At 39.8% G+C, this 72,089-nt stretch overlaps 1 protein-coding gene and 1 pseudogene across 1 annotated transcript; one reads left to right on the top strand and one right to left on the bottom strand.

The window, feature by feature from the left end:
- Positions 1-12,896: 12,896 nt before the first annotated feature.
- Positions 12,897-65,328, bottom strand: NDFIP1 (Nedd4 family interacting protein 1). The gene is made up of 8 exons (XM_028092925.2): positions 65,069-65,328; positions 36,376-36,463; positions 31,809-31,939; positions 28,467-28,554; positions 27,217-27,341; positions 24,806-24,872; positions 21,710-21,815; positions 12,897-13,974 (listed from the first exon to the last, which is right to left on the bottom strand). Exons 1-7 carry the CDS (start codon positions 65,129-65,131, stop codon positions 21,712-21,714), a joined length of 666 nt encoding a protein of 221 aa, XP_027948726.1. The 5' UTR covers positions 65,132-65,328; the 3' UTR covers positions 12,897-13,974; positions 21,710-21,711.
- Positions 43,231-44,363, top strand: LOC114200665 (tubulin beta-4B chain pseudogene; annotated as a pseudogene).
- Positions 65,329-72,089: the final 6,761 nt, after the last annotated feature.

The raw sequence follows: 72,089 nt of genomic DNA, 5'->3' as shown, positions 1-72,089 counted from the left end.
CGGCAAACAAGAAACCTTTTGTGCTCTGAGCATCCACAACTGCCATCCAGAGTCCATTCTGGACATGACCAAGGCTCAGAGTAGGCAGAGTGGGGGTGGGGAAGGGGCAAACTTTTCCTGCACTTTATCAGATAAATGCACACAGGTAGGACCACTCTGATCTTCATTCCTGGGGTTCCAAATCTTTCTCCCTAACCCTTGCCACACCTCGCAGAGACCTCTCAAAAAGTGAGCTGGAGAGCATGTTTTTCTAGAAAATTTACTGCTTATCCTTCAAGGAAGACATATGGGCTGGTTCAAGTCATGACCCACACACATCACACAAGTGAGTAAGAGATGAATAACTCAGCTTACAAAGAAGCAATGAGAGGAAAGCCAGAGAGTTTACTGCATGCACTAATATAAACCAAAAAGGGAGTCAGGGTCGGGCCCAAAAAAACTCCATGAAAATCAGAATGCCATGGAGCCTGCGGACAGGTGTTGTTTCTAACAACCATTGGAGTTTTGGGTTATTTAGTAGACAGTTCGTAAATAGTTGAATTTGAATTTCTTTCTTGAATATAACATGGGATTAGAGCACTACTTCTCGAAGCCTCGTTCTCCTGGATCAGCAGTTTGGGCGTCACCTGGAAGCTTGTTAAAAATGCAGAATCTTGAGCCCCAGACTAGACTTCCTAAACCAGAATCTACATTTTAACAAGATCCTTAGGAATTCATGTACATGTTACAATTTGAGAAGCACTGGCTAGAGTATTTATAAAGCCTCTATAAAGGTGTATGAAAGGGTAGTCAAAGATCATAGATTGTTTCCTCTCACATTTGCGGCAGATCTTAACCTTAACATCAAGTCTTAAAAATTCATGTTCCGGGGGCCTGGGTGGCTCAGTCGGTTAAGCGACTGACTTCGGCTCGGGTCATGATCCTGGGGTCCAGGGATCGAGTCCCACATCGGGCTCCCTGCTCAGCGGGGAGTCTGCTTCTTCCTCTGACCCTCTTCCCTCTCGTGCTCTCTGTCTCTCATTCTCTCTTTCTCAAATAAATAAATAAAATCTTTAAAACATAAATAAGTAAATAAATAAAAATTCACGTTCAATTTTAAGGGATCAGATTAATAACAATAAACCTGTTAATATAATAAATTTTGCTTTCAGCAATCAGTTCTCAAATCTAAGTGAAGAAATATTTCTCACGAATCCTTCAATATATATGACACTGCTTGGGCAACTTCAAACACCCTTCTCTGACATGAAGACAGAATTATTCTTAGCAGTCCAAGACTACATACTCCTCCCATGAAGGTTCACAGCTGTACACATGAGAATTAGTGCAATTTTAAGAGGTTAAAAAAGTACTCCAGATTTAGCACTATTGATAGAAGGCAGAGTTTTAAAAATCAGCTTTGAAATAGTTCTGTAATGAACATAGATTACCTTTGGGGGGGGAAAGAGAAGGGGGAAGAAGTATCAATTAGTGGCCAAGAGTGTCTTGCACTCTCTGCTGTGTGACAATACCCAATTTAGTGGACCTCTCTGAGTCAGCTCCCTCAGTATAAAATCAGGATAATAAAATAAAATGGGAATAACTTCTGTTGAATTTTTGTAGGATTAAAGGATATAATGCATGACAAGCAGTTAATAGCATTTGGACACAAAAGTACTGAATAAATGTAAGCTATTAATGGGAAGTTAGTAATGAAATACTGTCTCAAGATGTCCCTTTGCTTAATTGGAGAGAGCAGAGACCCCTGGATCTTGTCCTGTCTCTGTGCAGTACTCGTTCTAGGAGCCTGCAAAATCACTGCATTTGAGCCATGGCTAGAAAGATTCAGATCATCAGCTAGGCCTGCTTCACTGACTTAGAGGGAGAGTAAAAAACTCTCTGGTACCAGCTAGGGAGGCCGAGGCCAACGTCAACATGTGAGAACCAGCGGACATTTCGGGCAGCTGTGGAAGGGTGGATGTTCTGTGCCTCCGGGCCAGAATCCCTCCACTGCCACCTCCAATGAAGCAGAGTTGGCAAGCTAGGAGCCCTGGGGGAAGAGAAAGGAAGAGTGGGATCAAGAAGGAGCAGAAGAATAAAAAGAGGGGACAGAAGAAGGTGCACTCACAGAAGGGGCAGGTGTTACATCACTATTTGGAGTTCATGCTCTGACAGCACAAAAGTAAATCAGTCTCGGCCTCCCCATGTAAGAGCTCTAAGGGGCACATCAGTTAACCTTCCTGAGCCTCCCTTTTTCTTAAAGTATAAAATAAGGATAATAGTACTACCTACCTCAAAGGTTTAGGAGGGCAATTAAATGAGGTAATGTGCCTAAAGAATGAAGCAGCTTACTTGGCACATGGTAAATGCTCGATACATGGGACCTGTTACAGTCTATCTATGATAGGCACCTATAGCACAACAATAATATACATATTTACTCTAAATTTAATCCCTGGAGACTAAGAATTTGATTTAATGTGATTTTCAGATGTATAGAGAACTGGATCTCTTTTAGACATCCCATCAATGAAAGACCATAAGCTTTTATTGTGTTACAAAAGCCTAGTTATTCTCCTTAGCAAAAGAACAGTGGAAAGAGCTATTAGAAGTTGGCTTAAAAAACACCGCCATGTCAGATTCATTAGAACTAGGTGAAAAGCAGGAAAAGGCGAGGGCATCTCCAGGACAGCAGAAATTTAATGTCTGACATACGCAGAATGGCTTAATAAGCGACCTCATTCCACTGGACTGTACCAGGCTAGGACTACCGAAAAGGTTAAAGTGATAAATATATAAAAGCAAGACTGAGAAAGAAAAAACAGTTGATTGGGGAGGGGGGTAGTGGAGTAGAGGTGACTTTTAGATTTGTTGACTATTTTTTGCAAAATCAGGGTATTTTTTGAAACCCCTGTAAGATCAAGGGAGAAAGAACAGTATGATGGTCCAACAGCTTCAGGCAAAGTGAGGGATGAGTTGGGGCACTCACCCAGGGCAGTGGTTTTCCAACCTTTTCTTTCAGCTAGACATTTTGTAAACAAAATCTTATTGATACTCCAATCTATGAAGCAGATAAAATAGTGCTGTTATTCAGTTTATTTATATGTTCAATTTTAATCCTTGCTCCACTTAGGTCTGTAAATGAGAGTACAAATATCTACACAGGTTGAATATACATTGAATGAGGATATTTAATTTTTTTTAATGGTTAAAGATGTTTTTGTTTTTTTTTTATTTATTTTTTTTAAAGATTTTGTTTATTTGATAGAGTAAGAGAACACAAGCAGGGGGGATAGTAGAGGGAGAGGGAGAAGCAGGCTCCCCGCCAAGCAGGGAGCCCGATGCGGGGCTCGATCCCAGGACCCTGGGATCATGACCTGAGCCGAAGGCAGACGCTGAACCATCTGAGCCACCCAGGTGCCCCTAAAGATGTTTTTAGAAGATAAAATTCCAGGGGCGCCTGGGTGGCTCAGTCGTTAAGCGACTGCCTTCGGCTCAGGTCATGATCCCAGGGTCCTGGGATCAAGCCCCTCATTGGGCTCCCTGCTCCGTGGGAAACTGCTTCTCCCTCTCCCACTCCCCCTGCTTGTGTTCCTGCTCTCTCTGTGTCTCTGTCAAATAAATAAATAAAATCTTAAAAAAAAAAAAAAAAGATAAAATTCCAGTTGGAAGCTTGCGGGATCCCAGTGTTTCCTAGAAGGTAGTTCAGAAACAACGACAGGGTTCTAAAACCTGGGGCTAGCCAACTGTCAGGTGCTTTTCCATACAGACCTGAAGCTCACCACAGCTTCCTGCAGCAGTCATTTCAGTTCCTGTCAAGTGAGGAAGAACAGTGAGCAGAGGACACCTCATTGTCTCCTATTTAATGACAAACCAAACTCACACAGAAGGGACATGAGAGTTGAGCCCATGGTTATTTTTTTTTTTTTAAGATTTTATTTATTTATTTGACAGAGAGAGAGATAGTGAGAGCACGAACACAAGCAGGGGGAGTGAGAGAGGGAGAAGCAGGCTCCCTGCCAAGCAGGGAGCCCGATGTGGGACTCGATCCCAGGACCCTGGGATCATGACCTGAGCCGAAGGCAGACGCTTAATGACTGAGCCACCCAGGCACCAGAGCCCATGGTTATTGTGACCCGGGCCACATCTGTGAGAAACTCCCCAAATCCCAAATAAGAGGAAAAGACAGATGGGTCGTACCTCTACCACCCACGGGCACTGAGGAAGTAAATCAAAACCCATGACTTTCTGGTTAGGTGGGGTAGAGGTCAATGGCCAAGGAAGGCAGAAAGTAACTAGGGTTGGCGTAGCCCAGGGGAGGCAGAGAAAAAGAGGCAGAAGGTGGCTAGAGAAAATGGCCCTATCTATGGTCGTAGAAAAGAGATATGTAGGAATTTAGGACCTGAAAAGGCCAAGAGAAGTAGAGTCATCGAGGAAGGACTGGAAAGCTTGTAGGGGGAGGTGCAGGGAGGCTGGCAGAGAGGATATGTGAAGAGTGGGGAAAGTAGCAAAGAATTTAAGGCAAGTGCAAAAAGAAACAAGGAGAAGTTCAAAGGACGCTTTGAAGACCTAAATCCACACAAAGATAGTGTATGGGAAATCTTGACATAAAATACAAACGGCCCAAGAAAAAAGGAGGCCAGAATCTCAGCCTGTAGAACTCAGGAAAGGAAACGAGAATCAGAGTTTACTGGATTTATAGAGTGTTTTGATGTGACTGAGTGTTGAAAGATTATTTGCCAGGGGGAGGGAGGTTTCGGTTGCTTGGTGGCAAAGAACGCTCAATAATCCCTTTTATGGTAATCTGTGAGGATCAAATGAACATGTATACAAATAGAACGCACTACATAAACACATGATGATATTACCAGAAAAGCAAGGGTAAGTCACATTCTCATCTGGGCAGCAGGAATTTAGGAAGGAAAAGAGTGGTCTGATTTATCAGGGATGGTCTAATGACAGCCTTGAGGAAAGAAAGAGGAAAGGCAGAACTTAGGGTAGCCACGTGGTCCTGAGAAGGGAATGAATGCCCTTGGTTTGAATTATAGGTTTGGGTTTTTTGTGTCCTGCCCTTGGATCCAGTGCTGTAGCTGGTTGCAGAGCTGCCGGGCACTTTACCTACATTATCCCATTTAAAACTAAAAACAGCTCCGTGAGAAAATATTCTGGAACGCAGGTTAGGAAAACAGTTTGGCTAGGGCAACTGAATGACCTAGATTGCACAGTTACGAAGTGAGGAGTGAGGGTTCAAGCCCTGGCCCAGTGGATTTGGGCCTGTACCTCCCTTTGCAGCTGGTTTTCCAGGTCCCTGAAATGTACCCCCCACCCCACCTTTGTTGGCTCTTTGGGCAGCGGGGACTTCCCCAGGTGGCAGCAATCTCTCTTTCCTTGGAGGGTATTTGGTTTTACGAAGATCTTTAGTGCCCTTCCGGTAAAAATAAAATTAGAGGCAGGTAAATGTAACTTGAAAAGTGTAAAAAACTTCTTCTACCACTATGCAAGTAAGCCAGAGAAAATGATGAGGTATTGAGATTCCTGGACAGGAAAGCACTGTCTTATATCCCACCCAGCCCTCACCCTCTACCAGAAGCTCCCCGCAGCCAGGGGCTCTCTTCTACAAAGCCTGCATGCGTGACAGCCGGTACAAGGTCATACACATCATAATCAGCTAGTAACTTTTTAGCCAATGAAGGCCTAAAACATCTGTATCCGAGAAACCGGAACAGTTCAGCTATGCAAGATGACTAAGTCCTAGCAGTCTACTATACAGCATAGGGCCAGGAGTCAACAACACTGTATTGTGCACTTAAAATTTTGCTAAGAAGGTAGATCTTATGTTGTGTTATCACCAAAAAAAGGAAAAAAAACCCCAAAAAACAAAGAAAACCCCAAAACCCAAAAACAAAAAGATGACGATGATAAAGAGGGCAAAAAGAAAGTTTGGGAGGTGCTGGATATATTTAAATATAGATTATAGATTATAATAATTAGCAGGGCAGGAAGAAACTTTTGGAAGTAATGGATGTTTATGGCGTCTGAATGACTTCTCTCCAAACTCAAGTTGTTTACGTTAAATATGTACAGCTTTTTGTATGTCAATCATATCTCAATAAAGTGGTTTACAACAAAAAAGCCAAGGCGCAAGTATTTACACTTCATAAAAGTAGAACTTTTCTTTCAAAAGTACAGCTTTATCCCATCGGACACAGGGGACTGAATTTCATGCATCATTCTCTCGGAGGGGCGAGAACACCGTAGACGGAGGTGAAGCCAAGGCCGCTTGAAAAGTGAAGATGCAGGGAGGGTCTCTGGGCTTCTCTTCAGCTGTCTCTTGTCACCCAAAGCAGTGCTCTGGAGGGCCAGCTTAGAGAAACTTATGACCTCTATTTGGCCTTGTGTTCCTAAAAATTTTATGGGAATGTCACTAATAAACTAAGTGTTTAAATGCTTCACCATCTAGTTAAAAAATAATAACTGCTACTGGGACTGACTTACACTACATATTTTCTGCAGAACATATTTATTTACCTTTCCTTCTAATAAAATACACCTGGCAATAAATAAAAGGCAGTAAAAGTATCCATGGCTTGCTATTAAAACTTGGTATGTTTTAATGACAACTTTTAGTATACTGGTTTTGGATGGATCAGGTATTATTTGAAAAAAAAGCACCTAATTAGGAAATGATTGAGATTGGCACTGAGATACAAACACAATAATCTGTCCTAAGTACAGTGTCTATATTGTTAATATCTCTGACATTTAAATTATGTCTCTCCCTGTAATATCAGATGGCACTTTAAAACGGTCAATATATTTCTACCAATGAGTCACTTGTATAAAATTGCCACTACAAAACACATTAGTCTTTTTGGCTTTTTGTTTTTCTTTTTAATGTAAACTAGTCTAGTGAATTTAGTTCATCACACTCTTTTAAAAAAAGGCTACAGTGAGGGGGGAAAGAGTTTTTGGAATTTCAGGGACTTTTTTCTTTCTTTTTTGTAAAGAAAACCTCTCAAGAGGGTATCCAACCGCTTCTTGGAGACATAATCATATGTAAAGAAAAGTGACCTGAATAAAGGAGGAATTAAAAAAAAATCCTTAGTCACTCTTTAAATTTATTCTTCAATTTAGGCCAATCCTCTTTTATGGGGAGCTCCTGGCAATTAGCTAGCAATTTTATCCTGTGAGTCTAAAGGATTAAAGCAGGACCGAAGAACAAAAGGAACCGATTTGCTACCCTCTTCCATCAAGTCCTTTCTTAACAAATCAGACTTCATTTCCTCTAGGGCCCTCCTTACCCACCTAATCTGCTTTCTTTCTTCCTCCCCGTGGTCCCTTAGGGGAAGGATTCGGAAAGGTAACATTAGCTAATGCCACCTAAACAAAATTCCTTCAGAATATACAAAGGTTTGAAAATGGCTTCAGAAACTAGAGGGTGCTTTTTTGTTTTCTCATTTTGGAACTCTGAGCAAAGTGTAACTTTTTTGATCATTGGAGCTTAAAACAAATGTAGTTGTAGGTAATAAGCCTTCCTAGTTAGGTTTCCCAGTAGTCTGGACACACTCCTTCCCCTCTTGCAGACTATTTAGGACAGTGCTCTCATAAGGTCACCACACTGAAACGAGCACCTCCTGGGAACGGCAGACATGACATCTGTCGAACTTACTGTTCCATCTGTCACTGACATGGGCCACATACAAACCTCTAGAGTTTCTGGGGATTTTAAGGAGCCTGCTAATCCATTCCTTTTCCTTTATCCTTAAACCATTTCAAACAGATGAGGATCCACTCTATTTTTAAAGACCTCCAAGGAAGAGTCCACAATCATTCTTAGCCAAATATTTGGAAATTAATTTCCCTATGGCCTTTCCCTGTTGCTCTGCAAATACACTCCTTTCCATAGTCCTGCTATAAAGAGGAAGAAGAAGACCTACAGACCTATTTTGAAGACAAAATAATTAATTTTACCCAGCAAACAATGCCCTGAAAATATTCTAATGAAAAAAATTACCTCTTAATTTTAAGTGTAGGTATACAACTCTACAAATTTCTTCTATCCAACCTTCTGTGGAAAGTCAAGATTGAGATGAGTTCTTACGTATTATCCTTATTTAGAAGCTCTGTGAAACTGCTACAGAAACCAAGCCTGACTATTTATAATTCTACAGGACGGACGTTAGAAAAACGTTTTTTTTTTCTTTGAGCAGAGTGGGGGTGGGCAGGGAAAAGCAGGCTCGCCGCTGAGCAGGGAGCCCGAAGTGGGGCTCCATCCCAGGACCCGGGGATCCTGGGTTCCTGACCTGAGCCAAAGGCAGACACTTAACCAACTGAGCCACCCAGGCACCCGTAGAAAAACAGGTTTTGTTTCAATACTAAATCTAGTGAACTGCTAAATCACAGATTTAACCCAATTTCATACATATAGTCTCAGGGAAAACACATATAACAACCCCCCAAAGGTTTTTCTTATATACATGATGATGGACACACAGATCCAGAATTCGAGAGTCACTGAGTCAAACCTAGAAAAACATGGACTAATTTTGCTTCTTTAGGCCACCAGTCACCACTTTTTAAAAACTACATAGTATCTGGGCGCCTGGGTGGCTCAGTTGGTTGAGCGACTCCCTTCGGCTCAGGTCATGATCCTGGAGTCCCGGGATCGAGTCCCGCACTGGGCTCCCCGCTCAGCAGGGAGTCTGCTTCTCCCCCTGAACCTCCCCCCTCTCATGCTATCTCATTCTCTCAAATAAATAAATAAAATCTTAAAAAAAAAACTACATAGTACCAAATGATGCTAGCAATGAAAGGGTTTGTGAAAATATTGATCTAATAAACCAAGTGGCTCCCTAATTTATTATCTGCAAATCCAGTTAAAATATGAACTAGAAATAAATCGATATAAAGATCCTTAAGGTTGATACTCAGAGAAGAAATGAACATGCCCAAATGACCAGAATGACGTCTAAAGCCAGCGACTGCCAAACACAGCCTATGAAATGTCCCATCAAAATAAAGATGTGAAATCAGGAAGCAGATGGCAAATTCTTTCTAAAACCTCACATAAGGGGACATTTTAGGCATTTCTGACTGTTGTGCTAAAGAAAAGAAGGATGTTTCACCAAGCATTAACTCTAGCCAAGTTATGATAATAGGTTGTTCCAATCCTCCACTTGGCTCAGGAAGTAACTGGCTTAAATGGGGGAAGCAGCTCTCAGTAGGGGACATGAACACAAACCCTGACTGTGCAAGGTGGAAAATCACTGCAGCTCTGGATGAATTTCAGAAGTCAGGCTGTTTCATGGTCAGAAGGCAGCACTTCCCTAGCTGTATCGTTTAGCTGATACAAAGTGTCAGGAAATGACCTTTTCTATTTGAGATTCCTTTTAGGTTTTTGACCCATTTTCTTGCTTCCCAGGCTGCATATACCAATACCACTCTTGAACCTCCCAATGAGTAACAATAAATACCGTCTTCTCAGAGCCTAGCACTCATCTTTGTTAAGATTTAAAGGACGACTTTTCTTACTTTTGTTGTCTGTAAACCCACAATCACATATGGATGGGGAAAAGTTTGTGAAACATTTCATTTCCAATATAAATAGTAAAAACGCATCACTTTTAGAGTACGATGGACAACATACAAAGCAGGATTGGGAGAGGTCTATTTTATACAACTGCATCTCAGTTTCTGATCTGGATGAAATCCTGCAAAATCCAAGAGAATTCTCTATGTTTCATATATTCTATAGTGATTTAATAGATTTGCATTTAAGTTTATATCTAATTCACCAATGGAGCTTAAGAGTTAAAATTCTCAAAAATCAGCAAACAATGCTTTTTGGTAGAAACAGTATTAAACAAAAACTTGTAATACATTCTAGAAGTTTCAAATTCTGAGAATAACTGGAGGGTCTGAGGGGATTAAAATGCCATGCGTTAGATGGTATTTCAAATTTATAGCTAGGGAAACTATCCTCAGGAGGACAGCTCTCAATTCACAGATTTCCCGTAAGAGCAGGTCTTTGTATAGGGCACCAAGTTGTAGGTGAGACAATGAACTGGGTTATCAGATAGCCTCTTTTTAGAATAAAGAGGATACAAAATCAGTTTCCTCCTGAAAACCTTTTACTCTCAAACTAAACCTGCTCTCCCCTTCGGGAGTTCCTGGTATATTTCTGGGAGTTGTTCTCCACTTTAGTAGCACAGCCCACCAAAACCCGTTTTTTATTAAGAGGCTATCTGCCAAAAGCACTTTTTCACTCTGTGGGTGCTCTAAATGACTACAACCATACACATATGCAAAGGTACATAGCTATATGCAAAAGGAAGAGTTAAACCAAGAGCACTTCAGTATTGGTTTAACAAACACTCTCACTCAATCCACTTTAAATACCGTACAGACTACAAATAGTATTGGCATTAAAAATGCACAAACTATTTACAGAAGCTTCTTTGCATTTTGTTACACCTCTCATCATCTCTTAAAACCTAAAAAGGTGAAAATCTAAACAGCTGAAAAACAGCAGATGCTGAAAATTATTAAACTACATGTTACACACAACTTACCTGTGTTCATCGAGATTTCACCGAGAACCAGATTCAACATAGGGCACAAGGGCCCCAGCTCCTTGTTCACAAAATACTCCCACATACTTTACGTAAATGTATAGGTCTGTGTCTAGCCTTGGCATGTTTGAAGTTAAAATTCGATTATTGGTATTTAATGGAATCAGGGCCAAGTGCTTCTCTGGTATCTACCATGTTAACCTTCAAGGTTGGACACAGAGAAGAACACTCTGTTTTTGTTGATTCTGACCTCAGAATCTTCTTGCCACCTCAGCAGCTACTTAAACTGAATTATCACTTTTATTGGCCCTGGAACTCCCTTTCAGTAATTATATCTTCCTTTAAACCATTTATAGCTGTGGGATATATTCTAGTTTAAGAAAATAGTGAAGGTCAAAAGACATTTCCTATGTGCTGCCAATGACTCATGGCGGGCCACAGCCCAAGTCAGATAACTTACATTTACTTCATTAAAAATCTTGTTGCTTTAAAAGCCTAAACAAAATTGATCCCATTAGTAAAGGTATTCACTCTTACAATTTTTTAACAAGTAAATTTTAATAACCTTTTATTCCCACACAATCTAATTTTCTGAAAAAAGAAACTGCTACACAGAACCCTTTAAACATAGTTTGTATAATTCCAAATGAACAGGTAAGAGGAGTGAGGGACCTCTGTGGTCATGGATAAGCCCTAGTTGTCCCTTCGCTCAGGATCAAGGCCAGTTTATTCCTTAACTTCAGGGAAGTAACAGTGGTTCCTCAACATACCCTTTCAAATAAACTATCATTCTTTTTTTTTTAAAGATTTATTATTTATTTTGAGAGAGTGAGAATGAGAGAAAGAGAGAGCACATGAGAGGGGGGAGGGTCAGAGGGAGAAGCAGACTCCCTGCCGAGCAGGGAGCCCGATGCAGGACTTGATCCTGGGACTCCAGGATCATGACCTGAGCCGAAGGCAGTCGCTTAACCAACTGAGCCACCCAGGCGCCCTAAATAAACTATCATTCTTACTTATGAATCTACCAAAGGGAAACAGAAAATGACAGACAAAAATGAAAAGTAACAGTACAGTACAAATATTTCCATCCTAATAGTTAACAAATGGTATCAACTTTACATGTCTGAAAAGACTTTAGTATGTAGAACATTTAAAAGAAAAAAGAAATCACCCTTCTAAGTACTTTGAAAGCATGTCACACTGTAGGTTTACATGTAAGAAAGTCTTAAGGACCACCAAATATGTAGAAATAGGAATTCCAAATATTTCAGTTCTCTGAATATACAAAACCAATTAAGGCACAAGGACCTAAATAATAAACCCAAAGTGAGTTTAAAATGTTTCAGTTTATGTGATTTAGGGCCCTTCTATTTTGTCCTGTAAGATAGTTTAAATAGTTCTCTCTGTTGCACTGCCCAAATTTATTCAGACTGTTAGAGATATATTCATTCTGAAACTTTAGAACACAATAGGCTATAAAATTTTCCAAACTCTATTGTTGGCATAATCTAATTCAAAATTTAAAAGTCTTCAGACTTTCATTAAAACCCCCTGCTTACCTAACTGCAAAATATAACTTGAAATATGAACAAGAACATATACTATTAGTTATAATAAGTTAGAATGATCATTGAAACGTCCATCCAGGAGGCCCTCAATTTTCCTACTTGGCTTTCAAACAACCTATATACTTCTGTGCATTACATACTGACACCCCTAAAGAGACTTCCTAAGCTGATTCCAGATACTTACATGCAGCAGATAAGCAACATTTGCAGCAATCATACCTCACTGGTGCTGGTTTGTGTAGTTATTTGACAATCTTACTGCTTTAAGTGGAGAAGGTAAGAAAGAAAAATCAAACGGCTGACATTATAGGAACCACTGGTCTTTAACACAACTGGGACAAGAACAGAAATCAGGAGGAATGAGTAATCTTTCACCTCAAAGGGTGCTAAAAGGACTTAAACCGGGGGACTGTGTTTGAATGAGAAAAAGAGCAAAGGCAAGGAACATGCAGAAAATACTGGAAATAAATTATCTAAGATTATGTCTGAAAAATGAAGCATGCTTAGGAATTCTGGAATAATTTAAGATCTCTACAACTCCTCCCCATTTAGTACATTATGTTTTGCAGAACTAATTTTCACATACATCTTCAGGAACATATTGAATATAAGAGAAGGGAACTTCTTGTGCTGAAGAAAAAAAAAATTGGCCCCAAACCAATTTTTTTGTATTTAGTGAATAATTCTGCACGAATCTGTATGAATAAAGATTAGAAAAAATTGCCTTGGCAATGAACAAATGCAAACCAAGAAATTAAACACTAATCTACAGCAAAAGTTGCTACACAAGAGACGTTTATTAATGTTCTGTTGTATTTACAGTTTTAACATAGCAAACCAAGGTGAATTACCACTTGGCAGAAAGCACATCATTCTACGTTTATAACTCATCGGTTTCTGCTAACACACAGTAAAAGCAAGTAGTACTACAGTATGTTAGGGATCATCTCAAAAGTTCCAAACTAATTCTTTCTTTGCTCCTAAGTACCTATTCCCCTCCCTACGCCAGCCCTTGGCCTAATCATCAGGAGACCAGCCCCCCACCCAAAAAAAGGGGGAAAAAAAGGGGAAAAAAGGGGGGATAGGGACTCCTAATCACACAGAAAATGTCAAGAATTGCATTTTAGTAATTAAGCTGCATTTGCCCTTGAACTTTTTATTTTATACAGTGACAACGCCTTTACAATTTTTTAGATTCATAACACAGAACAATAAGGTACTGCAAAATTTAGAATACAGACGATAAAAAATTAATGCTTATTATTTACCAATTAAGAACAAATTCTTGACCACACCTTAAATGTATTTTGCACTATGATTTTGCTTCCAGGTGTTCACAGTACAACTGAAGAAATTTCCACGTTAATTTTAACAGCAAGTATGGATTATGTGCAGAAATGCAGTCAAAACAAAACTTTTAACTTTTGAGAAAACCCCTTTAAAATGGCCAGCATTATACATATCTTACACTAAAATACTTAATTCCAAGTTCATTTTGAGATGGAGGATGAATAAAGCAAGACTGCCCCCTACTGACTACAGGGACAAGGCTCATGCTATTTAAAATGACTACAAACAATAGATAAGGCATTATTAATACATCACATACTTGATTGCAAGAGCTTTTTCAAACATTAACCACTAATGATTCAATGACTACAGAATTTTGCATTAACTATTAAAATTTTACACCTAGGAACAAATAAAGAGAAATGATCTTTTTCAACAGTACTTTTATTTTTTTAAAGCAGGTGATTATTCCTCTGTGTTCTGCATCTTGATTCACTTCCTGCAGGTGTTCTCTTGCTTCTTCAGAGAGAATTCATAAACGCAGGAAGGCCTTTGCCAGAAAACATCTGCCAGAGAAGGATATTGAATATTGAAACTCTAGTTAGCTTGTTATTTTGGCCAAGAGAAGGATGTAGTCACAAAAGAAGGCAGGATGTTTGGAGACACAAGAAGTACATTTTAACATAGCTTTAAAATTACTATACACTGACATCATACTATTCAATAAACATTAAAATTTCGGTTCTTAAAGTTACCAAGGACTCTAGAACTAGGAAGAACTTGAATGCTTTCTCTAAAACCCATGAGGCCAGGAGTCTCTCTCTCCAAACTTCCTCACAAAAGAATGAAATGCAAATACCACTTCCTTTACCCTACACTTAACCTTCACAGCAATGACTGTAACTTGGGGGCTATGACACAGTAGAATCCAAGCGCACAAATAATTTTCCTGATACACCTGAAGCTACTGTTTACCCTGCCAATTCTGTCAGATTTCACACAAAGATGATTTCCAATAAGGATGCCAATGATGTCATGCTGTACTCAGAACATGGCAAAGTTAAAAGACAACTGGTAAACTCACAGGTATCACACTTTTTTTTTTTTAAAGATTTTACTTATTTGAGACGGGGGAGGGGAGATGAGTGGTATGGGGGGACAGGGCAGAGGGAGAGGGAGAAGCAGGTTCCCCACCAAGCAGGAAGCCAGATGCGGGACTCAATCCCAGGACCCCAGGATCACAACCCAAGCAGATGGCAGACGCCTAACCAACTGAGCCACCGAGGTGCCCACACATAAAACTTCTTCTTCTTCTTTTTTTTTAAAGATTTTATTTATTTATTTGAGTAAGAGAGAGAGAGTGAGAGAATGAGCAGGGAGAGCTCAGAGGGAAAGGGAGCAGACTCCCAGATGAGCAGGGAGCATGATGTGGGGAATGCTGGGATCATGATCTGAGCCGAAGGCAGACACTTAACCGATGAGCCACCCGGGTGTCCCAATACTTCTTTTTAATCAACTAGGGGAAGTCTGTATTTTGGGTCATGTATCTCAGAAAAAAAAGTTATAATGTCCATATATTGTAAAGTCTAGTTTTCACTCCAATACTTTGAGGTATTTCTGTATTGGTAGAATTGTTTTGGTTTTCATGGAAATAATGGGGAAAAGTATAAGGAACTCCTGATATTCATGCTAAAGAAAACCACTAAGGAGATACATACTACTTAATAAATATTTGAGAAACTACCTTGTTGTACCCTGCACCTACTACTACATAGGTGGGTGGGCTACTACGCAGGCCCTTAGCTTACTTTTCCACCTTTCCAAATTCCTGTAAAAGCTCCAAGCAGGGCGCCTGGGTGGCTCAGTTGGTTAAGCGACTGCCTTCGGCTCAGGTCATGATCCTGGAGTCCCGGGATCGAGTTCCGCATCGGACTCCCCGCTCAGCGGGGAGTCTGCTTCTCCCTCTGACCCTCCCCTGTCTCATGCTCTCTCTGTCTCATTCTTTCTCTCTCAAATAAAAACGTTAAAAAAAAAAAAGCTCCAAGCAAACTTTTTCTAACTTTTCTGATTAGAGAACTGCATCAATCTTTAAAAGGCTGACAAAACGCAGAGGAGCTACAACAAAAGAGGAAATCAACATATGCTTTCTTAAACTGTTAATATTCTACCAGATTCCAAATTCAGTAGGTATTCAAGGAAACCAGTACCACGAACACATGAGCAACTTTTGTTTAGATTGAGACCTCAGGATGTGTAGGGACAAAGACATGCAAACACAAGGAACTTGAAAAACCAAGAAGCAAAAAGAGTTATTGGCAGACCGACTTCAGATGGAGGTTTCTGCCAGAAGGCTAGACTTAATTACAAACTTAAGTAACTTCAATTTTAGCCGTTTCCATGAACAGAAGAAAACGGATGTAATTGTTCCTATTCAGCAGAACACTAAAATTTGCACGAACATATGATGCAGTCCAAATAACTACCTGGCCACTTTCCTTAGACCATGCCGCTTCCCCAGAGGTGAATTAGCTTTAATAGATCCCTCAAAGTCAGAGCCACCCAGCAAACATTAAAATTCCATTAAAAGTGCCTAGACAGGTTAGTAATGGGTGATCTCAATCACTGTACAAATGAGGGGAAAACGACTGCTAGAGAGGCGCTCACTTCTAAGACCTGGAGGCCTGTTCAGATGGACTTGACTCTCAAATTGTTACAAAAACAATGGTGGCACACAACGGAGGACAGAAGGGTTTTAGGGACTGTGGGCTTCATCAGTAAACTGTAGATCAGATCACTTCAGAAACAAAAGGAACCAGGAGTCCAGAGATCATTTAATTTCAAGAGGAAGACAACCATGTCTTCCTGAACATTATATGAATTTTTTAAGCAAAAATTCCACTGAAAACATTTCTACTACCTTGCTACTTTATAACACAGTCCAATAAATCAAACTGACTTGAGGTGAACTTCCTTTAATAAACTGAGAGGTATTAGGAGGGGAAGATTATAGAACAGGAAAAATCAAAGCATTTATCATCATATGGGGGAAAATGTAAGTATCTGCTGTCTATTAGGTACAGCTCACCAGGTCAGAGGAATCATTTAATTAGGAAGGGCCCTATCTCATTAACGTCACCGCTTAAAAAACTTCTTTCCTCAGGGCGCATGGGTGGCTCAGGTCATGATCCCAGGTTTCTGGGATCAAGCCCTGCATCAGGCTCCCTGCTCAGCGCATCAGGCTCCCTGCTCAGCGGGGAGCTTCCTTCTCCCTCTCCCTTTGCCCCTCAGCCCCAGCGTGCAACTGCTTGCTCTTTCTCTATCAAAAACAAAACAAAAAAACACCCCAAAACTTTCTTTCCTCCTATTTCACAGGTGGTTAAAATAACAGAATTTAAAATCTATTGTGCTTCCTATGTGCAACTACTTTCGGAGTAGTGCTGGACACCACTTAACTGTGTTACCACGTTCCAGCTGCTGTAACTAATGGCAGCATCAGAGGAAGTGGTATTCCACATACATCTACTTTCCAGTTAGCTGCTAAATAAAAAAAAGTATGAACACTTTACATCTTGACCATTTCAGATAACGAGGTTTCTAAAAGGGATCCGTTTCTTTTTAAACAATACGAAGGAGCCTTGGCATTTTATTCTTCTGTTTCCTCGCAGTCACACACTTCCTGATGCTGCTGGGCCCACCTCTAGCAGTTCCTTTTGGCTCTTCTTGCTATGGGATAGGAAACCCGATTTCCTTTTTAAGCTTAAATGAGCTCCCGAAAGGGAACCTGAAAGTGGCTCTAAGATAGTAGTACATGAGCTTTGGTGTTTGGCTTTTGTAACAACTACTTTAGCTGATTAGAAACAGGGCTTTTGGGTCATTTCAAGGTTGGTTTGTGTGTACTGTATGTACTGTGTGTATTTTGGGTCGCCTGAAAAGAAAAGTCACTATTCTTAGACCTCTTTCCAGTAAAATGCCAGATCGTAGGACAGCATGGGAATTAAGTTATTTTTCTGTTATGGCAAAGCTATTTTAAAAGTCCCTACCTGTATCTTTCTGGCAAAAAGTAAGCCTACAGCTAGCTTTTAACTAGCAAGAACTATATTAAATGAAGAAGTCTCTATGAAAGAAAATAAAATCTTCATTCCTTATAAGATGGTGGGTTAGCACAACTTCAAACTAAATTAAGTTTCCTCTGACCTAGAGAAACATTCTATATTTGAATCTAGATGGACAGTTCTTACCCCGTCAATGGACAAAGGAAAATTAGTCCCATGGGATATTATGGTTTTTCAGATTCACTCTGGGGATACTGACAATTAGTAAGGAAGTCATTAGAATTCTAAATGCTGCTCTAAGTCCCCAAACCCCTAATTTAGAGCTCTGAATCCTGTGGGCATGTCAGAAATTATTTCAAATCAACTAGAATAGCAAAGTCAGACAGAAAAGGAAAATAAACTATGCCCTCCACTGGGGATGCTCGAAATTTCTGACAACTCCTAAAGCACAATAAGCCTTCTGACGCCAAAATACAGAGATTCGCAGACCTATACTGTCCCTCCACAGCTCCATGAGCATTAGTACTAAGGACTGCCTACTTCAAATCATAACCCCAAATAAAGACATTTCGGAATTTTTAAAAATCCAAACAAAAAATAACAATTTTTATAGGCAAAAGCCCCTCAATACAGTCTCTGACAATATAGGAAAACTGAGAAGTTCAGGCTTTCTCCCAACCTGGCTATTATTTGTTATGTATTAGAAACAAGATGACAAAGCGATGCCTGGATGGCTCAGTCGGTTAAACATCTGCCTTCAGCTCAGGTCATGATTCCAGGGTCGAGTCCCGCATCGCTTCTCCCTCTGCCTGCCACTCCCCTTGCTTGTGCACGCTCGCTCTCTAACAAATAAATAAAATCTTAAAAAAAAAAAAAAAGAAACAAGATGAGGAAGGTGTGCAATCCCCTAGTAAACATCAAAACTTCCTTCTAACTGAAGAATGAATAGACAGAGGTGTGATCTCAGTCTACTCAGAAATTCAAAGCTACCATTTGACTAGATAAGAGAATCTATTATTTTTAAAAAAGAGAAAGAAGGGGCACCTGGCTGGCTCAGTCCATAGAGCATGTGACTCTTGATCTCGGGGTTCTAAGTTCGAGCCCTACATTGCAGAGATTACTTAAAAATAATTTTCAGATATTAATAGAGAGATAAAGAAATCTGCCCCTTAGGATATTTTTGGGCACCAATGTATTAGGGGAAATCTATAGGTGATTTTGGTACCCTTTGTAAGAAGGGGAACCACGGCAACCCAAAAGAATTAACTTTTGAATTTCTGGTAGGTAAGAGTTAAACCTGAGGCTTAGAAACAATTACCAATTATAATCAGATATGGAGAGGAAAGAAAAAAGATGACAACAGTAACTGCATAAAACTGCAGAGAACATCTGATAAGTCTCTTATTAAAGTTAGTATGTGCTAGACACAAAGACACATCATGGGCATTAGGGGCTAGGCCAGCAATGTCAATGTCCACCTGTTCCTAATTCAAATTCAGGATATGCCACACACTTTTAAACATGCAATAAAACATTCCCCTTCTCAAAAAAACACAAAAAAACAAAAAAAAAACGGTGTGGTAATCTTGATGACTAAAATTTTCTTTCAAATAAAATACATACTCTCTTGAAGAAACTTAACTTTAACACAAGCCTAAGTTCTTTGTATGCTTTTTTTTAATAAGAAACGCCTTATAAATATACTCCACTATGCAGGTATCTGAGCTCATCTATCATAACCTTCTGTTACTTACATAAGAATATTTAATTATACATATAAAGTACTTAAATGAGTGCTGAAAAATGTTATTATACCATGCTTGAAAAAAATTTTTTGTCATATTCGAGAAGTTCTCATCATATTATTCTGTTGCTTACAAACTTTTTTTTTAAGATTTTATTTATTTATTAGAGAGAGAGAATCAGAGAGTGAGAGAGAGAGCATGAGAGGGGGGAGGGTCAGAGGGAGAAGCAGACTCCCTGCTGAGCAGGGCGCCTGACGTGGGACTCGATCCCAGGACTCCAGGATCATGACCTGAGCCGAAGGGCAGTCGCTAAACCAACTGAGCCACCCAGGTGCCCATGCTTACAAACTTTTAATGCTGTCCCCCATCACCTGGCAAATTAAATATGGCGGCTACTTTCTTTCCTAGAAGCACACATCCTGATACCACCACGAATCTTCAAAACTGAGAACTCCACTCTTAGCATATGATTACCTACACAAACTCTTGACTACCTAGCAGAAAATACAGAACAAATTAATGTTCATGAAGGGTCAGCCTTGCAATGAGTCAACATGTCACTGGATTTTTAGGGCTGCTCTATGAATTCTATAGTTCCATTGTAAATGGGCTTAGTACTCAGTACTTAGATACTTAGTTAGATATTTGAAAACACTGTCTCAGCCTGGCTTTTCCAGCCTTGACCTTCAACACTCCTTTATGCTACAACCAAACTGCTGTCCCTTGAGCAAGCTCCATTCTTCCTTGCTTCTATTCACACTCTTCATTCTGCTTCAGGTGATTCTGAAATCTTCCCCACCCTATCCAATTTTCATTAGTAGAAATTCTACCTACCACTTAACATTTATCTCAACTGGTACACCCTTTACAAAACCTTGTCTGATCTTTGAGGGGCGTCTGGCTGGCTCAGTCGGTAGAGCATGTGACCCTTGATCTCGGGATTGAGTTTGAGCCCCACATTGGGTGTAGAGATTACTTAAAAATAAAATCTTAGGCGCGCCTGGGTGGCTCAGTCTGTTAAGTGTCTGCCTTTGGCTCAGGTCATGATCCCAGGGTCCTGGGATCGAACCCCACATCAGGCTCTCTGCTCAGTGGGGAGTCTGCTTCTCCCTCTCACTCTCCCTCTGTGCTCTCTCTCTCTCAAATAAATAAATAAAATCTTAAAAAAAAACAAAATCAAAGAAACAAAGTCTTGCCTGATCTTCAACTAGCCTAGCCCCTAGGTGTAATGCAAGGTTCCCCTCCACGCCAAAAGTCTTAAGTAACAATGAGCAAAGTCCAAGAAGTCCTATATCTTGTTACCAGAGAGATCTCTCTCTGGTGTACTCTTTCCCAAGATTCTAGAGCTGTTCCTTTTTGTAGCCAGTGATATAAGATGAAACCAACTCTGGGGAAAACCACATAGGAATACAATCAGGGCTTAGACTTCTGTTCTAGCTAGGCAGGGGAAAAGACCCTTTCCCCTTCCTTTCCTTGAGTTTGACCCTCATTACCACCAGAGTGGTAATATCAGGTTATGAACCTGAAGAAGGGCACCAGGAAAGTCTCCCTGACTAATTTTAAGAGATGGAAGCATTGGTGGGCTTGTAAGTAAACTAGACAAAAGGAGTTTCTTTTTGTTTTTATTTATTTGACAGAGAGAGAGACAGCGAGAGAGGGAACACAAGCAGGGGGAGTGGAAGAGGGAGAAGCAGGCTTCCCGCGGAGCAGGGAGCCCGATGTGGGGCTCGATCCCAGGACCCTGGGATCATGACCTGAGCTGAAGACCGATGCTTAACCGATGAGCCACCCAGGCACCCTGACAAAAGGAGTTTCTAAAGCAGCCAATGGTTTCTTCGCTTTGGAGCTCTGGGGTTTAGGGGATCTAATTAAAGCTCAGTGATGAGGCCTGAAAGGCTCCTTCCAATCTTTCCTCCAGAACTAGTACAACAATAAGCAATGGCTCCAGGATTCAAGATTCAAAGATCTAGGACCCCATAGTTGCAGCCAAATATCCTAGCTCCCCGATGACTACACTAAGACTCCTGCCTCTTCTGTATTGTCAGAACATGAGAAAATGTTTTCTCCTATGGCAGTTTTTCTAACTTGCCCTTTTCAACAGCTTTTCATGAAAACACCCCTTACTAAACTAGAAACTGCTAAAAGGCAAAGACCTTAAGAAGGCTTCTTTACCTTCTCTTTATTTCCTACCACAGGAGGTATACTCTAACCTGAACCTGAATAGCAATCTGCAATGTATCATGTTATTATACTAGGACTAGAATAAAGTTTTGGTTTTTTATTTTATTTTATTTTATTTTAAGATTTTTATTTATTTGACAGAGAGAGATACAGCGAGAGAGCGAAACAAGCAGGGGGAGCGGGAGAGGGAGAAGCAGGCTCCCCGCTGAGCAGGGAGCCCAATGCAGGGCTCAATCCCAGGACTCTGGGATCATGACCTGAGCCGAAGGCAGATGCTTAACGAATGAGCCACCAGGCGCCCCAAGTTTTATTTTTTTAAATACCTTTAATAAATAAAGAGAACTCTGGTCCTGGGGAGATTTGAGAAAGTTTCTGGCATCTTCCGAACTTTTGCATAATTGATAAATCCTCTGAGAAACAGGAGAAAGCCTGATTTAAAAAAGAAAAGTCAAGAATGAATTTATAGTTTCCATATTAAGTCCCCTCCCCAAAAACATCCCTCTTGATAGCACTACTTTATCATTTTTCTGTTAAAAGCTATCAAAACATGAGTAATTTTCTCCAAAATTTCCAAAGGAGTTCCATTTCTCAATGAGAAGACATAATCTCAAGAGCCCAAATGAAACTCTTTTTGCACATTAAGAATCTAATTGATCTAAAAGGGAAATAAAAAATAAGATGGAGTTAAACATGTACATTTGGCAACCTGAGAAGCATTATCAAAACCTACCTTCTGGTTCCAAAAAAGTATTTCAAGATAATTAACTCCAAATAAATAAAGGACAGGTTATAAAATACTTTTCTCAAGTCAAAAAAAAAAAAGTCCACCCTCCCTTCCGGTCATGGTATTTTTTTTCTGTCGGTATTTTTTTTCTGTCAACTGTACATATGCTGTCCACTAGATGTCAGGATCCCCTTATCTATTACAACAATTCTTTTTTTTTTCCTTTAGCACCAATTCTTATAGTCTCAACTCTGAACTCTATTTCTCTATTTTTAAAAAATATAGACAAGTAGGGTACACCTGGCCATTTATTTACCAGACACTAAGGGAGTTAAGACTAATTTTGTGTGTCTATGCCAGAAGCTACACATTCACAGTTGGTACCTCTTCTAACAATCTGTGGGGGAAGGTGATGTGCCCCCTCCAAGGATAGCTCACATGCTCCTGGTCCTCCTCCTTTAGAGCTGGTGTCTGAGTCTTAAGAGGGCTTTTTAAAAACACCTTCATGGTGATATAATTCACATACCATGAAGTTCACTCATTTAATGTATACAGTTTACTGGCTTTAATTTTAGTATAGTTATGGAACTGTACAACCAAAACTATTATCTTTATTTTAGAACATTTTTATCACCCCTAAAAAAATCGGTACCCATTCAGCGATCACTCCTCATTCCCATTCTGTTTGGTACCAAAAGCAGTAAGTGACTATAGAGCAGGAGTCACCCCATTAAGTGCTGGGTTGGGGAATCCTACTAGTGAAATAGAGAGCACATAACCTGTATGGAGGGGACACCTACAACTCAGCTCCAGTCAAAGCGTGGGTGCCATGTGGAAATAGAGGCCTGTTTTACTAGATATTCCAATTTTTAAGAAAACTAAAAAAAAAAATTCAGACATTTTATGTGGAAACTCTTGATTTTTAAATGATGGCAGCTAATAAAAAAAAAAAAAACCTCTGAAAATAACTGTGGAACAAACTAACTACAACTCCTGGTTAGATGTAGCTCATAGGCTGCCAGCTTGAGAGCCCTGTTCCTTGCAACAAAACACCCCAAAATTCGTTCTTTCTGCAAGAGAAATCCCAAAAATGACCCAAACACTGGGTCCAAATGCACAAATGATATCCAAAGCCTCACTGTTTTTTTGGTTACTAGTAAACAGTAAGACAGACAGAAAGATCAATTAATAACAAGTATTATAATTTCCCATGAAACTTCAATATAGGAAGACAATAAATTCATTAGGTTTCTTTAAATAATCTGTGCTGTCAACAATCAACCTGAAAATATGCTTAAATGGCTCTCCTTTGGTCCATTCAGGATTTGCTTGGATTTATGCTGGGGGTGGTGGGGAAGGAGTCAGCCTTTTTCTTAAAGATACAATTTTGAGAATAAGCAAACCAAGAAACTATTCCTCCAAAGTAACTCTTCTTTGGGGCATTTTTATTATTAAGTGTCTCAATAATTAAGGAGGGGGGAAATCATGATTTCTCTTTCCGTGGAATCCCAATGACTATCAGCAGAGTAAGATGATGTTGTTGGAGAGGCTGGAGGTGGTGTGATTTAAGACTTGTATTTTCCAAGTAAAATTTAGGTTCAGCAATGAATGGTCTATCACCATAGGCAAAGCAGGTAGGTCTACACTGTACTAACTTGACCCATTAGCAGCATTGCCACCAGAGATCTTAATTACAGAGGCAACAAGAAGGCCCAAAACAGGAGACAGGAGCAAGTGATATCATAGAAGCCAGGCAAAGCAATTATACCATCTTTAACAGCTACAGGTTGGCCCCACTATAATTCCATAGAAATGGCAGCAGGGATGGTGGCTGTTATTGTGTCATATAGATTTTCTATACAAAGAATGAAGAAGCCAACACTATTCACCCCAATGTTCATTTCTTTGCTTTACCGTGTCTTGAAAGAAGAGATTTTAAAATAAATTCTTAGAGGAAAAAAGATAATCTTAAGATGAACAACCTGAAATGCCTAGCATATTTAAAAAAAAAAAAAAGGCCGCCTCCTCATTGCAAAACCATTCTTATTCTCATCAGTATTGAACTAAAGAATTCTAGAAACCCAATAATGATTCTCCCAGAAGTTATTTCTAGCAAGGCTATACATTTTGTTTCCTGCTGACAGATCCAACTGAAGATTGGCTGCATACACTCCTGACTAGTTCAATTGGTTACAATATATAAACAATTTGGGGTGGAGTCTGTGAACCCTTCTGTGGCAACAATTCTCCAGCGGAAAAAAACTCATAGACTATAAAGTCATCTTATTAGTGTGGTCCCACTGGTCACATGGGAAACCTGAGAAGTATATATGAATGGGTTAGGAAAAATTCGACCGCCACTGTGAGACGTTTTATTAACATGCACGTTACTCTAATGGTGATGACAAACTAATCTTTAAGAAATATTTTAAAAATCATACTTATATTGCTAATCTATTACTGTATCGTAAGCAAGATGGGTTAGGAAAAATTCGACCGCCACTATGAGACGTTTTATTAACATGCACGTTACTCTAATGGTGATGACAAATTAATCTTTAAGAAATATTTTAAAAATCATACTTATATTGCTAATCTATTACTGTATCGTAAGCAAGATGAGTGTAAAAGTAATTTTACTTCTAAAATTTAACAATTATCTTTTCTCTCCTTTGTCTATGTTAAAAGCACTTACCTAAAACCAGGAACACCCACCAGAGCCAGTACTGACCATCAAAATATCCAGGGAAATAGGTGGAAAACTGAAAAATAAAAGCAAATTAATTTATAGTAGTTTAGCGGGTAGAAGTTCACATTTTAACTTAAGGGCACACAAAACACAAGACTTTCATACACTAATGCTGTCATTTAGCTCTCAATTTTTTTAAGCGGAAATATTTTACATATTATTGACTTGAAATGATTATCATATATGCAGATGTATTTCCTTTCGTGGAAAGTCAATCTCAAAATATGATTCTGGCTTTATAGACTCTTTGTTTTGAAGTTCTCTAATCTGTTTATTTTTTATTTTTATTTTTTTTTTAAAGATTTTATTTATTTATTTGACAGAGAGAGACACAGTGAGAGAGGGAACACAAGCAGGAGTGGGAGAGGGAGAAGCGAAGCAGGCTTCCCGTGGAGCAGGGAGCCCGATGCGGGGCCCGATCCCAAGACCCTGGGATCATGACCCGAGCCGAAGGCAGACGCTTAACGACTGAGCCACCCAGGCGCCCCAATCTGTTTATTTTTTTTAAAGATAGTCTTCCCCACATAATATTCATCCTTCTAGAAATATGGGTTTTGTTATTTAAAGATTTTATTTAAATTTATTTGCCAGAGAGGGAGAGAGAGCACAAGCAGGGGGAGCAGCAGGCAGAGGGAGAGGGAGAAGCAGGCTCCCCGCTAAGCAGGCAGCCCGATGCGGGGCTCGATCCCAGGACCCTGGGATCATGACCTGAGCCGAAGGCAGACGCTTAACCGACTAAGCCACCCAGGCGCCCCTAGAACTATGTTTTGATGATACTTTTACTTTGGTTGCCCAGTGCCAAAACCAATTATTTTGTTCCCCTTGTTCCAGGTATGCCTTGACCTTGGAAGCTTTATCATGTATATCACAATAATCCCATTCCTTTGCAAAATAATGGCACATTCTGGCCAATGGCAAGTGAGGGCTGCTGAGGTTTTCCTGCACTTGGAGAGCAAAGGAAGAGAAGAAATTGTTTTCTTTCTCCTGTTGAGCACGGCTGTGCCTCTGCTGTGATGCCTGAAACTGCCATAGGCGTTAGAACCCTGCCGGAGGGGCAGCCGTACCGACATGCTGAGCAGAGGCGTCGACTGTCCCTGACGATGTCAAGGAAACACTGATTTAACTCTCCTCCACGGCAGGACTTGTTTCCATGGGAAATAAATTTTCCCCTCTGTTTTCTAAGCCATTTTGAGCTCAGTTTTCTGTTACTTCCAGACAAAGGCATCCTGATACGAGTTGATTCATTCAATTCAGTTTTAACATTTTAGTCAGCTTAGTGAAAATTTTAGTTAAAAAAAAGATTGGTAACTAATGTTATCTGTTTTCTATTGGGGGCTTTGATATCCAAGAGTTTAACACAGTTTGTGCACTAAAATACAGTATATTATTTCTTAGAATAACAATTTAAGATTTAGAGAAGGAATAAAAAACCTCTTTAGGGCTTGGGTTCCTCACCTAAGTCCGTGGCTTAGATGAGTAATGTATTAGCTGCCTGGGGGAAAAGCCCATAACTTTTAACAGATTCTCAAAGGACTCAGAATCCTATGTGTTAACAATGTTAACAACTGGTTAAAATCAATCAATCAATCAATCTGAAAAAGTCCAGTGGTCAGTCAACACCCACTAATTAGTTAATAATGCCAATATATGATGAATACATTGATTTTTATCTATTAAGTTGACAAAAGCAATAAATTTACCTGAAATCACAGTACACTTTAAGAGATTAGATCTTTTAAAGTATAAATTACTTCAGCAATTCTGACTACCTGATAATTCCCAAATCACTGAAGATTTCTAATACACTTTAGAGATAAGGCCCCCTAATGGAATAGCACTTGTTAAACAGTTTCAGCTTCCAAACATTTTGGCATAACCAATGATGCTACTGATAAACAACCCTGGAAAGGAGGCGGGGGGGGGGGGGGGGGGGGGGACAAAGAAAAGGAAAGAGGGAAGAAGAAAGACCAAAACTTTAATAGAATTAATGTGAGGAATGCCTGTTTTTTGAGACACCAAAGAAGTGGTATCTTTCCTTTTTTTTACAAAAACAACTAATTTCAGAACAAACACCTACATTAACATATCATAAACATTAAAAGCAGAGAAACAACTTAGGAACAACCTGTAGGATAGATACCTTGGGACCACCAATATTCACTAGATTTAACTATAAAACTTACATGCATGAACCACCTGAAAATGATTTAGGTTCAACTTCATGAAACCAGAACAAAGACAAACCTAAAATCATTTTAAACATAGAAATAATGTAAAAAAAAAAAAAAATCAAATAGTCAAAGTTATTCTACTTATTGTTTCTCTACAGGGTCTATCTTTTCTGGTATAAAACTTACCCTGACAATCAGGATCCACTTAATTAGAGAGAGACCAAATCCTGAAATGGCCCCATACCTTCCTGCAGCTGAGGTGGTCAGGCAAAAAGACAGAAAAAATCCAATCCAGTTAAAGAGGAATGCCACTGTAAAGGCAGAGAAGAAAAAAACCATGTCAGATATGTCCTGTTACCCAAGAAGGAAGAGTGATCTCCACACTTGCTTCTGCTTAAACGGCTTTTCCAAGGATAAAAGACAGCCCAGCCCAGCCCACCCACCATAACCCTTGCCCTCCCCTCCCCAAAACATCCATTTTTTGTCTTCTTCCCCAAAACAAACAAGAAACCATCTGCTCTGAATATCAGGCATTACACTATTATGTCTGCTGCTATTTACTTTCAAAAATGCTTTAACATTCACCAAACCAGGGGCGCCTGGGTGGCTCAGTTGGTTAAGCGACTGCCTTCGGCTCAGGTCATGATCCTGGAGTCCCGGGATCGAGTCCCACATCGGGACTGAGTCCCACATCGGGCTCCCTGCTCAGCAGGGAGTCTGCTTCTCCCTCTGACCCTCTTCCCTCTCATGCTCTCTATCTCTCAAATAAATAAATAAAATCTAAAAAAAAAAAAAAATTTCACCCAACTGTATACTTATGACTTGTACCCTTTATATGTTACACTTTAGTAAATAAAATCTGATTCAAGTTATTCATCCCCCTACTTCTATGAATTCTGACAGCTTACATAATGTTACCACTAAAAGTACTATGTTTCCTTTATATCTTTTTAATATAGGAAATTAAAAAATGGCTGCTCACTTCTAAGTGACACACATGGAAAGATGAATGCAAAATAACACCGAGGAGGCAAAAAAAAATTCAGTTGACTTTGATCTGTCAGAAAATAGAAGCATGCAAAAAAAAAAAAATTCCATCAGACTAAGGCCTTTAATTCCTACTCTACAGGTCAGGTATGAGTAGGAGCAATGCTAAGGATCTTTGCAGACCCAAAACATGAGGCTCAGTTCACGTAAAAATATAGCATCCCCAAAACTGCTTCAGTTATATTTTCTATATATAGTCGTAGAAATAGAAGACAGAGGGATAATAAGATAAAAGTGAACTAAGCTCTGAACATCTCAGTAAAAGGCATCAAATAAGCACAATGTATTAAAATATTAGCTCACCTAGTCATTTTAATTCAGTCAGATTCACCCATAATTCAAAGCACTCCAGTTTGTGGGAGGTGGCTCTGCTATGTGTATTTACTTACTGAAAAAAGTTAACATGAAAATCCCATCATTTCCTATCCTCAGCTGGTCAGCATCATCAAAGTCATCCCGACCCACAAAATCCTCATCCTAAGTGAAAAGAAAAAAGAGTAAGGTAAATTCACAATGAATTACTCATAGGCAAATGAAAGGCATCAAGAAAAGTAAGGAAGGGGAAAAAATGAGTACCAAGGAGAAAATTTACTGCTTTGGCTCAATTTAAAACTATGAGCATTGAGGCTCAGTATGTGTTAAAAATTTCCTTTTGTCTTTTAAGTAAAAGATCTAATTAGAGAAAAAAAATCTTTCTTCCATCGCTACTGTTTTCTAAACGAATTGTTTATTTTATAACCCAAGTTCTTTAACAATGAGCTTCAAAAATTATAAAGTTCAATGGGAAGTATTAACTCATATATATCTAAAGCAAAGATATATATTTGGCTTACGTTCTAAAATCACTAACCCAGGAGGCGCCTGGGTGGCTCAGTTGGTTAAGCGACTGCCTTCGGCTCAGGTCATGATCCTGGAGTCCCCGGATCGAGTCCCGCATCGGGCTCCCTGCTCAGCAGGGAGTCTGCTTCTCCCTCTGACCCTCCCCCCTCTCATGTGCTCTCTCTCTCTCTCAAATAAATAAATAAAATCTTTAAAAAAATAAATTCACTAACCCAGGGCCTGCTGGGGGCCCAGAATATTAGTAATCCAGGACCTATTAAGGAGCTCAAATGCTTTATGAGATGTGGGAGGAAAAGGAGAGCATGATCACACATGAAGAGGCTATAGGGCTGCCCACTGCTCAACTCCATAACCATTTGTTCACATTAGCATATAGGTCTGAAACAACCTCACTTCCAAGCTTATTAGCAGATAGGATCCTTTCCATCCTAACTTGAAAACATAATACTCCAAGTCTAGAAGGAACACGATCCTCACCAACATTAACACCCACATATGTGGCCCACTTTTTCAACTGATGTAGGTTATGTGTTGAAATACCGAAAAATATATGAATATACACTTAGAAGTAAAAGTGATATTTGTACAGTCCAATGAAGGTTCTCCAAATGAAAAAAAAAAAAAAAACTTTAGAGACAGTCCAAACTCTTCCTACACAGACAGAAAGGGGGCTGGGAAGTCCATAACAGGCCTGGGGAGGGGGTACTAGAGAAAGGAAAGTGTCGGTGGCAGCTTCCATCTCTAACTTATTAACACATTTCTTCTCCTGTTAGAAAATTCTTATAAGAATGTGTTTGTTTTATGTTTTTTAAAATACTATACCCAGTTTCTGACTTCATATTAGGAAAAATAAGGCTTTGCCTAATTAGACACTAATTGGTTTTTTGCATAAATACTCAAAGATATACTACAAAAGGACATGGAAGTAATTTCTAGTTATACTGCAGGTGCCTTCTAACTGTTCTTCCTGTCCTTGGGATCTCTACTACTGGATTCCTCCTACAAATTTTGCTCGGTTAATGTTTCTAAAATACCATACTTGTCTTATCCCTGCTCAAAAACTTTGATTGAAAGAGTCTGTGTGACCTACATGTAAGTCTAATTGCCTCAGCCTTGCATTCACAACATTCTACAACCTAGAGTCTGGTCACAAACTCCTTGCTCAAGCAAAATCAATTACTACATTCACAGACCCTACCCCACACAGGGCTGGATTCACATCTGCTTTCTGCCCTTTTCCCTCTGGAATGTTCTTATCCATCAAAACTCAGGGCCCACTTCAAATCCCATCTTCCCCGCAATCACACAGTAAAAAGTCACAGCTCTTAATGCTCACTGCACTTGTACTGCTGCTTAGGTATTGGTATGTGTGGTCCTTTTCCCCAGCTATATTTAAGTCCTTGTATGTAGGAGTATTGCCTTACTCCAAGTTTTCTACCTATCCACTGCAAAGTACACAGCACACTGTATAAAAAAGTGGTCTACACGTTTGCTAAATAATGTTTAAACAGGTTCCTAAATATGTATACTTGTCAAATAAAAGTATTCTAAGGAGTTCTGCTATTAATCAGAGCTGATCACTTCGTCTATTTCCATGGGACAGTTACCATAGAGTCTAACAAGACTACAGAATACACACAGGATTAGGGAGTCTGGAATATCTGGGTGTGACTCTCACCTATGCTACCTATTAGCTGTATGAGTTTGGGCCAATCATTTAATCTCTCTGGCCCTCAATTTTTGCATCTGTAAAATGGGGATAATATAATCTCTACCTTGCAAGGTTATCGTGAAGACTTCAAACGATATATTGGAAACTGAGCACAGTACCAAGCATGTCATTTGCTCCCAATACATGGTTATTACATTAAAACTGTTTTGCCCTTAGACCATAAGCTCCTTGAAGGTTGCTAGTTTCTCCCTGGCACCTCCAAGAACTGAGCACACATCACCATATGGGATCAGCCTAGACTGGGCTTATAAACTATTATTTCTGCCAAGCAGTGGTTTCAGAAGCCCCATCACTCATAATAGGTGTGGTCTGTAAACAGTCTACGACCATAAGGCCTGAACTTCTGGGACCTATGCCATTGCACTGCCCAGGTTAATCTTCTGTTTTTGTTCTTATCATTCACTCTGGTTTCCTGCCAGGACTCGAGTCTGGAACCCTGACTGCCCCACATTCCTAGGGAATGGCTCCTACTCCATCTTTCCCACTATCTGGCCTAAGGCCCTACCCACATCCCCTTCAATCTGGATGAGTATTTGTGAAACCACATCTAGTCACTTGCAGATCTGACATCAAGAACAAAGAGTGCCCCAAAGTCTCCTCCTGGCTTTCATCACACCCAGTGCCCCCTCCCATGAATCAACATCAGGCCAGATGGGATCTAAATTCACTATGTCCCCACAGATGCAGCGGTCTGGAATGCTGCTGGCATGAGGTTCATCGAGACAATTGCTGGGGCCCTTTTTTAAGTCTAATTCTACAAAGTTGAACTTATTCTCTCTACAGATCTCCCCAGCAGCTATCTACCTAACACCAAAATATGAAGTGTGCAGAATCAAGGCAAACAGTGTATTTGCTAAATCAGTCCCTGCTCTAAGACATTTCAGTCAGGGCAGGAAAGTTGAGAGAATGGTTGTAATAGTAGAGATACAGGGAAAATAAGCTGGCCTGACTAGTGATTTTCTGCTGATTTGTACCTTTTAATGCATCATTTTCTGGAAGAGGTAAGAGTTTGTTATCCCAAAAGAAAAGGTACTTGTTTTTAAAAATTAGCTGTACTTCTACTAATCAGTACAATCATAAGGAATACATCAAAAGTAAATAACGAAAGGAACCTAATTCCATCAAGCAGCCAGCAAGTAACATGGTAAATTGGACTTACTCTTCCAGGAACCAAGGGGATAGTAGCTTCAGCCTTGGTTCTCTCAGCCTCATCATAGCTGGGCAGTGTTGTCGCCACATTGTAAGACGGAGGCTTTGGAAATCCACACTCGTCTTTGTAGTCAAAATATGCTGCAGAATAAAAAGGAAGTCACAAATATCTGACCATTAGCTAAACTAAGGAAAAAGAAGATTTCCACTAACTCTGGCAAACAAAAAACAGCTGTTCCTCTAAGAGTACATATAGAATAATTGAATCAAAATGTTTATGTATGAATATGAGATCAAGAATGATTTTTAAATTTATCCACCTTTCAATTATTTAAATTTATTCATTTAAATCACTCTGCCTTCCCCTCCAAATGCCTTTAAACACATTTTCAACTGTTATATGGTATGTTCACAAAAGGCATTTAATATTAATAGTGGTATAAAGACAGCATTTAAGTCAAAAATACCTCACCTGTGTGTGTGTGTAAAGCTATACCATGGTTTCCTCCCATTTATAAACAGGAAAACCAACTTAACAAAGAAGTTAAAATTCATTTCTCACAGGTTTGTTTTAGCATTTTGATTCTTACACATTAGTTTTACCATGTACTGTTTTCTATGATGGGCCTAAGGTAACTAATTCAGTTCCAGAGCCATTATTTATTTGAATTGAATCTTTCATTTCCTCTTTTTAATGTTGCATCTTCATTCTCATTAACTCCTATTACAAGAAACTCAATATTTATTAGAAAAGAGCTATTTAAAAATGTATTAAAATTCTGCACAATTTTTAAAAAACAAGCATTTTGAAAAAAAAAGTCCTATAGTTCATCAAGATTAACATTTTTCTTTCTTTTTTCCTTCTGGTTAATTGTAATTAACTTCCAGTTTTACTGTAACATTATTACTGAAATCATGATTCAATACAGTTCACTTCATTAACAAAAAAAAGAAGAAAAAGTCTATTGTACTTGCATGGGCAGAAAAAGCATTTTATAAACTTCGACACCTTCCTGATCATAAAAACCCTCAGCAAATGAGGAATAAGGGAAAACACCCTTAATCTGATCATAAGTCTCTATGAAAAACCTAGAGTAAATATAATTGTAAATTTTTAAGTTTTCTCCCCTAAAATTAGAGATTTAGACAAAAGTGCCTACTCTCACTACTTATCAAACATTACCTTAAAGGTCCTACTAGTTGATATAATATAGCAAGAAAAGGAAATGTAAGACATAAGTATTAGAAAGGAAGAAAATAACTGTCCTTAATAATTATGGATGACATGATTATAGATGTATCAAACCCAAGAGTATCTACAGACAAGAACTAATATATGAATTTTAGCAAAGTCTCTGCATGCAAAGTCTCTGGATGGATATAAACCATCAACTGTATTTCCATACACTACCAACAAATAGAAAATAAAATTATATATGGAACATTTTTTACAACAGCACGAGGAATAAATCTAGTAATAAACATGCAAGTCCTCAATATTGAAACCTACAAAATACTATTGAGAGGATTAAAGAAGATCTTAATTAGATGGAGAGATAATATCATGTTTACAAACTGGAAGCAGTATTATAAAGATGTTAATTCTCTTCAAACTGACCCCCAGATTCAGTGCAATTCCAACTACAATTCCAGTTTTTGTTTTGTTACATTTTTTATGGAAATTGACAAGCTAATTGTAAAAGGCATTTGTAAATGCAAAAGGCCAAGAAAAAACAAAGCAATCTTGAAGAACAGAAAGTCTGGGGGCGCCTGGGTGGCTCAGTTGTTAAGAGTGTGCTTTCGGCTCAGGTCATGATCCTAGGGTCCTGGGATTAAGGCCCGCATTAGGTTCCCTGCTCCGTGGGAAGCCTGCTTCTCTCTCTCCCACTCCCCCTGCCTTGTGGTCCCTCTCTTGCTGTGTCTCTCTCTGTCAAATAAGTAAATAAAATCTAAAAAAAAAAAAAAAAAGTCTGAATGACCTACTTTACCAGATATCAAGATTATAAAGCTCTATAATTGAAAGTTTAGTAGAGGATGGGCATAAAAATAAACAGACCAAAGAACAATAAATGATTCCAAAAACAGATCCACTCATATGTGGTCACCTGATTTACAGTAAAGGTGACCCTGAGGAGCAGTGAAGAAAGAATGGTCTTTTTAATAAATAGCGCTGTATGAAATGGCTGTCCATAAGGAAAAACAAATTAATCTTGACCACTACCTTACACTACACAGAAAAAAATACCCGATGGAACAGAAATCTAAATGTGAAAAATAAAATATCACAGCCTTTAGAAGAAAATATACGAAAACGTGTTACTGAAACTAAAGCTGTTGGGGCGCCTGGGTGGCTCAGTCGTTAAGCGTCTGCCTTTGGCTCAGGTCATGATCCCAGGGTCCTGGGACTGAAGCCCGCATCAGGCTCCCTGCTCAGCGGGGAGCCTGCTTCTCCCTCTGCCTTCAGCTTCCCCTGCTTGTGTGTGCTCTCTCTTTCTGACAAATAAATAAATAAAATCTTTAAAAATAAAATAAAATAAAAGCCTGGTTGTTTATATGGTGCCTGGGTGGCTCAGTCAGTACAGCATGAGACTCTTGATCCCAGCGTCATGAGTTCAAGGCCCACACTGGGTGTGAAGCCTACTCAAAATAAAAATGAAAAAAAATTTTCTTTTAAAGTTTGGTTGTTTATTTATTTATTTTTAAGGCCCCTGTGTATTTAGATGAAATGCCACAAAACCCAAAGACTTTATTTGAGAGCGTATTCTTCAGGCTCTATTCTAGAAATAGTTTACCTCTACCTTATACCCAATCTTAAGAATCTTTGTTATTTGCTGTTGAGGCCCACAGTAAGATTAACAAAAACAAAGGAGAAAGAGATTAAAGGGACTTCATAAGGACAGCTATAGGAAATACCATCTAACAGCAAAGGGAGAATTTGATTCTTTAACCAAAGTTCTACAAATCTCAGTGAATAAAGGCATCACTATAGTATAGGATAGAATACCTTCTAGAGAATGTTTCTGATTGTAACCTAAATCATAAGGAAAAATTTAAACAAAGAATATGACATGTAAGTGAATAAGAGAGAGAAGTGTTTGAGAAAGATTTCTATTGAAAATGGTTGTTAAGATTTTATAATTACAGAGAGTAGAAACTAAGATATTCAGGAAAAAATTACCTCCTAATAATTCTGGGTACTTAAATACAAAGGACTTTTATCATTAATAAAACAGGGATCCAACTTTCTTATTAACCAGCTAGAATTTTCACTGGATGTTTTTCTAATGGAAAACCAGTACTTATAGTCTGGGTAGAAATGAGTAAATATGGCATGGCACTGTGATTCTTTCTCAAGTCTTGGTGTTCTCATTCGATTCCATGAGACACCCTAGAATTCCTCAAAAAACTTTAACTTAGCATTGTTAGTTTTCGATGCTTATAAATAAAATTAATACAAGGAGACAGGGTTCAAAATTTGAAGCCAGAATGGAGGTAAAAAACTTTCTGACCCATGTTCTTCTTCATTATAATGGCAGCCTCAGGGCCACAGAGACCAACAAATTTAATCCCACATCAACGGACAATAGCTGCCCCAAGTGCTGTATAGAGAAGGATTCTGAGGCTGTGTTTGGATAAATGCTGTCTTCAATTTGCCTATCTACCCTGGGAAAAGGATGGGTTCAGTGGTGGCACCGTGGGCCATATACTTGCCACACTGCCACACTTCTCTGTCAGAGAAAATGGAAGATGTTCCATCAAAACTGGTCAATTTCCAGCAACTAAAGGAGAGGTGCTCATCAGGCAGCTTTAAGCTACCCAAAGTCCTCAACTGTCGAGGTTTTCTTTCTCTTCCCCATCCTTTCTATATAAACAGGTGAAAAAAGACAGTCTGGCATAAGATGTGAAGATGAAAGATTACTTAAGGAGGGCTTAAACTATGAGAAACATCATGAAAGAGCTGAGAGACTTCCAGGTTTTTTTATTAAGAATTTACTAACACAGGGCACCTGGGTGGCTCAGTTGGTTAAGCGACTGCCTTCGGCTCAGGTCATGATCCTGGAGTCCCAGGATCGAGTCCCACATCTGGCTCCCTGCTTGGCGGGGAGTCTGCTTCTCCCTCTGACCCTCTTCCCTCTCGTGCTCTCTACCTCTCATTCTCTCTCTCTCAAATAAATAAAATCTTTAAAAAAAAAAAAAGAATTTACTAACACAAAAGAAATCAAACGTACTATGTTCCAGGTCACAGGCACTAGAATCACAAAGAGCAAAACAATTAATGAGGAAACTACAAAAAGAATAAAAATCAGATGATCACCTGGCTGCTTAATTTCTACCTCCTTTATATTCTGTTGGAATGAAATTGAGTTCCATAACAAGCCACAATGAAATGGAGTTTTAAGTGTTTTTCAGAACAGTAACATGAGTCCCCCCCCCACACTTTTGGCAATAAACTACAAATAATGTCAGACTTTTTAGGGAAAGCTGAGGTAAAGGCAAAGACGAATAGACACATACTGGACAAGCCTCTGGCCAAGTGCATTTCAAGAGTTCAAGAGTCACCTTGCCCAGTTACCTACCTGCACTCTCCGCAGAGATGCTGCTGTAAGGTGGAGGAGCGTCCCCTACTGCCTGTTCTGGCTCTCCAGGCTCTTCCTCATTCTGCAACTAAATAAAAATTCCACATTTTAATCCAAGTACAAAGCCCCTTAGAGAAGAACCTGAAAACTGGAATAGCCCTTCTGGGAAGCTATCTGGTAACATATTTCAAAAGCCTTAAAATGTGTAAATCTTTTACAAAGTATTCTGGTCTCAGGAATTTATCCTAAGGAAATAGTCAAAGAGGCAAAAAAGGGGTACATAAAAGTTACTGCAGCAAAAAATAGAAACAACCTAAATTCCACTCACAGGGGACTTATTAAAAAAATTATAGTTCATCTCACAAAGGATCACTAAGCATCCATAAAAATGAAAATAGAGAAAATGTGATGGCTTGAACAGATATTTATGCTGTACTGTAACATGAAAAAAGCAAAATCTCCCAAAGAGTATGCATAATATAATTTGGTTGTGAAAGATACGCGAAGTCTAGAATGAGAGACAACTACAGGTTACAATGTTTATCTCTAGCTGATACAATCATAAGGGAATTTTTCCTTTTTGTTGTTTATGTGTATATTTGAATTTTTTGTAATGAACATTTAGCACTTGTATAACTTTTTAAGTCAGAAAAATAACCTAGGGGTGCCTGGGTGGCTCAGTCATTAAGCATCTGCCTTGGGCTCAGGCATGATCCCAGGGTCCTGGGAATGAGCCCCGCATCGGGCTCCCTGCTCAGCGGGAAGCCTGCTTCTCCTTCTCCCACTCCCCCTGCTTGCGCTCCTTCTCTCGCTTTGTCTCTGTTAAGTACATAAACAAAATCTTAAAAAAAAAAAAAGAATCTAATAATAATCTGTTAAAGATAAATCACAGCAAACCAAGGTTTGCCACTATATTTATTCAGTGTGCACAGGAAATTAAATCTTAAATAACTGAGACATTTACAAAAACATAAAATTCTACATAATTCTACATATATAACCTCTGTTAATAAATCTCCCTCTTCCTATCTCAGCCATTTTCTCTGTAAAATCTACAGCCCCAGTTACTTTAAACAACTCACATTGAAAAGTGGGTCTTTCTGCCATTGCCAGTCTGGATAGTCTACCCAACTCATCTTCATAGAACATCTGATTTAATTTTTCTAGTGTGACAATTAACTACAGTTCATTTAAAAAGATTAACTGGCTGAGAATGGGAGTCAATCTGTAAAGTTATAACAGAGTATTTATCGATGTAAATAACTTGGGGGTCCGGGTCCTACTATACGCCATCATAATATACGGAGCCACATGAGCCACTTGTAAAATACACACCTCTCTAAACTGACTGCAACGGAGAACTCCATCTTGATTTGAGACAGGAAAACTGAGAGCCTGACCTCCAGTAACATGAAGTAGAGCTCCCTAATTCCTTAAATTTTTAATTAACCATCTCAGTCTCTACTCCCTATGCTATTATGCTATTCAAAATCAGAAGCCAACAAAACTTTTCTGATGAACACTGCAACGTATTCAATTTCAAAGGAATTCTTGTGCCAAATTATCATCAACATCTCCCATCCAGGCACATTTTTTTGAACCCTAGAACTCTAATGTTAAACTTAGGGCACCCCCAAAAGAACTGTATTGTAACCTAAGACGAATTTCCTTTTAAAGAAGGCATATAGGGCAAAATAGCTACAGTAAAGCCACATGTTCCTGGGACAGTAAATTATTTAAACAGAGTTCCTAAAGCCATGGTTCATTTTTAATTCTTTCAACATTATAAGAAGCTCTAGACAGGGTATTCTCAGCCTACTCCCACCTAACCACTTTTGCCCTGAGAATGTCACAAAAAAGTCAGCAGCAAAAACAGAGGCAATACGGACTTTACAAGAATATTACCTCAATATACTGTGGCCAGTCATGTTCTTTATCTAAACCAAGCCTGGAATTTCTGACCCGCTTTAGATTTCCTGAGCTTGGTCAAATAATCATGTTACCTCTGCATAATTTAGGGTTTAGAAAGGAAGCGTGATAATTCTGAGAAATACAGAAGTCCAGAGAATAAAGAGGTCTTACATGCCAGTAACTATGAGATAGGTTGCCTGTCTCCTAGCAACCTGGAGATGTGCAATTTGATCATCCCACACCAAGGTACGAGATAACAGAGCAAAGAAATTCCTACTGTCTCAGAAACCCCCATTTTCTCTTCAGTGAGGGAACAAACAAACATTTCCAGGTGAAGTTTCTCCCCTCCATTAAACTTCACCATTTAGAATCATGTACTAATACCATTTCCAACTGAAAACAAACAAAGACGATAAAAAACACCCACTATGACTTTGGAGGCTCCACATGCTGGGATGATCGATCCCAAGACCTCACTCTACAGGCTTCCCAACACTGGCCTATTTTCTATATGCTGGTGATAAGTTTAGGCTCCACCAAGAAATGCGTTTAAAATAAAATACTACCAGGTGGGAAAAAAGAAAGGGGCAACCACCTGCTGCAAGTATCTAGTGACCACCATCTGTGTGAATAGTAACTTGCTAAACAACAGAATCCCTAAGTATTTATCTTTTTACACTTGGGGGTCATCTATGGCCGTTAATTTGGCTCTGCTAGTCAAACAAATCAGGTGCTCACTAACAAGGGGGGGCTTGGGAAGAACGCACACTAGAACTACAGGTGCACATATCTACAAGGCTATGAAGTTGGTTACTCGGTTTCCAAATGTATTTTTAATGGTCCCCCTTCTGTCCCTGGGAATCTTTCCTGTGCAGCACTCCCTGCCACATCTCTAAGGCTCAGGGATCTTCAGGCTCTCTCCAGAGACTCTCTCAGAGAATCAGGGTCATTGTCACTTTGGGGCTGGTGTTGGAAAGATGCCCAGTGTCTTCCATCAACAAGGTCAGTGGGAGCATGAGTCCAACCTGTCACAGAATCCTGGCTGTAGGGGACAGTGTGAGAGGCAGGGCTGGACCGTGGGAAGACCTGCTGCTCTCTCCCTGCTGTGCTATTAGGTGTGGTGGGTGGGGAGAATCCTTTGATTGTATCTATGACAGATAATAAATACCCACTGGGGACTGATTCTTTTCTGTCATATAACTTTCCTTAACAATTCTGATCAATTTCACTTATCTCTATTTAAATGGCTTTTTTTTTCAAAATAGTAATTAATTACACAATTACCTATGCATGCCATAGAGTACTGAGTTTAGTACAAAACTACCTAAAATTACCCAGGTCTCCATCCCTGAGATAGGAATAATCCAGTCATCTGAAAATCTGTCTGGCCTTTCTCTTTACCACACCCCCACTTTCCTGATTACCCATGTTCCACTCTATACTCTGAGTAGACACTGTCATGGCTCCCTAGAAGAACCTTCCCATGTTTCCACTTTGCATATCACAATCTGCTATGGTACCTCTTGGCCTTGATCACTTTCTATTTTTTATTATTTACCAATAATCAGATGTTAATAATGTTTTGTCCTCTAGATTTAGCCAGAGAAAGGCAGCATGTCTAAAATAAAGAATGTGACTCCATAACAGGAGAGGAAGAAAAGGGGTGTATGTCAGAGGGGGAGACCAACCATGAGAGATGATGGACTCTGAAAAACAAACTGAGGGTTCTAGAGGGGAGGGGGGTAGGGGGATGGGTTAGCCTGGTGATGGGCATTGAGGAGGGCACGTTCTGCATGGAGCACTGGGTGTTATGAACAAACAATGAATCATGGAACACTGCACCAAAAACTAATGATGTAATATATGGTGATTAACATAACAATAAAAAAATTAAAAAAAAAAATAAAATAAAATAAAATAAAGAATGTGACTCCTTCTTACTACATTCCTCTGTGTCCTATCTATATTGTTGCTATTAGAATTATATACATGACATTTTACCTAAACAACAGTTTAACAAATCTCCCATACAGAAATCATACATAGTTCGGGCACCTGGGTGGCTCAGTTGGTTAAGCGACTGCCTTCGGCTCAGGTCATGATCCTGGAGGCCCTGGATTGAGTCCCGCATCGGGCTCCCTGCTCAGCGGGGAGTCTGCTTCTCCCTCTGACCCTCCCCCCTCTCATGCTCTCTCTATCTCATTCTCTCAAATAAATAAATAAAATCTTTAAAAAAAAAGAAATCATACATAGTTCTAGTTCTAACAGAAGTAAACTAGATTTTAACAAGTTTACAGACACTTATACCCTGCAGGTTTAAATTCTTAAACTTGAGTTCCCACTCCAGCAAGAAAAGCCTCCTCACTCCTCTCCCCTAAGAAGTTCTAAAGATGGTCTTCCATTTAGAAATGAGCTGTTTTTAATCAAGAACAGAGCCAGGACTAGGATTAGGCCCAAATTAAGGGCCAACATTTACAACTGCTGGATGGCAGTACCTAAGGCTCTTAAAAGTCACTCTTGGATTCTATTTACTAAGAATGGGAGAGCAAAAAACCCTACTAAACAACTAAGAGAAAAACAAAAAAATCCATAAAGCCTTATACATGACAATAGGTACCAAAATATACCTCTTAATTCACACAAACACAACAAGCATGTGGAAAATAACGCTAAACTACCCAATAAATCCATAAAGTTACAAGTATTCACACTATTCATTTTTATCTTGGTTAGGTCCTATTTAAGCAGCAAGAGATCTTGTAAGTTTTAAATCCCTTCTTTAGTTATTAACAATAAGTCTCAAAAAATCCTGGATCAATGCCTAAACTCTAGCTTTAAATGTTATTTTACCACTTATAATTTTAGAGTTAAATCCTAAATCTTTTACCTTACAATGCAATTTTTAAACCTCTCATTACCAACCCACTACTTCTGCATACTCTAAATCCTACCAAATGAGACAGTATAATTACCAGAAAGTAAACAAGCACATTTCCTTAGGTAAACAACCGAGTGTACATTTTACTCTGTTATTCAGAAATAACCAAAGTTTGTGAGGACTGTGTATTTTCTTTGTTTTTAAATGTAATCTTTATTTACATGGGGCTTCATTTTTTTAAAAAGATTTTATTTATTTTACTTGACAGAGAGAGAGAGAGAGAGACAGCACATGCGCGCACACACACACAGCAGGGAGCAGGCTCCCCGCTGAGCAGAGAGCCCTACTGAGCCACCCAGGTGTCCCGAAGACTATGTATTTTCTACTGTATATAACCTGTAGGTTTTTAATTGTATACTGACTGTAAATTGAGTTATTCTAACATTACCAAATTCTTTACATTCAAGAACAATTTTCTGTTATAGTGCTATTAATTAGAGGGTGACATTTAAAATAAGGTAAATAATTCTGACAGAGAGAAACTCACCAATAAAAAAAAAATCTAATTTAATAATGGGCAAAGAGAGGCACCCGGGTGGCTCAGTCAGTTTTTAAAATCTGCCTTGGGCTCAGGTCATGATCTCAGGGTCCTGGGATCATGCCCCGTGGCAGGCTCCCTCCTCAGTGGGGAGTCTGCTTCTCCCTCTCCCTCTGTGCTTTCTCTTGCTCGCTCTCTCTCAAATAAATAAAATCTTAAAAATAAAAATGGGCAAAGAATTTTAATAGACATTTCTCCAAAGAAGATCTACAAATGGGCAGTATACACAAGATGCTCAACATCAGTAGTCATCACAGAAATGCAAAATCAAACCAAGAGCTATCACTTCAAACCCACTAATATGGCCATAAGAAAATAAAAACGGAAAGTAAAAAGTGTTGAGTATGCAGAGAAACTGAACCTTCATACATTGCCAGCAGGAATATAAAACTGCGACTGTAGAAAAGTTTGGCAGTTCCTCAAAAACAAATTAAACAGTTATAAAAAGACCCAGCAATTCCACTCCTAAGTATATACTCAAGAGAAGCGAAAACATAGTTTCACAGAAAAACTTGCATGTGAATGTTCATGGCAGCACTACTTATAATAGTCAAAATGTTCATCAACTGATGAATGAATAAACAAAATATGGCATATCCATACAAAAGGATGGCTAAGAATAATCCATCCTATCCATAAAAAAAAAAGGAAAGAAGTACTGATACATGCTACATTGCAGATGAAGCTTGAAAGCAGTATGCTAAATGAAAGAAACCAGTCACAAAAGACCACATATTTTATGATTCTGTTTATATAAAATAACTAGAAACAGCAAATCCAAGAAGAGACAGAAAGACTGGTAGTTGCCAGGTGCTGGGGAAGGGAAGAGGAGAGAGTAACTGACTGCTTATAAAGGACCCAGGTTTCTTTTGGGGGGTGATAAAAATGTTCACAGTTATATACTGGTAATAGTTCCAAACCTTGTGAATATAGTAAAAATTACTAAGCTGTGTACTTTAAAAGGGTGAATTTTACAGTATGTGAATTACATCTCAAAAAAAGTATTTTCTAATTTTGAAAACACAAACCTACATAATGTGAATTTTAGTTAAAACAAAACTGAAGAGGGGTGCCTGGGTGACTCAGTCAGTTAGGCGTGGAACTCTTGATCTCCTCTTCGGTCTTGATCTCAGGGTTGAGTTCAAGCCCTGTGTTGGGCTCCATGGTGGGCATGGAGCCTACTTCAAAAAACAAAAAACACACCAAAAAAACTCAAAAAACCAAACTGAAGAGCACTCTGTGCACCTGCTCCTCGGCTCTTGTGTTGGTGTATCCTTCCATCCATGCCACCACCACCAGGCCAGGCATCACAGCAACCAGACTGTCACCAAGTTCTGGGAGTCATCAGATAGCAGGGCAGCGACACTACAGGCACTTACCACAGCGAAAGAGACCTGCAGCTGGAATGGATCAACGGGTACTACACAGGCCAATGGTGGCAAGCACTTCCCCGCCTGTGCTCGTGGGCCTGGAGCTGGGTGCCATGGACTGTGTGCACTCAGGACCCTTTGGGCAAATCTTCGGGCCAGACAACTTCGTCTTATGTCAAAGTGGTGCTGGGAACACGTGGACCGAGGGGCACTACACGGAAGGTACGGGGCTGGTTGACTGGGCGCTGGATATTTTGAGGAAGGAAGCTGAAAGCTGTGACTGCCTGCAGGGCTTCCAGCAGACCCACTCCCCGGGTGGAGGGCCTGGGTCTGGGACGGGTACCCTCCTCCCCAGCAAGATCCAGGAGGAGTACTGAGACAGGATCATGAACACATTCAGGGTGGTGCCCTTGCCCAAAGTGTCAGACACAGTGGTAGAACCCTACAATGTCACCCTCCCAGTCCACTAGATGGTAAGAAACACAGATGAAACCTACTGCATGGATAACGAGGCTCTCCATGACATCTGCTTCAGAACCCCAAAACTAACCACACCCACCTATGGGGACCTCAACCACCTGGTGTCAGCCATCATGAGTGGGGTCACCAGCTGCCTGGGCTTTCCTGGCCAGCTCAATGCTGACCTGCACAAGCTGGCTGTTAGCACAGTCCCCCTTCCCCCACCTGCCCTTCTTCAGGCCCAGCTTTGCCCTGCTGACCAATGGAGGCAGCCACAGTACCAGGTCCTGACGGTGCCGGACCTCAGCCAGCAGATATCTGAGGCCAAGAACGTGATGGCTGCCTGTGACCCCTGCCGCGGCCACTCCCTGACTGTGGCCCCAGGGTTCAGGGGCTCCGTGTCCACGAAGGAGGTGGATGAACAGGTGCTTAACATCCCAAACAAGACCAGCAGCTACTTGGTGGAGTGGATCCCCAAGAACATGCGAACAGCTGTGACATCCCACCCCGGGAGCTAAAACTATCTGCCATCTTCATCGGCAACAGCACAGCCACGCAGGAGCTGCTCAAGTGTATCTCAGAGCAGTTCACAGCCAGGTTCCGGCGCAAGCCCCTCCTGCACTGGCACACGGGCGAGGGCAGGGACGAGACGGACTTCACCAAGGCCGACAGCAACACCAATGGCCTGGTGTCCAACTACCAGCAGAACCAGGACACCACAGCCAAGGAGGAGGGTGAGTCCTAGGAGGAGGCAGAGGAAGAGGTAGCCTAGAGCTCTGAGCCAGTAAAGCATGGAAGCTGTGTGAGCTCCTTATTCACTCACAGCCTGTTCTCTGATAGCCATGTCTCTGCGTGCACTTCCTCTTTTTCCTGTTGTGACGTCACACACTGTACAAGACACTACCTTTAAGGCCTTTTTACGGTGGGGAGAAAAAGTCCTGAAAATTAACGGCTCCAAATCATCATTCTCTTGCTAAATCCATGTCTATGCCCCTTAATGGGAGTGAACGGTCCTGATCCCATCAGTATCCTCAGGGCTTAACATGGAACACATACTTGCAAATGGACAAAAATAAAGAAAACACACTGAGCTGCAAACTAATTATAGTAAAAAAAAAAAAATCCTTAATATTCTCCCCTCCTGACAAAAATATTAGGATCAAGAAATCAAAATAGTTTGGCTAACAATCTATTTTAAGAGCTGAGGATGAGCAGCATTTAGATTTTTCTACTTCAAGAGCTTCCCTAAAGATAATTTTAAAAATAAACACCAGAATTAGACTATCCCCAACAATATGTCTCATGTCAGAAGAAAAAATTAAATGCAAATCCTCTTAATACCAAAATAAAAAAACGATTAAAAGTCAAACTTCACCAAAGCAAAAGAAATCAGAATAATGCCTTAAAAAGTCAATGCAGTAACAGATGAAAAGAAAATGCTAATATCACAGCAAATCCCCTTAGAAAGACCATCAGTTTATATAGCTTTTTAAAGATTTTTGTGGTTATCATTGCTATACACATAAATACAACTGATGAATAAAATTTGGTTTGGAAGGAGAGAAAATACAGTATTTATCTTAGTCCTTAGAAATGAGAGTAAGTACTATGAACTATGATTACCAACTTGATATGTTTTATTTCTTCATTTGAGATCCAAGTAACAAGGAATACCATCCAGAGAGAAAAGAAGAAGGCAAGATAGTAGCCACTCATCTCCAACTTCAACTTTCCTAAGAAGCCAAGGTACTCAAAGAAATCACTCCTCCTTTGGGCACCTGGGTGGCTCAGTCATTAAGCATCTGCCTTTGGCTCAGGTCGTGATCCCAGTGTCCTGGGATAGAGTCCCACATCGGGCTACCCGCTCAGCGGGAGGCTTGCTTCTCCCTCTCCCACTTCCCCTGCTTGTGTTCCTGCTCTCGCTGTGTGTCTCTCTGTCAAATAAATAAATAAAATCTTAAAAAAAAAAAAAAGAAATCACTCCTCCTCCACAAACTAAATGAGCCAACCATGGCTATGATAGTGGCACTGTGAGATTTTTGGGTAGGACCAGAAAATTGTCATCAACCTGCCACCTCCTGGGATCCATGTCTTATGTTCAAGTATTTCCACCACTGATAGCTTCAGCAAGACAGCGTCAAGGAAATGACAGCCTAATGTTTTCTGGCACTTAACTTCAGCAAAATCTGTAGCCAAGAGCCTTCCAAATTAATGATAAGCCCCTCCCTCCCTAGGCTTCATGGTTTTATAAAGATTGGAGAAATAAGAGGGGCACTCATGCAATGTTTTCAAATAGGTCTCTCTGCCTCTGAATTTATCTTTTGAGAAGCAGCAAACTATTTACTAAACAATCCATGTCCTCTGTAACATTCTGAGTCCTACCTCTTCTCCACTTCATGATTCCATAAAGAAAACTCAGGTTTCAGAGCTCTAGGGCCTACTTGGAGAAGTAATTAAAAGTCCTAGCAAAGACAAGTTGAAATGGAAAAGTGTGCACTTGGCTTATTCCCCTTGCTTTTAACAGGATGGTAGAAACCATTCATCTTTTGTTCGGAGAATAAACAACATAAAAATAGTAGCTAGACAGACTCACTTTTAAATAATTTTAAAGTCTAGTCCATAATTTAAATGCAAAAGTGATAAATATTGTTTGTGCTTTTTTTTTAAAAACCCTATTATGTTGTATTCATTAAGACATGTTAAAGCTATAAAATACCAACATGGAAGCAAAAACAACCTCTTAATTATTCACCATTTAAAATGCTATATTAAGCAATGCTTTCTGGGGGGGGGGGGAAAGGAAGTTGTCCCAACAGAACATGGCATCATCTATTCAAGGATTCTTTTAGACTTAAGAACAAGTCCAATTTCTGGATTTGGCATAGAAAGCACTTCTAGCCTCTATTAAGATTTTCACACACACATATACATTAATACACACATGTGTGTACATAAAGATGTATCTACTAAGACACACACATTAAGGATACGTATAACATAGGTACTATGTCTCCCCAAATCCTAACGTGTAAAACAATTATATAATGTAATATTAAAATTACAAAAGAACTCAACCCTTTTAAATCAGTCCAATGCAAAATTATTATTAAAACTACATCCCGGGCACCTGGTGGCTCAGCCAGTTAAGCATCTGCCTTCAGCTCTGGTCACGATCCCAGGGTCCTGGGATTGAGTCCCGCGTCGCGCTCCCTGCTCAGAGGGGAGTCTGCTTCTCCCTCTGCCCTCCCCACTCATGCCCTCTCTCTTGCAAAAATAAATAATAAAAATCTTTAAAAAATAAAAAATAAATAATAAAACTATATGCCTATCAGGGTGCCTGGATGGCTCAGTCAGTTAAGTGACCGACTCTTGGTTCCAGCTCAGATCATGCTCTTGGCATCATGGGACTGAGCCCCACATGGGGCTTCATGCTCAGTGTGGAGTCTGCTTGAGATTCTCCCTCTCTCACTGCTCATGCTCTCACGCTCGCCCTCTCCTATTGATGTGGATATATAACTTAGAGGAGTATAATCAAATGTAAATATTGTGATTCAAGCTTTCCCTTCTCTCCACTGCCTTTTCTTCTGCCATAGCCACAACAACTTTTCTCGGGAATAGTCAGAAATTTGAATATTTCATTCAATAAAATTTTACTAGGCACAAACACATGCCAGGATGACATCATTTTTTTATTATCTTCCCCTTAATGCTCCTGAAAGAACACTTCCATTTTTTCCATTTACCAGGAAAACTGGTTGTTAGTAGAAGCCATAATAATACTATTTAGGCTGATAATTCTGGATATTAAAAAGTTAATTTGATATCTGTTAAATGTTTTATGTACAATTATTAAGATCAAGATCTATCAAGGACAAAATAATTGTTTCATTAAATCTGTTGATAGAAGAACTATTCCTATATACCATTACACTAAAATACCAAAGGAAGTCGTTTCTTAGGTACAGTAACTGATTTCTTCTGGGCTCTACTTGTTCTGTTATGTCAATATTCTCTACCCTGTGATTAGCTTCGTGTTTGGTTTTATTGCTGTTCTTTAAAAGTAGACTATCAATTTCTTCCTTCATGGTTAGTTTTGTGTCCAAGGACATGAAGATGTCCACCCACATTTGCTTCTCATATTAAGAAATTTTATTCATTCAAAAGACACCATTAAGAGAATGAACACAACCCAGAGTGGGAGAAGATATATTTTTCAGACAAAGGACTCACAACCAGCATACATAAAGAACTTCTAAAAAACCAGTGGGGGAAAAGGAAAAAAAGAAAAAGGAAACCACCCAACTGAAAAATGGGCAAAAGATTTAAATAGACATTTCACAGAATAAGTTATGCAAATGGCCAATAAACTTATTAAAAAGTGCTCCATTTCATTAGCACAGAGATGCAAACTAAAACCACAGCTGATATTTTAAAAGCAGAAAATACCAAATGTTGATGAAGGTATATAATGACCAGAACTCTCAAATTGGGAATGTAAATTTGTACAACCACTTTAAAAAACTGTTTGCCGCTTATCTATTAAAGATGAATTTATACATACTCTATGACTCAGCAATTCCATTCGAGTTACATATCCAACAGAAATACATATGTTCACCAAAAGACACACCGGGATGTTTAAAGCAACACTACTTATAAAACTGGAAACTACCTAAATGCCCATCAACAGCAGCACAAAGAATAAATGTGGTATCTCCATACAATGAAATACTGCACAGCAATGTGAAAAAATAAACTATGACAAAATACAATGCATGGGTGAATCTCACAAAAATAATGTGGAGCCAAAGAAGCCAGAAACAAGAGCATTTACTGTATGATTATATTTATACGAAGATCAAAGCCAGGCAAACCTCATATGCCAGTCAGTGGTTACCCTGGGGGAACTGGAAGGGCACTTGAAGGGGGCTTTTTTTTTTTTTTAAAGATTTATTTATTTATTTTGAGAGAGTGAGAATGAGAGAGAGAGAGAGAGAGTACATGAGAGCGGGGAGGGCCAGAGGGAGAAGCAGGCCCCTCGCCGAGCAGGGAGAGCCTGATGCGGGACTCCATCCCAGGTCTCCAGTATCATGACCTGAGCCGAAGGCAGTCGCTTAACCAACTGAGCCACCCAGGCGCCCTGAAGGGGGCTTTCTGAGTGCCGTAATGTTGTTTCTTGATTTGGGGTCGAGTTAAAAGTGCATGCTCACCTTTTGAACACTAAGCTGTGCAATTTATAATTTGTGTATGGTTCTGTACGTAAATTATACTTTACTAACAATTCAGGAAGGGGAGAAAAGGAGACTGCAAGAGTATCCATGACGCGGACAGGGACCTTTGCATGGTTCATCACTGTATTCACCTCAGCACTGAATAGTGAGTGGCACATCAGGGGTACTTTATTAGCACATGCGGACTAAAGCAGGCATGGAGGTATAGCTTTAACAGAAATCTACCTGAAAAAGCGGTGGCTTATCTTAATGCCATCTTAACCTACCAGTTCACATTTATCTCAAGTATTCACATTACTTTATAAATCACCAAATACATCTACAGGCAAGGCATGTAGCCACATGCAGATGAGTGCCGAATCTGTGGAAGGGACAGTGGTGACGGGTCCATGAGTGAGCATCAGCAGCCAGTGGCATCCCTATGACTACTTAGCACCAGGAGCACATAAACATGAAGAAAACTGAGGAGAAACCAGGCTTTACAAAGCAACAAAGACAAAGTTTACTCTTTCTTACTGATTGGTCCAAAAGCAAGGGAGGTGTTTTGAGAAACAAAAGAAACTTTCAGAAGAGTGCTGTGACCTGGATTATAAACTCAAAGGTGTTTGATTTATTTGCAGGCTTTATAAACTTATGCATTACATGTATTCCTTGTATATGTATTGTGTATCTCATAGCAAAAATTAAAAGAACATTATGATGGGGTGCCTGGGTGGCTCAGTCATTGGGTGTCTGCCTTCGGCTCAGGTCATGATCCCAGGGTCCTGGGATCGAGCCCCTCATCGGGCTCCCTGCTCAGTGGGGAGCCTGCTTCTCCCTCTCCCACTCCCCCTGCTTGTGTTCCCTCTCTCGCTGTGTCTCTCTCTGTCAAATAAATAAATAAAATTTAAAAAAAAAGAAAAAAACATTATGATTCTATAATTACCAATATTCAAATAAATGGCAACAAAAGCTTAAGAAACACAAAGGAGAAACAGACTTCTTCAACCTTTATCTCCTGAGAAATAAGAAACGTTTAACATTTAGTATTCAACCTATAACACTTAGCATAATACACTAGGTATAAATAGGTGTTCAATAAAGGTGGTACATATGAAGAAAAATTACTATTTTTTTTTTAAAGATTTTATTCATTTGACAGAGAGAGACACAGTGAGAGAGGGAACACAAGCAGGGGGAGCGGGAGAGGGAGAAGCAGGCTTCCCACTGAGCAGGGAGCCCGATGCGGGGCTCGATCCCAGGACCCTGGGATCACGACCTGAGCCGAAGGCAGATGCTTAACGACTGAGTCACCCAGGCGCCCCGAAAAATTACTATTTTAATCACACTGTAATTCCTAGAATGTTTTTTCTTCTAAAAACAATCAAATGGGGGCACCTGGGTGGTTGGTTCAGTTGGCTGGGCGTCTGTCTTTGGCTTGGGTCATGGTCCCATTGTCCTGGGATCCTAGGATCAAGCCCTGAGTTGGGCTCCCTGCTCAGTGGAGAGTCTGCTTCTCCCTCTCCCTCTCCCTCTACGCTCCCCACGCCAGTCCACCCCGCTGTGCTCTCTTTCTCTCTCAAATGGAGAAATAAAATCTTAAAGGAAAAAGAAAGTTTAAAAAAAATAAATAAAGGGGCGCCTGGGTGGCTCAGTCAGATAAGCATCTGCCATCAGGTCAGGTCATGATCTCAGGGTCCTGGGATCGAGCCCCACATCAGGCTCCCTGCTCAGTGGGGAGCCTGCTTCTCCCTCTCCCTCTGCCTGCCACTCCCCCTGTTTGTACTCTCTCTCTCTAATAAATAATATTTTAAAAAATAAAAATAAAAACAACCAAATGGTATATCCAAGACATGGAATATTGTACATTAAAAACACAGTAAAGTCAAAGTCCAGATACCAAAAGTGACAGACATGCCTAGAAGCCAGGGACTAGCGCTGACTGCAGCCTGCTTGGCTCTGCTAGTCCCGTGAACAACCAGAACTCTCTCAGGCTGAGAAGTTCCAAAAGCTATGCTTCCTTATTACTATATTATTATTACTATGCCTGGACTAGAGCATACAAGGGCAGAGATTATGGATGGGAAAAGGTATTCAAGAGTCTGCCTTAACTTAGGTTTGATCATGAGGTCCCCTTCTCCTCCAAGAACAATGAGAGCCGAGAAACAGAGAGATGCATTAAGCATTACATATCTTTCCCTCCATTCCACCATCACAGAATGTTCCATTATGCAAGTGTTTAACTGCTAAATTAATTTAACACCACTCAACGAACAAGTTAGATCATGACTGGTGTGGGGTAAAGGACTCAACAGTAAAGGTGACTGGTGTTTTTAGCCTAAGTCTGTAGTATATCAAAGAAAAGACAATCAAAAGATTTAAGTGCAATTTTAATACTCCACTTAAAGACTAAACACACACATGTACTTCTTATCCCTTCCAAAACCATCTTAAATGTAAATGTCAGTAAAGTTTTAATTTTAAGGCAAAAAACTACAGAGCCGAGCGCCGGGAAAGGAAGCAGCAGTAAAATCCTGAAAGCCAGAAGCAGGATGACAGGTGTCAACTACCACAGCAGACCCAGGAAAACTGAAGCCTAACCCAGAAGGCAGAAAAGCAATCTGTCTTGCACTATATCCTCAAAAGGCTCAAGCGGTGGCAGCAGGTACTGGTGGAAGTAGGAATGACAATGAGATTTAAAAGAAAGGTAGACGCAGCCAGAAACACACAGCTCCCAAGATCCCCATTAGAGGACTAGAAATTTATTCTCTGGAGAGTGTAAAACAGAGTTTTGGGCTGGAGACATAGAGTTTAGGAGAGAGGGTAGCATATCAGAAAAGAGTGATGAAGTGAATGTACTAAATGTTGAGCTCTCCCAGCCTTCTTCCTCCCATTCAGCTCCCTTCCTACTAGCAGCCAGGCCTATTCTCTGGGAAATAGAGCAACCCAAGAGAATAGACCTAATGACACTGTCACTCAAAGCAATAGCCTCGTCAGTTCAAGAAGAAACTCCATCAAGCATACTGAGCTTCCAAACTGCTTTCCTGGTTGGGCACTCTGAACCAAGCAGGCGAAGATCACCACACACCTAATGAAAGCTTCTAAAGGTCATAAAAGACCAAAACAAAGAGAATACATGCAATGTGGAGGAAACAAGTAGGCAGGAAAATGAAAACTTAAAGGAAAAAGTTTTCAATAATCTCAGAGGAGAAAAAAATCAGAACCATAAAACAAGGACGGTGTGCTATAAAGAAAAAAGGGGGGATTAGAGAGTTTTTGAAAATTAAAACTAACAGATTAAAAATTTATCAAAAAGAATCTAAAATTGAGAAATCTCGGGGCACTTGGCTGGCTCAGTTGGAAGACCACGTGACTCTTAATCTTGGGGTCCTAAGTTTGAGCCCCCTGTTAGGCAGAGATAAATAAATAAAACTTCTAAAAGAAGATTTAAAATTGAGAAATCTCATAGGAAGTAGAAAAAAAAGACAAAGATGAAAAATATGAGACGAGGCTAAATCAGTACAAGAGGTTCTAGATCCAAAGAGGAGAAAAAAAAAAACCAAAGCAGAGAAAAATCAAACAAAAACTTATTTTTTTCTTTTCAAATTTTTATTTAAATTCTAGTTAGTTAATATATAGTGCAATGTTGGTTTCAGGAGTAGAAATGAGTGATTCATCATTTACATACAACACCCAGTGCTCTCACAAGTGCCCTCCTTAATGCCCATCCCCCACCCACCTCCCTCCTTCACCCCTCAGTTTGTTCTCTATCATTAAGAATCTCTTATAGTTTCCCTCTCTTCCCCCATCACATATGTTCATCTGTTTTGTTTCTTAAATTCCACATATGAGTGAAATCATACAGTATTTGTCTTTCTCTGACTGACTTATTTCGCTTAGCATAATATACTCTAGCTCCATCCACGTCTTTGCAAATGGCAAGATTTCATTCTTTTTGATGGCTGAGTAATACTGCATTGTGTATATATACCACCTCTTCTTTATCCATTCATCAGTCGAAGGACATCTGGACTCTCTCCATAGTTTGGACACAAAAACTTTTTAAAATTTACCAGAACTGATGGACATGGGCTTCCAGACCGAAAGGACCCCCTGAATGCCTGGCACAATGGATGAAAGTAGCTCTCAAGGTACAACACAGTATTTAAGAATACTAGAGACAAGAAGCTCCTAAAAACTTCCGAGAGTAAGAGACAGAGAGCTAGAGAAAGTAGGCTGCATTTGAAGAATCAGACACCAAAACTGGCTTCATGCTTCCTAAAAGCAAAACAGTTGGAACTTAGAAGGCAATGGAGTAAATGCCTTCAAAATTCTAAAGGAAAATGTTTCTAGACAAAAGTCTAAGTAACACAAAAGAGTCTTCAATGTACAAAGTCTCAAAAAGGTGGGGGGGGGGTGCTTAACTTCCCATGCATTCTTCCTCAGAAAGATACTGAAGGCTGTGTTCTAGGAAAACGAGGCAATAAACCAAGAGAGAAAACTGAATCAAGGAAAGGGGCTTCAATTAAAAACCCTGGGAAAGGAAACCCCCAGGATGACAACTGAACAGCAGACCTTGGGAGCAATCTTCTAGAATGGGTCAAAAGGCCAGGAAAGACCCCTTCCCACCCTGAATGATATCAATAAAATACCTGATGTATCTGAATATATCAAAAAAACTATGAGGTTGTATTAGTTAAGAGCCTGAGGATGAATTAGTGCTATTAGCAATTTATGATATGTACATACAAATTAAGCAAACAAAAAATAATTACTTTTTAAAATTTATTTTAATTCCAGTAGAGTTAACATACAGTGTAGTATGTTTCAGGAGTACAATATAGTGATTCAACACTTCCATACATGATCCCATGCTCATCACAAGTGCAGTCCTTAATCCCCATCACTATTTTACCCATCTCCCCGCCCCCAAAATAATTATTAACTTCAGGGAAAATAAAGTACTATTCAGGCAAGGACAAGAAACCACAGAATACCAAATATCTCAGCTGTGAACAGTATTTATTACTTTCAATTACTGTAAATGCTGAATGTTGATCTAACCACATAATGGATACAACTATATCAGAAAAGTGAAGAGACAGGAAGCAGGAGTATAGGCAACTGTGGGAGGGAGGTAAAAGACAAATCCTTACACCCCACAGCGGTGAAGTCAATTTTTTTTCAACAGTGAAAACTGAAAAATCAAGAAGTAGCACATTATAAAATGTTCTTTAGCTACAAGGATAATAACAAAACAGTAAAAGAAACAGCTAAAGGAGCTAAGAAGCAGGCAAGTAAACAGGAGACTACTGTGTTTAGTAATAAGCCTGTAAGATTTATTTGACTCTAACCTATATGCGTGTATAATTTTGATATAAAAACTAAATTGAAAGTTAAAAAAGATAAAATGTGATTACAAAATGTGTCACAAAAAAGGAATCTCACTATGCTCAGGGGAAACTAACCTAATGGGGGGGTTACTCAAACTCCCCTTAAGAGAGACTGCCTAAACTAAGATGGGGGGCTAAGAGGGAAAGAGCATTCCAGGGAGAGGACAGGAAGAGGGGGCCTCCAGACCAGAGAGGGTGATGCACTCTAGGCCCTGGCCCTGAAACACATTTCCCATTGGAAACAACAAGTCACGAGAGTCCACTCCTTCCCCCAAATCTTTGTCTCCCTCACTACATCTTGCTCATCCTTCAAGGCCAAGCTAAGTTTCATCTTCTCAGAAGCTTCCTATCTGGAACCAGGTGAGCTCTTCCATCTTAAAATGATGTCTTTAATCTACAATCTCATTCTCTGTACTAATATAATTAGTATTATATCAAGACCATAATACATTCTCTTGAATCACTCAATTGGCAAAAATATAGAGAAGAAAATAAAAACCACCAATGTGATCTTTCAGCTACCCTTCTAGACTTTTGAGCAAATACAAATAATTGAATAACCTTTTCACTAACTGCATAGTGGAATTTTCCTTCATTAAATAACCTCTTTTAGTATCACTGCAGTACCTGAAAGACAGTCTTAATTTTTTAAAGTAATTGTTGAAATCCTTTTAAAAACAATTACAGATTCTCACTTTAATATTTCACTGAAATGAGAAATTAAAATGGCATTTGGATTACATTAAACCTGATACATGAAAAGATATTTTAACCTTCCAAATAATAGCAGATGCTAATATAATAAGCCAATGATTACCTTTCCTGCCCCCCATAAACTTTCTCCCCTTCTACTCAGCTGATTTTTGGCCACCGCTGAAAGGTGGCAAGCTGGCTGTGAAACTCACAAGATCATATAACTCTGATCACCTCACTTAGCCACCTAAAATGAAACTGGGCCAACATGTCAAAGATAATTAATGCTGTCTACCCTCACATACATGACCGAGGAGAACTGATTTTAAGCACAGTTTAAAATACTACATCTGAAAACGCAATTCAGCTACACAAGGACAAACTGCTGGAAAGACTCTAGTATCAACCATCAATCATGTATAAGATCCTCAACTGCAGATTACCCTCAAATCAAACTTCTTATTCTGTTTCAAGAGTTACATGAGAGTTCCAAAACTTGTGAAAATGTAACTACTAAAAGCAGTGAATGAGAATACTAGAACTCAAAGAGCCAGCTTCTTAAAAAAAAAAGCTACAGAACTTTTAAAATTACTATTTTCTCACTTTTACAAGGACTTTATTAAAACATCTAATCAGGGGCACCTGGCTGGCCCAGTTGTGGAGTGTGTGACTCTGGATCTTGGGGTTGTGAGTTCCAGTCGCACATTAGGTATAGAGGTTACTTAAAAATAAAATCTTTAAAAAACAAACAAACAAACAAAAAACCCCATCTAACCAGTAATAGTCCAGCTCCTGTTATGAAGTAATAAAATTATGTGACAGTGGGTGATGATTTTGTGAACCTAAAACTGCTCTAAAAAAATAAAGTTTATTGGGATGCCTGGGTGGTCAGTTAAACGTCCCACTCTTGATTTCGGATTGGGTTGTAAATCTCAGGGTCGTGGGATCGAGCCCCATTGTCAGGCTCCGTGCTGGGCGTGGAGCCTGCTTGGGATTCTCTCTCTCTCCCTCCCTCTGCCCCACCCCCTCTAAAAAAAAAGTGTATTTGAAAAAGTTGTAATTATTACTTTTCCTGATTTTTAAAAGCATTATTCATTTTTTGCTATGATATATGTTTGAAGCTGACAAGAAGGGAAAGACTTAAAACTAGTACTGAAAAATGACAAAATGGTATTCTGTACTCAGTGACCCATTTTTTTGAAAATATACTATTAAGGAGACATTTTCTATATTTTTGAATAATACATAATTTCTTTTATCTTTTAGCATAAACTCACCACACACTATACTTAATGACATCACTTTTAAAAATAATTACTCATCATGAAAGAAGTTTGCTAAATCATCAAGAGAATGCCATCTCTTCGAATCAAAGCCACCAGCTTCTACATACAAAAACAACTATAAAGCTGGAAGGAGTCAAAGTGATATAGTCCAACTACTACATTTTACAAAAGAGAAAATAAGGCTAGAAGGAGGTTAAAATTCTCACCCACAGTCACATAACCTCTTACGTCATGACAGAAGCTGGACTATTACTGATTAGATGTTTTAATAAAGTCCTTTTACCTTCTCCTGAATCAGTCTCTACTTAATGTCCAAAGTGAACCTTCCAGATACTGAAGTCTACATTACAAGCCTCAAAAACTGCTTATTGGGACACCTGGCTGGCTCAGTTGGTAGAGCATGCAACTCTTGATCTCGGGGTTATGAGTTCGAGCCCCATGCTGGGTACAGAGATTACTGTAAAAAAAACAAAACAAAACAACAACCCTGCTTATTAACGTAAAGTTATATGAAAAGTTTGGATGCTATAAAATAAAACTCCTAAAACGAGAGCTTCAAAATACTACGAACACCACATTCCTGATTCCCTAGTCCATAAAATCTCATTTAAATTTCACAAAGGCAAAATAACTTAAAAATAATTTAATAACAAAGAAAATCGCAAAATAAGCATAGAATTCTACAGAGAAAGGATTGTGAGGTTAAAGGGACTTGGGTTTTACCTATAGTGCTTTCAATTTTTATAGCACTGTATTTCATTGTTAATCAGACCTTAATGTCTGAGGTGACTGAGCAATAAATATATGGGTGTTATTTTATACTATTCTTGAAACTTGTAAGTTGAAACTATTTCCAAGTAAGTTTGTTACAGGAATTTTTTAAAAAGCAAAACATGATTATTAACAGAAACTTTGGGAAAAAAGAGAAATCACTCCTACCGTTTTTCTTAACAACCTATTATAAATGTATCAAACAACCCCACTAAAGAAGGTGAGGGGAAAGGTGCTGACCTAAGTACCTAAGCAACTCTGGAAACGAGTAGTCTGTAAGTCTAAAAGCAAAAGAAACTGTATGTGCTCTGTCCTCTAGTTGATAAAAGTGTTTCTCACAGAGGTGTAGGTTAACAATTCTGACATCACTGCACACATATGTTAGAATTGAAGAATTAAGTAAATGGATGGTGGGTGGTGGGAGCAAGGTTTCTCACTGCTGAAGTGGGAGTTTCCTGAAAGGCCAGGGCAGGAAGCTACAGTGATCCATGTAATAATTGGTTAGAGTTGGTTAGTTTCATATAGATACAGGTGATTACATATAGAAATACTTAGAGATAATGTATACACAATCTATTTCTTTACTCTGTTAACTTAGAAGGCCTAGAAGCAATGGCCCCCTAGTAGCAATGTGCACAAATCTTGGTTTCTAGTATCACCGTCCAATAAAAGGAGCCAGGCTCCTTGGAGAAATAGCTGATTCCAGGATGGCGCAGGAAATATTCACAATGAGCCTCATGCCAGAAAGGAAGGAAGTGCTTCAAAAAACCCAAAATGATGGAATTATGTCAGAGGGACACAAGTGCCAACTGAAAGAGTTCCAATGGCCAAAACTGCAAATATCTGAGCCACAAAATAAATTAGTACTGGATTATAACCCAAAGAATAAAATAAATGAGTCAGTCCTGATATCACCGAATAAATAAATTAATAGGATTAGACAACTATCCTGTGCAGAAAAATTCTGAGTAATTTATGTAAATACCCTGCCCTCCACAAGGTGGAGCATAACTCTTCAATACTTAAGCGCATATTGTACATAGATAGTGACTTCCTTCCAAAAGGCAGAGTATGAAAAGCCGGGGGGGGGATAATTTTACAACAGAGAAACCTCATAAATACTACTTCAACCAGGTGATCAAGGTCAACATCAACAGTGTTAAGTCACATTGGTTGTACGCATTCTTGGTATGATGTGATGGAAATGGCACTTTACCTCCGTGGTCTTCCTCACTAAACCCACAACCCCAGTTTGATCATGAAAAAAGATTCAGACAAATCCAATCAACTATATGAGCAGATGGATGTTAGGTAAACCTATTGTAATCAGTTCACAATATATGTGAATCAAACCACGATGCTGTAAACCTTAAACTTATTCAGTGATGTATGTTAAAATTCTTTCTCAATAAAACTGCAAAAAAAAAAAAAATCCCATTTGAGGGACAGTCTACAAACACCTGACCAAAACTCCTCAAAACTGTCAAGGTCATCAAAAACAAGGAAAATCACAGCCAAGAGGACCCTAAGGACCCTAAGGTAACATGACAACCAAATGTAATGTGGTAACCTGTATGGGACTGTGGAACACAAAAAAGGACATTAGATTAAAAAACAAAATTCTGAATAAAGTATGGAGTTTAGTTAATAATTATGTATCAGTACGGTTTATTAATGTCATAAATGTATCACGCTAATGTAAGATGTTAATAGTGAAAACTGGATCTGGGGTACATGGAAACTACATTTTCTCAATGTTTCTGAAATTTTTAAAGTGTTACAAAAATTAGTTATTTTAAAATATTTTTTTAAAAACTTGTTTTAAAAAAAGCAAAGGGAAAAAAATTACTAAAGCCTGAAGAATGCACACCAATTTGAGCGCTTATACCTCTGAGAAGAGACTGGAAGGGAAGGGAAATCAAGCTTTCCTTTACAAGTGTACTGTCTGACTTGAGGATATGAAGAATATCTGTGTACTAATGCCTAACAAGAAATGTTTAATTTTAAATGCCACATTTAAGCACTGAATAATAAAATCAAACTTAAACAGAAGTCACTCCCTAAACCCATGTATTTCTATTTATAAACTATCCAATTTCCAGAAAAACCTCCAAATCACATTCAAGCATCTCATTAACTAGTAACTGATATTAGTGCGATATGTGAATTTAAACGAAAAAATGTCAATATTCAATTGCTAAGGGGCATAAAAAACATACATGTGAAACAAACTGCTTTTATCAGTAAGAAAATATTTCACCGGAAACATTCTTAAATTTGATCAGTATTTAGACCCAGTATGTACAACTTTTAATATAATAAATTGTGTTATTCAGGAAAAAAAAATGAGTCATCCTAATTTTAACAGCAGGAAGTGCTAAATGATGTCTATTAACACTCACTTTATTACTACACTTGGTGAAGGCAAAATAACACATCCTGCACATCTATCTAGACACAACCACTAGGATCAATTACAACTGGAGTATATAAAGCTCAACAAATTCAATGTATGGTATTTACCAACTGCCTATATTGGCAAAAATGATTTGAGAACAAAGATAAGACCATCAAGCTTATTATCAGCATCAATCTCTAATTAAATTGTTAGGAGCTGCTTTATCTAAATGGGCACCATCCACTACTACGAGAATATGTTCCACTAAACATCTGTACTTCTTATTATTTATTTATTTGAGCAAGAGAGAGCGAGAGAGAGCACAAGAGGGGGGGAGGGGCAGAGGGAGAGGAAGAAACGGGCTCTCCACTGATCAGGGAGCCCAACAAAGGGCTCGATCCCAGGACCCCGGCATCAGGACCTGAGCTGAAGGCAGACGCTTAACCGACTGAGCCACCCAGGGACCCCAAAAACAGCTGTACTTGTTCAAAGACAACATAAAAGTAAATTATTAAGAAACCAAAGTAATTATTTTAAAGCCCTAAAAACAGATAAATCAGAAGATGGCACTTGAACCTCTTCAAGCCTTTCCTTTTTTTTTTATTAGTAAGAATACAAAGTCACTCTCACAGAAGGATTTATTTTACAATATAATTTTATGTAAAGTAATGGGATACAATTGGTGTCTAGCATAAAGTAATTTGAAGTTACAGGCAGGCAAACCCGGGGGTGGTGTCAGTTGAGATGATGCCAGGATTTCCTCAACTGGGCCTTAGTCCCTCAGTGCAAAGAGAGAATGATAAAACCAATTAAATCTCCCCAACAAGTGGTCACCAGTAGGAACAGGCAAAAAAATTAAGAATGAATCAGCAAGTATCCATCACTGCTACAAAAAAACAGTCACTGCTTACCAAGAGGGAGTCAAATAAGAATCACAGTTGTAGATCTACAGCTCCTGACACAAATCCTGTTTCCATATTCATAACAGATTACAAAAGGGCTCTCATGATTTATTTCTCACATGATACTAACTGCTTACAACATCTTTTAGAGTTACACACAAAAATATTTATGGATGTAATAACATGATTTCTAAGGTTTGCTTCAAAATAATGGTGGGGAGTATAAATGAAACAACATTACCCATTTGTTGATTATTGTTGAAGCTGAGTGATGAGTGCGTTAGATTTATTATACATTTTAGTGTATGTTTGGAATTTTCATAGTAAAAAGTTGAAAATGTAAATATTACTAAGAAATGACTACTCCTACAACTCAACAAAAAGCAAAGAACACAATTCGAAAGTGGGTAAAGGACTTGAACATGCATTTCTCCAAAGAAGATTTACAGATGCCAAAACGCACATAAAAAAATTCTCAATACCACTAATCATTAGGGAAATGTAAATCAAAACTACAGTAAGATACAACTTCATGCCCATTAGGATGGCTTTATCAAAAAATAACAAGTGTTGATGAAGATGTTAAAAATTGGAACTCTTCAAAAAAAATTGGAACTCTTATGCACTGCTGGTAGGAATGTAAAATGGTGTAGGTACTATGGAAAAATATTTTTTTAATCAAAAAATTTAAAAAAGCATTACCATATGAACCAGCAATTTTACTTCTGAGTATATACCCAAAAGATTTGAAAGCTGGGACTCAAAAGATAGTTGTACACCCATATTCACAGCAGCGTTATTCATACTGGTCAAAAGGCAGAAGCACCCCAAATGGGCATCTTTGGATGAACGGATAAACAAAATATGCTATATGCATACAGTACTATTCAGCCTTAAAATGGGAGGAAATTCTGACTGTACAACATGGATAAACCTGGAGGATATGAAGCTAAATGAAATAAGCCAGCCACAAAAGGACAAATACTATATAATTCCACTAACATGAGGTATTAGAGTAATCAAATTCATAGAAAATAGAATGATGTTTGTGGGGGTCAGGAAAGGGGAAAGAAAGGAGTTATTGTTCAATGGGTATGGAGTTTCAGCTGAAGAAGATGAAAAAGTTCTGTAAATGGATGGTGGTGATGGTTGCCCAACAATGTGAATGTATTTAATGCCACTGAACTGTACACTTAAAAATGGTCAAAATGGTAAATTATATGTATTTTTTTACTACAATTTTTTAAAGTTTTTAAAAAAACAATTCTACCCATCTCAGTATTTTTGGAAAAGTTTTCTTTGATCATTGCACATATGGGCCACAAATACAGCAAAATAACCTTAAAATCTTGACATAACATTCTAAGGTGCATTCCAAGATATAATTACAAGTTTTCAAACTAAAAAAATAAAACCACACGGGCACTTTCTGCCCCTTCCTCCAGGATCGTGACTTCATCTAACACTTCAGCATAAATATGGTTTGGCTTGGCAGAGATGAAATTCTTTCCCTGATCTATCAAAACCTTCCTTCATAATCCTGAGAGAATTTATCCAAATAGGCATCATTCTCAAAGCAGCTCTACAATGTCATCAGACTGCATTACAAGCCTATTAGTGATGCTTACCAGTGGGCAACTTCTTCAGCAGGCAGTAAGTCTAAAACTAAACATTTTCAGTCTATTTTTAAGCCTATATGGTAGTGTCATTGCTGCCTCCTTAGATTAGATTCAAATCAAAAGAGCCGAAAACATTTCAGGAAGTATTTGGCAAAATTCATAAAACAGGCAAAGATACAGTCCAGTGAGGCAAAGAGGGCTTGGAATGGATGAACAGGAACACCTGCAGAGGGAGCGCCATGTTACAAATTTCACAACACTGGGCCTCCCTACACCTTTCTGAAACAATGCTTCTGAATGTTTGGATATACAATCTCAGCTTCAAAATGCAAAAAGGGAAAAAAAAATAAACACATGGGGAACCTATGAGCCCAGGCTTTCTGTGCAGTCTGTCATAACGCTAAATTCAAGTTGTGCACATTGTGCACTCCCAATAAAAAACCCATAAAGGCAAACTTGTGTTTGTCTTTAGTAATGAATCATACAGTCTTCCACTGCGTTTACTTTACTAGAGGAGAACCAGCTCTATTTGACCAACCAGATCAAAGAGAAGTCAGAACTGCCTTTTGTGACAACCAAGAGTATCATGCTCCTATCAAGTTGCCTGGACAATTCACCGATATTCTATAATGCAAAAGCCTTTTAAATATGTATACTCTCTGACCAAGCGTTTCCACATCTGAAAATTTATACTAAGCAAAAGAGATGAAGATGTATGTAAATGAAACTTCAGTGAATAAAAAAAATTATGAACATACTTAGTGACCAACAGTAGGCAACTGACTTGAACTATGGTACAACCAGTTACATGCTATGCAGACATGAAAATATTAAACTACCCTACATAGCTATACTGTGTGCCTCTGTACACACATGTAAACAAATACATGTACATGCAAATTTGTGAATGCACATGTGTCTGAGAACATGATACACATGGGCACAGTGTGTGTGTAAACAAACACATGTGCACATATGCACCAAATGTGTACAAGTATAATCAGTGGCCCATGGAATGGTACACGTGTACAAAGATGTGTCTGTATATATGTATGGGTACAAGAGAAAAATACATATGCACATATACATCTGCCAAATGCACATGCCTATATTTAGAATGTGAGCCTGTGGTTTTAAGTAGGTGAGTGTGTATTTATCCTTGTAATCACTACTTAGAGGCTGTGACCTTAAGTTAATGAGCCTCTTGGAGTCTTGACTTTGTCATCTATACAATAATACCAAACCCTGCCTCACGGGGGTTTTATGAGGATTAGTGAAATTATGGATGTAAAGCACTTACTACTGTGATTGGCATGTAGTAAATGCTCAGTCAATATTAGCTTTCCTTATCTGTAAACATGTGTATACTGATTTATACTTACATATATTTACATACCTATAAGTCCACAAAGATACACATCAAAATATTAACTTTGGTTACCTATGGGTGATAGATTTTTATTGTGGGTTTTTTTGGGGGGGGCTGGCTTTCATATTTTGCAATTTTTCTAGGAAGATTCTTTTTTTTCATGGTTTTTGGAGGTTATTTCTGAAACAATGATTTTTAAAAAATAAAATAAAGATGAGGCCTCTCCCCGACAGCTCAATTCTGCATCTTTAAAGCTATTAACTACTACACCAAGCAATGCATAGTTCTGATACTCCACCAAATTTTTTGTATTCCAGCAATATGTCAGCATTACCTAATAGCTCAAGAAGATGGCAGTACAAAGAAAAGCCACAGCTTTTTGCTTGTTTGCCTTATCCAAAGCAGGATGAAAAGAATGAATTAGATCACACTGTGGGGTACATGTGATTTTTGAACACTGTGGAGACAGTTAAGTGACACTTGTCATTTGTATTTTATTAAAGCAGGGAGGAACCCAGAGCCTTGCCCAAGGTCATACAAAAAAGCATGTGCCAGACCCCAGGCTGTGAGAGATCTGAGGACTAGACTGCACTGCCACAGTTTGGGCGTGTTTATGAAACCAAGAAGCTAAATTCTTAACCAGTCATTTCAGAAGTCCGGCTGGAGGAGGGAGGAAATTACAACACAGCCCTGATGACAGCAAAACAAACTGGTAACTGGCTGCACTGGGTTAATCTAGATGTTTTAATCATACTGGTTTTCCTTATTTCTAAAACACAAAACTGTAGCTCGTCAATGATAGGACGCTTAATATCATAAAAGCACGACTGACATTTGTATGCAAATTATATCAAAAACATCTGAAACGACAAAACGCAAGCAGTTACTGCGGTTTCAATCAACACCAGTTCCTACCTGGCTTAATTCCCACAATTATGATATGTTAGGTTAAATACCACTAAAAACCCTGCAGACTGTCTCTGAATTTCCGAGGGGAGCCCAGCTACAGAGCCAGGCGAGTAAAACAAGCAGCTCTTTTCCCTAGGGCCTCAATTTATAAATTATAACCGGGATAATACTCCAATCAACCCCTATACATTTCCTCCCCAGCCATGCTATTAAATCTCCTTAAACGTCATTTCCAAGCTTTTAAAACACACACTCAGGCCCACGCCCTGCAGCCTTCCATGAAGCTCGACATTTTGGGGCATCGCCCCAATTAAACATCACCTTTCCCAAACCTACTGCAAACTGCGGACTTGCCTCTCGTCTCATTTTTTGACTTTTGTCTTAAAACCAGAGGCGAGGGTGATGGGTTTCGACAAACAGACTAGGCTCTGAAACCCCGAGCAATCGCATCTCGTCGCGGGGAGCTGTCGGCCGCAGTAGCAGCGATTTTAATCTTTTCTCTCCACCTCGTTTCCTTTCCCATCTCACGCTTGCTTTTTTTTTTTTTTTTCCTTCTTTCCAATGACATCTAACCAAAAGAGGAACAAGGAAAACTGAACGCCCCTGGGTCGCTGTCTCCCGAGGGTCGCGGGTTCTGCCTCGGGGACCCGCCCGCCGCGGGAACTGCGGGAAACGCTGCGGGGCAGAGGTTTTCCACCGCCCGAGTGCCGCCCCAGGTCGCGGAGGGATGGGCCGGGCTCGCGGCGGCCTCGAATCCGAGCGCGGGGCCCGCCCGGCCCTCTAAGGCCGGGCGCGGCCTGCCAAGCCGCGGCGTCGCGTCGGCCACAGGCTGGGGCCAGAGACGCCTGAAGCGGCCGGCCGGCGGGGCAGGGTCCGGGACCGAGGACTGGAGGCCGGGGGGCCGGGGCGGGACTCGTCGCTGCTCACCTGCTGGTACCGGCTGCCGCAGGCCGGCTCCACCGCTGCCAGCGCCGCCAACGCCAACGCCATGGCGCAGCCGGCCGCAGGGAAGGAAGGCGAGCGAGCGAGCTAAAGGGGCGCGGGCGCTGCGGCCTGGGAGCGCGGGGAGGCCGAGGGGGACGCGCCTCGGGTGGGTCTGGATGGCCGCCGCCGCTTCCAGGCAAGCCGCTCTCCTCAGGCTGTGAGCGCCGCCGCCGCCGAGGCTCCGACGCGGCCCCTGGGGAGGAGGCGGGGACGCCGACGACGACGCTGCGCCGCCGCCCCGCCCTCGACTCGCGCCGCGCGGCCAGGCCAGGCCTCTCCCCGCGCCGCCGCCCCGGCCCCGCCGAGCCGCCGCCCCGGGTGAGGTCCGCCCCTCCGAGGCGCGGCCGCTGAAAAAGAATTACCCACTGAGGAGCATCTCGTACGAGCTCTGAGCTTTCCCCGTGTGTTCTCTTCTAACCCTCATCGCACACTCCGACATGGGGGCCACAGCCCCATTTAAGAGGTCGTTGGCGTCCAGGGAGGTTGACAGCCTGGCACAGCGGCTATCTGATCCCCGGTACCTGCGGCACAATCTCGGTTCTTTTCCAAGTCCCTTCGTGTCTGCCATCTTCGCAGAGCAGGGGTCTGTCTACCGCAGGGCAGAGGCCAAATCCGGTCCAGTGGCAGTGGAAAGTGTAAGAAATTCACGTTTCATTGTCCATAAATTCAGTTTTACTGGAACACAGCCGCTCCCGTTTGTTGGGTATGGCCAGCAAATCCTAGTACTTGTTATTTGGCCCATCACAGAGCAGTTTCCTGAGCCTACATCCTCCAGAACTCCTTAGATCTCAAACAAGCCCTAGTTAGGATGGATGATAATAATAGCATGCTCCTTTTTATGCAGCCCTTTAGTATTTTAACAGCCTCACCTGTAGATATAGACATATTTTTCTGTTTTATAATATTATATATATATAAAGTAGGCTCCACCCAGCATGGAGCCCAACCGGAGGCTTGAACTCAGGACCCTGAGATCAACACCAAGCTGAAATCAAGAGTTGGGCTCTTAACCTACTGAGCCACCCAGGAACCCCAACATGAGATTTTTCTTTTTTGGTGGGCGGCAAAGCAAAGTTTATTGAGTTATAGCAAAGTGATAGTACAAAGCTCCGGAAGAGGGAGGGGACCCCAGAGGGTTGCCCCCCCCCATGATATTTTTCTGAACCAAAGCTCTCTGACAAGGTGACATGAATGGCCAAACTCCAAATATTCAGCCATGCTGAGAGCTTTCCTGATAACGCGAACATGTGCAAAATCTGTGAGAGGAGTGAGAGTTTGCCTTGTGGAAGAACTGAAAGGAGGCAGGCCGAACTGCCATATAAGAGATACAATTACCAATGTTTCCTAGATGAGGAAATTAAGCTTGAAGAGATTAAATATCCTACCCAAGAACACAGAGCTAGTGAGGGGAAAAGCTGGAATGTAAACCCATTAAACCAGCATTGTTAACCATTATCATGCAACTGAATTATAAACTCTGTGAAGATGAAAGTATATATCTCTTAAATATTTTGATATTTCTCATAGCACAGCATAGCTATATAGCAGGCATTTGAGGTCTGCTATTTCCTTCTGTCATACTCAGCCACCTGGAATTGCTTCTACACACATGTCCAACACGGGGAAAAAATGGATCTTTGAAGCTTGTTGCAATTCCCATTTCTTCTTGATTGCCTTTCCAACTTAGTTATCTAAGGTTGGCATTAATATGATTATTGTTTTAGCCTCTGATTTTCAAGTTTAGTTAACTACGTATTTTTTGACCATAGCTGTGTTTTGAACCTACCCTGAGGTTTCTACATATGCGAGCCAATTCTAGATATTTATCTTCCTCACTTTAAATTCTCCAACAGTTTCCAAACTCCTACATGTCTGTCCCAACATCCAAGCATTAGCCTCACATATTTACACTTTGGAGAAGTGAACAAATCCAGCAAGATGCCAAGCTGAGAGTCTCAAAATAGTACGCTCTTTACTCTGTCCCTTAGTTGCTTTCAATCCAGAAACACCACCTTTAAATGTAATAAGGTACAGTGAATCATTCTACACCTAATGTCCTACCTTGTGGTCTTATATAAGGAAAAAAAATGTCTAATTTGAAATGCTTTAAAATCTCACCAATAAAAGTAGAAACCCAGATTTCTTTGCCCAGATTATCTAAATTTACTTGTAAGAAGGAATAAAAAAGATGTCTGTGCTGCCGCATATGGCTATGGGAGCAACAACTGCCATCTTGCGCACGTCAGAGGCGCCGTGACGTTTGCGGAAAAGATGTTGCTACCCTACCCGTCTACTTCTTTCCTAAATTACTTTCTCCCCCAGTAGCGATACACTCCCTGCATATGAACATAATATAAATACTGGGCATTCTCCCTGAAATATTTTCTCTCCAAAGGAAAAAAAAAAAGTTCATCTGTAGCTTCCAGTCTCCCATTCCTACTCCTTTTCTGATACCCGGAACCAAAATGTTTTACGTACACAGCGAAGTCTTGGTCTTTTTTTTTTTTTCTTTCTCTGAGTTCCCCACCCCACCAAAGCCTTTAATAAGTAAATGGAGATGATTTGTGTTGATTCAATGGTAAATTGGGAAGATGAGAAACTGAGTCACCGCTGTATAAGGTCTCCCGTTGGCAAGCAAACTGTACAGTGAAGGGGAAAACTGAATTTCTGACTCACGGATCCATGCCTGCTGCAAGCCAAGCAGACAGCAAAGATAATCCAAGGCTATAAAAATTGCACTCTTTGGCTTCATCTGGAGATGTTGTCAAAGAGAGTTTCCACAGAGAAAGTTATTAATTTCAGATTGCTGCACTTAGAAACTTATTTCCCCACAGAATAGCAGTAATACTTTCCATGTGCAATACTTTTTATGTGAATTGCTGACTCTGAATCATCCATCCTGAGAGAGAAGAGAAATATTATGGACAAGTAAGAGCATAGCTCATGTCTGTTTCTCTACCCTCGCCCCCCCATTTAGATAAAAAATCTCCTCCAGAATAGATGTGGTCTTCTGTCTTTCACATCCACCTGAGGCCTGTCCTAGGCAGTGCTGAGCTCAATAAGTAACCAAGAAGGGTTTGTTAAATTTTAAACAAAGCCTCATTAGTCTAATATCTCATTTCAGACCTTGAATGTCTCCAGCTAATCTTTACAGAGCTCCCACTGAACCATGCTTTTCCATTTCCACTTACTTATTCCTTCTCTTAATTCTCATTACATTACTATGAGTTCCATTAAAGGCAAAGGTGATATCTTCATATTACAAATAAAGAAATTATCTACTGATAATTACTACTGTTTGTGGAGCACCTTCTTGATCTTGGACCCTTCCACAGGTCTTCTCCTTAATCCTCATAACAAACCCAGTCTGCAGGTAAAAGAGATTCAGGAGATGTACATCACTTGCTGAGCTAGTGATGGTGGAACCAGAATGCAAATTTAGATCTGTCTGATAACAAAACTTGAGCACTGCTCTGTAGGTAGAGGGGAGTAGAAGACATAGAAGAACCAGTCTCATCCCTGGAGTCTCTGCAGTGAAATAGAGAAGATAGTGTACACAGATTCAAGACATTTTTTCAAATATAAAAACTGCAAGTTAATTACAGCTGTCTTGGACTATATTAACTAGAGATGGTGAAGAGAATTATGTGATCATGTGTGATAATCAGGCAAGGATTGAAGAGAAAGGGTTTTGAATGAGAAAAAAGGCTTTGCCATGAATGGGAAGGCACACCCAGTCAGGGGTATGCTTGTACAAAAGCTTAGAACAGGGGGCAGCAACTTTTATGTAAAGGGATAGATAGTACTGGAAATATTTTGGACTTTGTGGGCCACAAGTTTTCTGTCACAACTACTCTACTTTGCCACTGTATCATCAACGTGGCCATAGACCGTATCAAGCAAATTGGATGGCTGTGTTCCAATAGCACTTTATTTATCATCACTGAAATTTGAATTTCTTATTTTCACATGTCATGAAATATTACGCTGCTTCTGATTTTTCTCAATTATGTAAAAGAAGGTAAAAATTATGGTTAACTCTCAGATCATACAAAAACAAGTAGTGTGCTGGATTTGGCCCCCAGGCAGTAGATGGCCAGCCCCTAGCTTCCTAGCGGGACAAAAAAAGTTTATGTGCTAAGAGCTTGAGTAGGAATTTTAAACCACAGAGTAATGCAGAAGGCCTAATGGAGAGGGAAGGGAAAGAGAGAAGAAGATGGGTATTTATAAAAGATCTTAAAATACAATGGCTTCTGCAAAAATGTAAGTCAGAGGAAAAGTGTTAGTCAGTTAGGGATCCATCATGAGATTCCTGATTCCTTGGCTTATCTTCTTGCCCCTGCAATGCAATTGATTTATTCATTCAACAGATACTAATTGAGCACCAATATGGGCAATTGCTGTGGCTTTCTGCCTAAAACCTGAAACTACAAAAGAATAGTTTCTCATTTATTCTCCAGAATGAAATTAAGAAATGCTAAGTGTGGGTATTAACATACCATAAGATTTGGTATGTTATGTCTTTATTTTTATTCATTTCCAACTATTTTCTAATTTCACTTGTGGTTTCTTAGACCCATTGGTTCCTTAGCAGTGTGTGGCCTAATTTTGACTTATCTGTGCATTCCCCAAATTTCTTTCTGTCGTTGATTGCTAATTTTCATTCCATTGTGATTGGAGAACATACTTTGTATTTTTTTTTCTTTTCTTTCTTTTCTTTTCTTTTCTTTTTTTTTTTTTGGTGGACAGCAAAGCACGGTTTATTGAGCAATAGTAGAGTGATCTTATGAAACTCCTGAGGAGGGAAGGGACCCCAGGGGGCTGCCCATACTTTGTATTTTTTCAATCCTTTTAAAATTTATAGAGTTTGGCTTTATGCCCTAGCCTGTGGTCTACCCTGGAGAATGTTCCATGTTCACCTGAAAAGAATGTCTATTCTGCTATTGTTGGGTGGCATGTTCTCTAGGTGTGTCTATTGGGTCTAGTTGGCTTATAGTGTAGTTCAAGTCTTCTATTTCCTTGTTGCTCTTCTGGCTAGTTGATCTTCTGGCTAACCATTATTGAAAGTAGATTGTTGAAGTCTCCCACTTTTAATTGTAGAATTGTCTATTTCTTTCTTCACTGGTGTCAGTTTTGCTTCATATAGTTTAGTGCTTTATTGTTAGGTACATATACATTTATAGTATTTACTTATTTTATACACTGTCTCGATCCAAAAAGGATTTAAGTGATTGCAGTGTAGTAAAGAAATCACAGATTAGAAGTAGATGAGAAAAGAAAAAGCAAAACAAAAATAGCAACATGAAACAGACCATGCCTTCTTGTTCACCGTTATCTCCATATGAACAGAGCCTGGCATATAATAGGCCCTTGTAGGACTGAAATAGCATCAGGAATGAGTTTAACACAAAAATGAAGTTATACATGTTACAAGCGCACCAATAAAGTGGAGACCTGATTGGTTATACAACTGATAGGGAACCTGAGCTAAATAAAACAGGGTACCAAGACCGATAAAGAAATTTCTTCCAAGAGTTCTCAGTAACATTTAATTATAAAGATGCTGAACTGACCTGTCTGTCCTAAATAGAATACATGCTTTAAATTTTGGGGAGTCCCCCCTGCCAGGAGAGATACTGCAACTTGGTCCTCCATGTATTGACTGCCACATTTGTTTGTGTAAATAGTGCATTGACACAGTCCAGGGAGAGCCAGGCCAGTATAGTCTATGCAAACGAACCCTCCACCCTGATCTGGGCAATATACAACCTATGCAGCCATAGGAGGCATCCCCATAAAATCTTTATGTGATCCCACCCCTGACAAATGGCTCACAATATATTTAGGGGTGTTGTGGGTGACAAAGGAATGAGGAATGAAGAACAGCGAAGTGTCCACAAGGAAATCAAGCGTCTGATTCTTATCTTTGGACCCAGCATACCAACCAATTGCTTTAACTAAATGTCTTGAACACAAGAACAGGGTGAGCAGGGAAAGTGCCTGGCTCTCCACCCCTCAGGCTGATTCCTAAGACACGAAAAGGTTTCTTCACATTTCCCCAGTGGGTAATTTTCTCCCTGTGTTCAGGAAGTATCATAAGAAACAGGGTTGCACGAGGAAGATATCGAAGCTCAGGGATCTGCACCGCCTGCGCTGAGTCAGGGGAGGTACTACTTGTGCTAATCATGACAACAAAGATGAGCCCGTGCAGGGGCCCCCACTGGAAGAAGCTGATGTTGGTTTAAACTCAGCCGCAGCTTGTGTTGCTCACAGGTCACCAGGGAACTCTGCCTGGGTGACTTAGAGCAGCCCTTAGGGAAAGGACAAGGGAGACTCTCTAGTTTTATTTTTTTTTAAAGATTTTATTTATTTACTTGAGAGAGAGAGAGAAAGCATATGAGGAGGGGGAGGGTCAGAGGGAGAAGCGGACTCCCCGCCGAGCAGGGAGCCCGATGCGGGACTCGATCCAGGGACTCGATCCAGGGACTCCAGGATCATGACCTGAGCCGAAGACAGTCGCTTAACCAACTGAGCCACCCAGGTGCCCTCTCTAGTTTTAAATGATTACATGAGGACCAGGAAATCACACCTTAGTTGTTGGGTTTTTTTTAAAGATTTTATTTATTTATTTGACAGACAGAGAGAGAGTGCACAAGCAGGGGGAGAGGCAGAGGGAGAAGCAGGCTCCCTGCTGAGCAGGGAGACCAATGTGGGGCTCGATCCCAGGACCCTGGGATCATGACCTGAGACGAAGGCAGATGCTTAACCGACTGAGCCACCCAGGCACCCCCATACCATAGTTTTAAAGCAGTGTTGAAATCCTGGCCAAATTATTCAGGAGCTCCTCTAACATTATCCCTGTACGGGGCTCTTCCTCATTCACATCTTCAGTAACTGCAGCCCACAGATGGAGCAAAGACAAGCCCCCTTCTATGCCAAATTCCTCCCCTGGAGTCAGCCATGC

Source organism: Eumetopias jubatus, unplaced genomic scaffold (assembly GCF_037043125.1).
Source record: "Eumetopias jubatus isolate StellerSeaLion01/CBP00866 unplaced genomic scaffold, mEumJub1_p1.0 scaffold_5, whole genome shotgun sequence".
Taxonomy (NCBI): Eukaryota; Metazoa; Chordata; class Mammalia; order Carnivora; family Otariidae; genus Eumetopias; species Eumetopias jubatus.
Note: the sequence above shows the minus strand (reverse complement) of the source record. Positions and strands in the feature narration are given on the sequence as shown.

Excerpts from the sequence above, each read along its gene's own strand:
- NDFIP1 (XM_028092925.2), bottom strand. The coding sequence starts at position 65,131 with ATGGCGTTGGCGTTGGCGGCGCTGGCAGCGGTGGAGCCGGCCTGCGGC. Across the intron at positions 36,464-65,068 it reads GCGGCAGCCGGTACCAGCAG|TTGCAGAATGAGGAAGAGCC; the intron begins GTGAGCAGCGAC and ends ATTTTTATTTAG. Across the intron at positions 28,555-31,808 it reads TCCCCTTGGTTCCTGGAAGA|GATGAGGATTTTGTGGGTCG; the intron begins GTAAGTCCAATT and ends CTTTTCACTTAG.